The sequence below is a fragment of the Setaria italica genome, chromosome IX (assembly GCF_000263155.2).
Source record: "Setaria italica strain Yugu1 chromosome IX, Setaria_italica_v2.0, whole genome shotgun sequence".
NCBI classification, from domain to species: Eukaryota; Viridiplantae; Streptophyta; class Magnoliopsida; order Poales; family Poaceae; genus Setaria; species Setaria italica.
The window spans coordinates 11979148-12035668 of NC_028458.1; the positions used below are offsets into that span (position 1 = coordinate 11979148).

General features: G+C 45.7%; 8 protein-coding genes and 1 long non-coding RNA gene across 12 annotated transcripts; 5 read left to right on the forward strand and 4 right to left on the reverse strand.

Annotated features, from left to right (window-relative positions):
- Positions 1-254: 254 nt before the first annotated feature.
- Positions 255-1666, forward strand: LOC101773777 (BTB/POZ and MATH domain-containing protein 1). Its single transcript, XM_014805760.2, has one exon. It carries the CDS (start codon positions 335-337, stop codon positions 1439-1441), a length of 1107 nt encoding a protein of 368 aa, XP_014661246.1. The 5' UTR covers positions 255-334; the 3' UTR covers positions 1442-1666.
- A 1531-nt stretch (positions 1667-3197) lies between these two features.
- Positions 3198-9611, forward strand: LOC101774178 (nucleolar protein 14). 2 transcript variants are annotated; one of them, XM_012843052.3, is made up of 14 exons: positions 3198-3504; positions 3587-3721; positions 3933-4065; positions 4605-4687; positions 4777-4839; positions 5628-5801; positions 6136-6264; positions 6504-7148; positions 7256-7448; positions 7534-7727; positions 8006-8110; positions 8187-8329; positions 8405-8683; positions 8819-9611. In XM_012843052.3, the coding sequence occupies exons 1-14, from the start codon at positions 3253-3255 to the stop codon at positions 9087-9089; spliced, it is 2799 nt and encodes a 932-aa protein (XP_012698506.1). In that variant the 5' UTR covers positions 3198-3252; the 3' UTR covers positions 9090-9611. The 2 variants fall into 2 exon arrangements, with proteins under 2 accessions (XP_012698506.1, XP_004982473.1); XM_004982416.3 differs by having other exon boundaries at positions 3199-3504; positions 4780-4839.
- Positions 9612-10667: 1056 nt separating this feature from the next.
- LOC101774584 (ACT domain-containing protein ACR4) lies at positions 10668-13653 on the reverse strand. Of its 2 annotated transcripts, none has more exons than XM_012843010.3 (8): positions 13252-13653; positions 12890-12962; positions 12696-12741; positions 12482-12596; positions 12290-12354; positions 11603-12202; positions 11412-11516; positions 10668-11293 (listed from the first exon to the last, which is right to left on the reverse strand). In XM_012843010.3, exons 1-8 carry the CDS (start codon positions 13262-13264, stop codon positions 10961-10963), a joined length of 1350 nt encoding a protein of 449 aa, XP_012698464.1. In that variant the 5' UTR covers positions 13265-13653; the 3' UTR covers positions 10668-10960. The 2 variants fall into 2 exon arrangements, with proteins under 2 accessions (XP_012698464.1, XP_004982474.1); XM_004982417.4 differs by having other exon boundaries at positions 12290-12369; positions 13252-13651.
- A 4726-nt stretch (positions 13654-18379) lies between these two features.
- LOC105913630 lies at positions 18380-19762 on the forward strand. The gene is made up of 3 exons (XR_001163076.2): positions 18380-19030; positions 19147-19217; positions 19328-19762. It is a non-coding gene; the product is annotated as an uncharacterized LOC105913630 (long non-coding RNA).
- Positions 19763-20010: 248 nt separating this feature from the next.
- LOC101765419 (scarecrow-like protein 9) lies at positions 20011-20958 on the reverse strand. The gene has a single exon (XM_012848941.1). It carries the CDS (start codon positions 20956-20958, stop codon positions 20011-20013), a length of 948 nt encoding a protein of 315 aa, XP_012704395.1.
- A 5300-nt stretch (positions 20959-26258) lies between these two features.
- LOC111258431 (scarecrow-like protein 9) lies at positions 26259-28534 on the reverse strand. The gene has a single exon (XM_022829670.1). It carries the CDS (start codon positions 28532-28534, stop codon positions 26351-26353), a length of 2184 nt encoding a protein of 727 aa, XP_022685405.1. The 3' UTR covers positions 26259-26350.
- Positions 28535-35682: 7148 nt separating this feature from the next.
- Positions 35683-38450, forward strand: LOC101775515 (isoaspartyl peptidase/L-asparaginase 1). The gene is made up of 4 exons (XM_004982420.4): positions 35683-36016; positions 36146-36379; positions 37224-37310; positions 37638-38450. Exons 1-4 carry the CDS (start codon positions 35855-35857, stop codon positions 38151-38153), a joined length of 999 nt encoding a protein of 332 aa, XP_004982477.1. The 5' UTR covers positions 35683-35854; the 3' UTR covers positions 38154-38450.
- An 896-nt stretch (positions 38451-39346) lies between these two features.
- Positions 39347-46187, forward strand: LOC101776190 (protein DEK). The gene is made up of 12 exons (XM_004982422.4): positions 39347-39522; positions 39927-40799; positions 40875-40908; positions 42363-42439; positions 43134-43193; positions 43272-43382; positions 43468-43545; positions 43674-43754; positions 43984-44359; positions 44726-44835; positions 45530-45560; positions 45636-46187. The coding sequence occupies exons 2-12, from the start codon at positions 39978-39980 to the stop codon at positions 45797-45799; spliced, it is 1944 nt and encodes a 647-aa protein (XP_004982479.1). The 5' UTR covers positions 39347-39522; positions 39927-39977; the 3' UTR covers positions 45800-46187.
- Positions 46188-48947: 2760 nt separating this feature from the next.
- On the reverse strand, positions 48948-56265 carry LOC101776595 (lysine-specific demethylase JMJ25). 2 transcript variants are annotated; one of them, XM_012848943.3, is made up of 15 exons: positions 56139-56265; positions 53883-54062; positions 53664-53794; positions 53284-53383; positions 53019-53151; positions 52877-52940; positions 52012-52795; positions 51257-51589; positions 50760-50967; positions 50460-50671; positions 50308-50380; positions 50139-50224; positions 49917-50036; positions 49757-49821; positions 48948-49622 (listed from the first exon to the last, which is right to left on the reverse strand). In XM_012848943.3, exons 1-15 carry the CDS (start codon positions 56226-56228, stop codon positions 49337-49339), a joined length of 2865 nt encoding a protein of 954 aa, XP_012704397.3. In that variant the 5' UTR covers positions 56229-56265; the 3' UTR covers positions 48948-49336. The 2 variants fall into 2 exon arrangements, with proteins under 2 accessions (XP_012704397.3, XP_022679080.1); XM_022823345.1 differs by lacking the exon at positions 56139-56265 and adding an exon at positions 54896-56096.
- Between the last annotated feature and the right edge of the window lie 256 nt (positions 56266-56521).

The window sequence follows — 56521 nt, forward strand, 5'->3', positions numbered from 1 at the left end:
TCCATCTCCCACCCCATGAATTTAAGATAGGCTTATATCTAAACTTTGGAAAGTTATAGAATGCCACATTCCAACATAAATTAGCCTACTCCATTAAATAGATTCCAATTCCTTCAAAATGAAGGAACCCAAACGGGACCTTAATGTAATTACCATCGCATCAAATTACAGTAATCTCTCATAGTCTTATCCTCTCTCGCTCATATATATACTACATATAAACCAGCTTGATGTGCATGATGAAATCCCTTGGTGCCAAAACTTGATCGGGCAGAGTGATCTGATCTCCCACGGACCAGGGGAGCCAAGAGCTCTCATTGGTCCTTCTCCTTTCATGTCGACGGCCGCGTCCACCACCAGCGGCGGCACGCCGCTGCGGTCGGCGTCAGCCATCGTCGCCGTGACCGAGAGCGGCCAGCACCTGCTGAGGATCGACGGCTACTCCCACACCACGGGTATCCCCACCGGCAGCGACATCAAGTCCTCACCTTTCCGCGTCGGAGGCCACAGCTGGCGCATCAGCTACTACCCTGGCGCCCAAACCTCGTCGTGGCCCTACTACAACTGCATCTCCCTCTCCCTCCGGCTCGACGACGACGCTGCCAAGCCCCAGGGCGTCGTCAGAGCCCGGCACTCGTTCAGCTTGCTCGATCGCGAGGGAAAGCCGGGGCCCTACTTCACCAACAACGGGAACAAAACCCTCGCCAATTGGGGCACCCCGGCCTTCATCCACAGGAGCGAGCTCGAGACATCCGAGCACCTCCATGGCGACAGCTTCACGATAAGGTGCGACGTCACGGTCGTGAAGGATATCCAGACGAAGAGCGTCGGCGCAGCACCGGCGGTGCCGCCGCCGCCGGACCTGAACCGTGACCTGGGCGGCCTCCTCGCCACCGGGGAGGCCGCGGACGTGGCGTTCGAGGTGGACGGCAAGGCTTTCATGGCGCACCGCTGCGTGCTCATGGCCCGATCCCCGGTGTTCCGCGCCGAGCTATCCGGCCTGCAGGCGGCGGCCGAGGGGAGCACGGCCGGCGGCGGCTCTGTCATCACCGTGCGGATCGAGGACATGGAAGCACAGGATTTCGAGGCTTTGCTCCGCTACGTGTACACCGACTCGTTGCCGGAGGAGATGGAAGAACAAGGGGAAGCGGCGGCGATGCTCCCGGACCTGGTTGCGGCGGCGAACAGGTACGAGATGGAGAGGCTAAGGCTGCTCTGTGAAGACAAGCTGCGCGAGCTCGTGGACGTGAGGACCGTGGCGCTCATGCTCGTGTTCGCCGGGGAGCACCATTGCCATGGGCTTAAGGAGGCGTGCTTGCGATTCCTCGATGATCCGGCAAATCTAAGAGAGGTCGTGAAGGTGAACGGTCTCGAGCATCTGAGCAAGAGCTGCCCCTCCGTTGTGGAGGACCTGATCGCCAAGCTTGCTGCAGCACCGTAGACGTGTTCCAACTGGTTCCTGGCAGGGTACATTCTTGATTCTTCAGTGGCTGGAACTATGGATGAAGACGCTATATGTATATGGTGAAGCAAATGTTAAAAAGAAATGATCGAATGGGTGGTACGTAAGATAATAAAGCACTAAAGGATATACCAACTTGTAATAAAGTCAAAGAGTTAAATACGCCATGAGTACATAAAATTGGTGAGTGAGTGCGTTTGGATACATTATCAAATTGCTTATTTGAAAACAACAACTTAGCAGGTGGGTGCGTATAAGTCACCGGAATAACACATGGGCAAAAGATCACCATGTAGGAAGCTTGCATGTTAGTTGATGTTTTTTTAAAGAAATTCTTGCTTATATCATAATTTATTTAAGTTGAGGAGGGTTAGTTTTCAGGTTTTGTTTATAGGACATTTTAGCCCAACAATGTTGAAAAATATTTTAAATTATATATTCGATAAAATTATTCATTTTTAGAGTGAAATGAAATAATATAAAAACAAGGAATATGTTTGGCGTTCACATAATTGATTTGATTTTAGAATAATATAAAACAAGTTGAAGACAAGAGAGGCGGGAATCCTAGACGGTATAATCGACTTGATTTTTAACATGTTGTGTGTTAGACTGCAATTAGAGTGTAGGTGTGAGTTGAGATTCAATGGGCAGTGAGTGTAAAGGTGCGGATATACGGAGGAGTGCTTAATATTTCCCATTACGCATTACCTAAGGCCAAAACCCTCTAAGCCTTTCCGTAAAATTATTTTTTTCCTCCGTCAATATATAAGCTGCCTAAGTAGGCAAATTTACACGCGAGTCTAATTGTAAAACGAGCAAATAAACTAATGACCAGTTTGCAATAGTGCTGCGTGATGGGTTATACACACATCAGCGTCAAATGTAGCCTAGGCGGCATTTTTTTTACATGTGTCATCCGTGACCTATTTGCACCCACCCGCCAAATTTTTCTCTCAAATAAGCAATTTGAGAGATGATGTACCTAAGCGCACCCCTCATCAAGTTTATGTACTAATGATGCATTTAACTCTAAGTCAAAACTACTAAACAGATGTCATCCCCGGCATAATCCCTCCAAAAAAATGTCAATTAATCCAAAAAATTATTTTACATGACCCTGAATAAAAGTAGTTGAATTATTTTTAAGACCCCGTTTTCTTCCACTGACTTATTTTTAGCACCCGTCACATCGAATGTTTAGATACTAATTAGGAGTATTAAACGTAGACTATTTACAAAACCCATTACATAAGACGAATCTAAACGGCGAGACGAATCTATTAAGCCTAATTAGTTCATGATTTGACAATGTGTTGCTACAGTAAACATTTGCTAATGATGGATTAATTAGGCGTAATTAGGCTTCATAGATTCGTCTCGCCGTTTAGATTCGTCTTATGTAATGGGTTTTATAAATAGTTTACATTAAATACTCCTAATTAGTATCTAAACATTTGATGTGACACGTGCTAAAATAAGTCAGTGGAAGAAAACGCCCCCTAAGTGAGCGGCCGCCGGGCAGGTCGGGGCTCAGGTGGTGAAAACGCCGGCCGGCGTCCTCCTGCCGTCCGTCCCTGACGCGCGCACAAGCTCAAGGTGGCCCACGGTGCTAGCCCAAATTATATTATTGGGCCTTGGCCCTCGGTGCATCCTGGCCCATGAATAAGAACCAGCCCAGGATTCCATCTCAGAAAGAACAGAGTTCAGCGGAGAACGAAATACAGAGAAACCTTTAAACCCTAGCGGCGGCCGTCACCAGTCCTCTCCCCTCCCCTGTCCCGGCGGCCATGGCGAAGACGAAGCCCATGGCGGCGGCGGCGGCGGCGGCGGGCGAGAAGAAGAAGAGCAAAGGGAAAAAGAAGGGAAAGAACGGCCCCGCCAAGGTGGCCATGAAGGCGCGCGGCGCGGCGGCGGCGGCGGAGGAGCGGAGCAACCCGTTCGAGGCTATCTGGTCGCGCCGCAAGTTCGACGTGCTCGGCAAGAAGCGCAAGGGCGAGGAGCAGCGCGTCTCGCGCTCCCGCTCCGAGGCCATCCGCAAGGTAAGCCGTCGGTATTTTGCTCAGCTTAGGCGGCGCTTCCGTCCATCGATTTGGTGGCTGATTCCGCTTGCCCTTGCCGCAGAGGGAGAACACGCTGCTCAAGGAGTTCGAGGAGAGCGCCAAGTCGTCCGTGTTCCACGACCGGCGTATCGGCGAGAGGGACGACACGCTGCCCGAGTTTGACAAGGCTGTCCTCCGCCAGCAGCGCGAGCGATTGGTATGTCGCGCCAAGAGATGGTTCATTTACACTCTTATTAAAGCTAGCACCATAATTTTAGCATTTCTCAAGGCATTGGCATGCTTTGACCTTGAAGACTAAGTGCAGACTAGATACGCATGTCATGCTACTAATGCTTAAAATGATGAATTCTAATGCCTAAAGACATGTTATGGTTTCTCAACCTTCCTGTTTTCTACTGACTTAATAGGCAAAGTTGAAACGAGAAAGTAAATACAATCTACCTGATGATGATGACGATGAAATCAATGTTCATAGCATGCTCTCGGAGAAGGATGATTTTGATGAAGAGGTGCCTTTTGATGATGAGAGTGATGAGGAAGGTGCGCTTGCAGTCCTCTCGTCTCTTGTATTGCAGCACAATCCAGAATCCACTTCAGTTTATCTGCCCTTTTATCCTGTACATTCCGCGATATTGTTTTTGTCTATGTATCTGCATATGCGATACGGGCATGCATTTTCTGTTTTGTATATCACGAATTTGTTTATAAAAACATTACTGTGAATTGGTTGCTAGACATAGGATCGTCTTGTTTCACCATGTTCTCCACACTCATATGTTGGTTTGCTTTTTGTTGATACAGAAACTGAAATAAAATTGCATTTTGATGTAGATGCATAAATTTGGCATGAGTACTTGTGATGTTTCAATAACTAAATCTCCTGTAGTTACCCATTTGCCTTGTGACAAACATCTGCTGAATTTTTTCTGACATTTTGAGTTTGTAACCTTAAGGATCACTTGGCAAAATGTTTCCTTTGTCGTATTATAGCATTATAAGGACTTTTTCTTCCCATCAATATCAGTTGATGTTATTGTTCCTATCTTGTTCATTGTGCCGTCAATCTTTGATAATTTCAGGTAAAATGGTTCTCTCAAAGAAGCGGCTATCTCTCCAAGGTGGTGACCGCCCTTCAGAGACTGATCTACCACAGGAAACACATGTAAGTTTCATAGCTCAGTTGGAAATTCTGATGTAAATTCAATTATCCGATCCATATGCTCTGGCCTCATTCTAGTTGCTTTGTGTTAGCAGGGGCATAAGAGCAAGAAGGAAGTTATGATGGAGATCATTTCAAAGAGTAAATTTTATAAGGTGGAGTATATGTACGACTTAATTATTCTGAATACATTATTTATTTTTGGATCAGTGTTTCCCTATGTGGTTGATGCCTTTTTGGTCTGGTTCTGTTACCTAGAACAACATCTATCCCTTTACCTATGGGTCCATTGTATGTTTGCCCTTCTGGCTTCTGCTGACATCTCAACTCTTGTCACTCTGAAGTGTCAAATTTGAAACAACTAGCTATTTGGTTTGAACTTATTATATTTTGATTGATGGTTTACTTGCATATGTTATAACTCTTGGTACCTTTTCTTCTCACAAACCTTTTCCTGAGGTATATGTCAACTTTTCTGACTTCTTCCCCTAGAGACATGCACTGGCCAAGGCTTCCACTTATGAAATGCTAATAACATACTCCCTCCATCCCACAAAATAAGTCATCCTAGAAATTTTAGGACAGATTAACAAGGAGGTAAGATGACCTCGATTGCCCCTATTTATTAGCCATATTTGGCGCTAATTGAGTGCTACATGCCCACATGCCAAGTTGAGTATAGTGACTTGTTTTTTGGGACAAATTTTGAATTGCAGAATGACTTGTTTTTTGGGATGGAGTACTTGTTTTAATGAATTATGCTACATATCTGCTGCTTTATGTTAAACCATATTTCATGCTGTCCATGGGTGCTCAGGTTCCCAATTTCACCTAGAAGACTTCCCGTTTTGCCATCAGCCTGTCATATTTTGTATTTCGTCAAAATTCTTAGTGGTGCCTGACATTTAGAGCATGGTTACACTATTTTCTTTATTTGATGCAGGCCCAAAAAGCGAAGGAGAGGGAAGAGGATGAGCATCTTGTAGATAAGTTAGACAGCAACTTTGCATCGTTGGCCCAGACACAGGCGTTATTGTCCTTGACAGAGTCAGCTAAGGTTAAGGTGAACAAAAGCGATTCAAGTGCTGGCTTGACAGGGAAGGAGATTTTTACCAAGGTAGTCATTCTTTGCACGATTGCATGAATCAAAATGTTCTGGTAGGCTGCTAGTACGGGTAGAACTGTAGATTGATGAGGATAGATGGGCTCAGTGGCTCATATGGGGCACTAGTCATTTTTCTCTAAGTGATTGGCTTGTGATGCAAGTGAGATCTGGGTATGTGTAACATCAGTGGTTTTGCATGATATCTTATGTTCACTTTGCTATTCCTCCCTGTTCACAGATTCTGGCTGTTTTCATGGACAACCTGCATGTTTACACTGTGGAATTGGTACTTTTTCAGTTCGCTATACTAAAGTAGCATATATTTTGTTATCTTATTACATGTCAGGCAAAGTCGGACACATATGAAAAACTGGTGAAAGAAATGGTGATGGATCAACGTGCCCGTCCATCAGACAGGACTAAAACCCCAGAGGAAATAGCAAAAGAAGAGAAAGAGCGTCTTGAGAAGTTGGAGGTTTGCTCGTTATTACTTTTGCAATGAATTCAACCATTGTTGCTCTTATTTAAAGCTTGCCTCCTCATAAGTTTGAGTTTAAGTTTCTTATCTGAATAGTATGAGTATGTTTTGCTGATCCAACATTCTATATGGTTATGTTTATTCTTGTAATGCTACTAAATGTGTGGTCTCTTTGTTTGTGGAGCAACGAAGTACTCCTGATATTGAATTGCTCTTGATGCTGGTCTCCGTTGTAGGAGGAGCGCCAAAAAAGAATGCTTGGAACTGCTGATTCATCTGATGAGGATGATGACAACGAGGATGATGACCACATGAAGCTGGATAACTCAAAACCTATATCTGGTGATGATCTTGGCGATTCCTTCACCGATGATTCAATAAGGAAGAAAAAGGGTTGGGTTGATGAAATTTATGAAAAGGAGGGTAGAAAGCTTGGTGATGATGCAGCAGCATCCGATGATGAAGAAAACGATGATGAACATGCTGATGATGATGAATCTGATGATGAGGAAGATGATGATGATGGTGAACAGGATTCAAGTGACAATGACTTCGGTAATATGTCTGCTAGAGATTGGGAGCAAAGTGACAATGATGAAGTTGATGTAGGGGACAATGAAATGGAGGATTTCCATGAGAAGGAACAAGAGATCAGTGGTAAAGTGGTGAAAAAAGATGCACAAAATTTGAAAAAAGAATCTAATGTGAAAACGCAAGTCAAGGATAGTGGCGTTCCTTTTGTTATCGACGCACCAAATAACCTCAAAGATCTATCCTCCTTGCTAGATGGTCGTTCTGAAACTGAAATAATTGAGATTATCAGTCGAATACGCACATGCAATTCAATAAGGCTTGCAGCTGAAAACCGAAGGAAAATGCAAGTACGTGATAGCCGTGTGCTTGATAGTTGAAGTGCTTGTGATATCTACTTCAGATTAGACCTTGTGGTTTCAATGCTTGTTCTCTAATGTTCAGATCCCTTTTCCAGGTTTTCTATGGTGTTCTCCTGCAGTACTTCGCAGTTTTAGCTACTCAAACTCCAGTAAAGTTCAAGATAATCAACACACTTGTTAAGCCGTTGATTGAGATGAGTGGAGAGACTCCATATTTTGCTGCCATTTGTGCAAGAGAGCGACTTATTCATACACGCACTCGTCTATGTGAAGATATTAAGGTTCCAGGTTCGTGGGATAAGACTTGCATGATTTATTGGAAATTGATTTTGTTCTCAATAATGCAGTATCTTACCATATTGCTTCCTTACAGGAAAAAACAGCTGGCCAAATTTGAAGACATTACTTCTCCTGAGAGTATGGTCTCTTACTTTCCCCTGCTCCGACTTCCGCCACGTTGTAGCAACTCCAATGCTTCTACTTATGTGCGAATATCTGATGCGATGCCCTATCCAATCTGGTCGAGATGTTGCTGTTGGTTCTTTCTTGTGTTCCATGGTGCTTGTGGTATGCTCTTAAACTTGTTTTAATTTCTTTTCTGGAATGCTAAAGATTGTCTGTTAAGAATCCTTCAAGATATTTTACCCAATTGAATGAATATTAATTGAACTTAGAAGCTGTAGCTGAATCTCCCTTTCATGCTCCAAGGAGGACAGAAACTAGTCCGGAAGTGGTCAATCACATAAATAATTAACATATGTATTAACATATGTATGGCCAAGTTTTCCATACCTTTTCTTTGACAATAGCATAAATAATTTTCTCTGCAAATTTTACATCTGCAGGCTACTAAAGAATCAAAGAAGTTCTGTCCTGAAGCTATTGCTTTTCTGCAATCTCTTTTGGTAACATCTCTTAAAGGAAAAGTAGGAACTCATCTGCACAATCAGGTAAATTCTAATTTAGGTGTGGAGCATAGTTTCTGCTAGTTCATTGATATTAAGCAAAATATCCTCTTGCTTGTAGATCAATGATCAATTTATGGAACTCAAGACACTTAAACCATGGCTCAGTATCCGTGAGCAAGTGCATGAGGTGAATCCAGTGAATATCCTTGAAATCATGGGCATGGATCCTGACGCCCCTTATTTCTCATCTGATGATTTTAAGTAAGCATGGGTCTCTTCATTACTGGATAGTGAATATTGTTTGTTCTTGTTATCTTACAGTTCATTTTCTGGCAGGGCTGGTGTACTCCTTTCTGTGGCCGAGTGTTTAAGAGGCTTTGTTATTATACATGAAGAACTAAGCTCTTTCCCAGAAATCTTCCTTCCAATATCCTCTCTGCTGCAAGAAATTTTGGATAAATCTGAAGTGTCTGGCCTGTTACGAGACATTTTCCATGAAGTCATTGACTTGATTAAAAAGAGAAGTGATGAACACCATGCTTCAAGAGAGCCACTCCAAATGCGGAAGAAGCTGCCTGAACCAATCAAGCAGTTGAATCCAAAATTCGAAGAGAAGTATGTATTTGTTGGTTTTGTGTTGTCAGTATATGACATATGCTCTCTTTTCTGTTTTGATCTGATGGGTCTAAGTTGGTTTATATAACATATAAATACATTATCTTTTTTTACCAATACTTCTTTTTTCTGCAGTTACATAAAGGGTCTTGATTATGATCCTGATCGAGATAGGGCACAAAGGAAGAAGATGAACAAACGCCTCAAGAGTGAGAAGAAGGGGGCAGCGCGTGAGCTGCGCAAAGATAATCATTTCCTCTATGCTGTGAAGGAGAAAGAGAGGATTAAGCAAGAGCAAGAGAAAGCTGAGCAGTTGGGAAAAAACCTAGCGTTCCTCCAAGAACAGGAAAGTGCTTTTAAATCTGGACAACTGGGGAAAGGAAAGGGCAGAAAAAGGAGGCGGTGACACTTTCACCGTATTCAGCAGTTCAGCCGATGTAAATATACGAGTTATGTTGCCCTTGCCACTCAGTTTGTGCATCCTCCTCCCGTGGTACTAGAAGTAGTGTGATCTGCTTTGTCTAACTTTGAGCTGGTGGACGCACCGAACTATAAAAGGAGATGGTCAAGATATCCCTGTTAGCCGTATAGAGCATACCCCCTTTCATAGCTTTGCCTGGAACAGCAACCATAGCTATCTGCAATGCTTCCAGCACTTTACAAGGGGTCTCGTTGATTCAACTGATTACCACACTTGGCAAAGGCTTTAGTTCTCTTGTTGCTCTGCTCTGTGCTATACTAGTGTGGCTGCAATTTTCATTAGCACAGTGAAGAGGTTTTTTCCCCCAGTTTTCTTGTACTCTGATATGTCAGCTGTATGGGTATGGCAATCTTGAAACACTGAACACAGTTTTGTACTAGTCATTTCCCCCATATTTGAAGCAAATCCTTGATCTGAAATTGAACTTCTGTAGCTGTTATGGCACCAGCATCACAGCCTCAAGTTACGCATGCTTTTGCACTCGGTTTGTCTTCTGCGTCGAAGGATTCCATAAAATTTTGTTTTGCCTTGAATATGCTCAAGTGCATCGATTCCTACATGTGGAGAGGAGCAAGGTCACAGTCATGCTCGTACTGTCTTGCTCTTGGCACTTGCATCTGCCTAACTGCTTACCAGACATGCCATTTCGCCATCTGAGACCATTCCACTGGAGTTCTCTGGTGAGGATGGCGTGCTTCTAATCCGCATTTGCGCCGATTTTCTCGGTGCAAAGCATGCAGGAGAAAGCTGCTTTGCTGTTCAGCAATGTCATGCTGGTGAAAGGCTCCACTCCTGACCTCGATGTGCATTATTAGTGCAGCTGCCTTTTGTGGATCAGATGTCACCGATCAAAAGCAGAAGTATGTGCTATCAGCCAATCATCGCAGGGGGGCCAAAAGCACCACTATTGAGATGGGCAAAGGGTGTAGCTTAGTCATTACAGACTAGAGAGGTCCCGGATTGTGACCAACATTCTCAGCTTACTCTTGAGCTGCCTATTTCTAGATCCTCATTTCAGCTACTCTTTTTGGCCCCTCACTCAGCTTTCAGCCACAGGCACAGGTCAGGCCACCATATCTCTAGGCAAAATGTGAGCAGGATGCAACGTCAGCTCCTCGTCATCGTCGATCAATTCCAATACCGGAGGTTATGTGATGGGTGGCATGATCACAGATGAGCCACAGAAGCTTGATACAGTTTTCTCTGCACCAGGGTAGGCCATCAGCACCAACTTGATGCAATCCATCCCCATCACCAAAGCTTCAGGCAAGGGGATAACCGCACGCTTTTTGACTACTGACCTGCATCTAGCCTCCAACCACAGAATGTGAAGCAGCCATTGCTGTCATGCAGATTCCAGTGGCCAGGACAACTGCAATAATCAACTTCAATAATTCGAGCAAAGCGAGCCAATTCGGCCTCTCATTTCGTGGAAGATATGTAAAGAGATTGCCACATGCCTTTTTCGCGTGAAAATATTTGGAAAAAAAGGCACCAGCTTTCTGAGGTGGCAACGATCTGGGATTCAATTATATCCTGTAATCTGTACAGCTTATATTTACATCCTTTATCTACATTATAAATGTATGTACAACGTGAGGTTGGCGAAACTGACTATATTTACAGATAACGATGATATATAAACATTCACATATGCTATCTAGACCCGAATACATCCTGCACCACTAGAACTGATTGGAGAACGCTTGCTCTTCCTGATCCCCCAGTTTCCCTGAATCTGGCTTCATGGCTAATGAATTTACATGGTGATTTTCAGGACATGGCAGGTGATGTGATCAGCACATGAACAAACCGAAGCTGTAGAGAGACCTCGGCCGGAACAAGTTGGCGAAGAGGAACCATGTGGGGGACTCTTTCTTCTGCGCCACCGGTGGCTCAGGCTGGCCTTTCACCTGGAGGTTCTGGCCGATGGCTTGCCTGATGGAGTCTATTGTCTTCTGATCGACCGCCTCACCTGCAGAGCCACGGACATAGAACGTGTTGACAGCCATCCTGCCTCTCGTGGTTACCTCTGCTCTGGTGACAGTCAGGCTGTTCTCGCGGAAGATGCGGGTGACCTCGGATAGTAGGCCGACCTTGTCATTAGTGCACAGCTCAAGTTTGACACCCTGGGACAGCAAAATGAGGAAGAAGAAAAAAAAAGGTGAATTTCAATTGCAAGCTGCATGACTAGTGGTTTTGCATATTTGGTAATGTGGTTTCAGATAAGAAGAATGGCATTGTTACCTCAGATACCCTCCGTTCAATGGCTGCTTCAAGACACTGGATGACTCGCAATCTCTCAGTTTCAGTGTTCATCGGTGATCCATTCACATGCCTTACATAGAATTCCTTCACAAGGGAAGCATCAATATAAATGTCAGTGTTTTCTTGAATAATGTTGATGAAGTGAGAGATGTCTGGGTCAGTGTGTTCACCTGGTAAGCTTGATTATCCTTGGCATCAATGTTTGCATGGAAAACAACATATTGCAGGTCTGTCAGAGTGCAAACCGTGTCAAACAGAAGCTTCGACCTGTCCTTGCACCGGATGGTCACCACCGAGTAGTCCTTGTCATTCCAGTTCCTCACGGTGACATTAGGCCTCTGAGACTGCTCTGGGGCCTGCCGCTGGAGCTGCTCATAGTCGCCGTCGTCAAGCATCATCTGGTGCAGCCTCCTCTCAGTGTGCATGGTGGCAGTCTCCGATGACACCGCCATGGCGGCTCCCCGGGACAGGTCACCTCCCCGAAGCAGGTATGACAACCTCTCCCTGATCCTCTCCAGCCTGTCGGGGTCTGTGACCGCCAGCCCAGTGTCCTCGTCGGTCACCCGCATCACAGCTGCTGCTCTTGTGTTGTGGGTCCAGATCTCGGCACTAACCACGTTGCACTTGAGGCTGGCAAGTACCGCGCTGACTTCAGAGAGCAGGCCTGGCCGGTCTGTCCCCATCAACTCGATGACATTGTGGTCAGCTGCAGCAGCAACGCCTACTGATCTCCGGCGTGAAGGTATGTATCTTGAATCTGCACCCAAGGACTAGAAATGTTCCAAGAATATGTGTTAGTAGTTGTAGGAGTAGACTACAAAGAAGGCATGATTGTTGACATGGTTGTATGATCATACTTTTCTGATGTAGTCTTCAATCTGCGCAAGGGTTACATCGTCTTTGATCTTCTTTCCTTCCTTATCTGTCACATTGAAGACTGAAAATAAAGCACAAGCAGGAAACTAAATTACCAAGTCTGTGTCTGGTTAGGTACAAAAGATGGACAACAAAAAACAGGAGCAATCAGGCCGTGCATAGTGGGAGCTCACCATCCATGAACCATCCACCATCTGAGGTAATATACGCCTTGCCTATGACAAGGTTGAGATCAATCATGACCTGGATCACCTCTAGCAGTATCCCATATTCATTTGCGCTGTCTACCTACAATCACAATAACATGGGGGAACATACCAGAATGGTAAGTTTCGATACCACGGAAATGAACTTAAGCGCGATTTAGCGAACAGCAGAATGTTATACCCTGACAATCGTGGCCTCTGCTGAGGACTCGTTGTCGATAACGATCCTGCAATCACCAAAATTGACCAGGGGTTAGGCATGACACGTGTGATTTTTCAACGCTAGCAATACTGCAGTGTGGAGGATTGATTCTTGTGGCGGGAGAGGAGAGGAGAGGAGGGAGGCGGCGGCATGTGAGCAATTAGGGAGCGCACCTTGGCGGGTTCATCTTGCGTATGAAGTTGTCGTACTCGTCGTCGCTGTCCCAAGTAGGGCCGTAGCCCTCATCTGCGCCCACAGCCAGGACAACCACATGGAAACCATTAACTCCCGCACAATTTTCTCGATGTACGGCGCAATAAGGCGGCAAGAAACGGGGATAAACATCATGTGGAATTCAAACGGGAAATGAATCTTAGCACCACCGGCCGTCGCCGGCGAGGGAAGCGGAAAGGAGGGAAGAGAGGCCACGGAGGACCGGCGCCGCGGCCCAATCCGTCAGAGGAAGGGAAGAAGCAAACAGTACACAGAGGCATACAGACAAAGGACAGAGAAGGAGAAAGAAAGGGATACCCACCCATGGAGGACATGGCCGGCCGGCCGGGGGAGAGGCCGAGACGCCGCCGGCAGCAGGGAGGGAAGAAGCAGGCAGCCAGGCACTGCAGCGCTCCTGCTCCCGAAACGAATGCTCCTCTTCTTGCCCCCGCTCCCTGTTCCCGAGTTCCTCTCTCACAGTGGTATGTATTTGTGTGCAGTGGGGAAGTGCGCGCGGGGACGGGCGTGTGGTTGGCTGGCGGCGATCCTACCTAGAGAGAGGAGAGAGGAGAGAGGAGAGATGAGAGAGTAGGTGGCGGAGAAGAGAGGGGTGGGATGGGATGTCCTGGGACTGTGGCCTCCTCTGCTCTGCTCCTCTCCTCTCGCCGGGAGGGGGCCGAGGGGGGGGTCGTTGCGCCGTGCGCTTTCTTTGCGCCTCCCTCCCCCCTGAAATCTTGGCTGGGATTGGGCCACGGCTTCTTCCACATGCCCGGTCCCCTTTTACGCGCACACCCCCGAGCTTCTCCCGTTTCGCTTCGTGCTCCGCCCGCCCCTCGAGCAACCCAACCGCCACCTGGAGAGCAGCAGCCACACTTGGCCGCTCCCCGCTGGGCCCCACGCCATGCACGGGGCGGATTCACTTCACACTCGACTAGTGCATATTCTTTTTTTCCCCCCCTTTTTGAGCGAAAAAAAAAGAGTCAAGTAGTATTGTACTAGTGCGGCCAAAAGCCTGGAGAAATTGTGGCACACGGGTGTATGAACAGGCATGCCGTTTATGCCCTTGTGCTGCGTGCTCGTCGGCGCCCAGGACGGTCTGGTTTTCTCGTTCTTTCGTTCGCGCACACGTGCCACTTGAAAGGACACTTTGTTTGGAGTGCCAGGATAAAAACATGGCCTGGTGTGCCGCTCCTACCAGAACCAGAGGAGCCTAAACTGTTTGGATAAAGACGTATCCTCCCGGCACCTAGGATAAAATGAAAAAAAAAACGATCGAAATTCGTTTCCCTTCTGATCGGGCATCTCCAACAGGGTAGCGTTGAGCTAGTTAAATTGATATTTTATTCACCGAACAGTCCAAAAAGTGCAACGCAACTTGAGGTGGAGCGACGGTCTCGCACATCTCCCGGCACTGCTTCCACTCACACAGCAAGTTGTTGCAGTTGGTTATCATGCATATGAAAATAATTCGCAAAAAAAAAATGTATATGAAAATAAAGGGTCGAAATTTTTCGGCAGGCCCAAAATTGCATCCATTATATAGGGAGAAAAGTATCTCCGGAGTCTAATTCAAATCAAGCTCTAGGGGTAATCCTATCTCAACTCTCAAGGGTGTCACAAAAGGAGAGGAAAAAAAAAAAGGAATCAACTAGGAACCCCAAAAAAATGTGTGTCACGACAGGGTCAAATGGAAGCACAAAATTTAATCGCCTCTTCAGCAGCCCCCTGAGCTGAGTCACGACAGGGTCAGCTCCTCATCACCCAATTAACCCGAAGAAGATTCTGGTAATAACCTGAGTTGGTTGCTGAACAAGACGAGCATCAAAAGGAGAAGAAAATGATTCAGATACTTCCACTAGTCCTACCACGATGACAAGCTTGATAATGACGCATTACCATGCAAGAAAAGCATGCAAAGAATAAAAACATATCATGATGTGACTAGGCTGCCTAGCTAGAGGCAGGCCAAGGAGTGATTAGTCGCGCTGTGAATTAGTTAGGGGAAAAAAGAAGGGAACACCTAACTTTGGTACTTGCATGGATATTCAGGTAGACTTTTTCTATGACAAGTTGCATATATACTAGAATCAACAGTGGAAAGGGCCATGTTGATCTTTGGCACCAAGCGGCCGGACTCGGCAAATTAAAGTAGCATCAAGATCCTCCTGTTTGGATTTAGTCTTGCACTTTTAGCTCAAAATTTAGCTCTTGGGATCCAAACAGGAGGGCTAAAAGTGACAGATAGCTAAACTTTGGGGGCTAAATTTTAGCCCCCAAAGAGGCCCTAAAAGGGGCTAAAAGTGCTCCCAGGACCACAAATTCCACCCCTGCCCCCTTTCCTCCCTCCTCCGCGTGGTGCCTTTCCCGCACTTCCTCTCTCCTCCGCCTCCCACGCCCGCCGCCTCCGCCCGAGCCCGCCTCCTCCGGCCGGCCCCGCCGCCTCCGGCCCCCCGCCTCCTCCGGTCGACCCCCCGCCTTCGGCCGGCCCCGCCGCCTCCTCTTCTGCCTCCGCCTCGCCTCACGCGGAGACCCGTCAGCGCAGGGCGATGGCGCGCTGGCCCTCGGATCTTGCTGCGCGACCCCAGCGTCGCATGTGGTAGGCGACCGTTGGCAGCGGCGGTGGCTTCTGGTCGCCATGCGCGCTGCGGATTTGGAGGAGGAAGAAGGGCGGTGAGTGCAAAGGTTGGGGAAGAAGGTGTATGCGCCAGAGGCAGGCAAAGAGGGTAATAGTGTGTTTTTCAACAATATTATGGATTTTAGCCCATTTTAGTCCATGGATCCGAACGGCCCAGCAGGGCTAAATTTTAGGGGCTAAAGTTAAAGTTTAGTCCATGAACTACTGATCAAACACCACGAACATCATGAGTCATACGTGTTTACTACTAGTAAGTGCCACAAGCTTTTATAAAGTAGAATCTTAGTGGGATTAGGAAGAAGCCGTCAGGGCCTCAGGGGTCACATTACCACATTAATCCCTCCCTCCTAAGGTAGAGTCTTAGTGGGATTAAATAGGAAGAATGCCACATGGTTTTTTACATTTGATTTATTGGTTCTTTGTCGCGGCACTGGAAACAGAGCTTTGGATGAATTAGAGAAATAACGATTGCGTCTCACTAATAATGGTTTGGGTCCCAGTCTTTCTGATCAGGCACAAATGGTTTATACTACCTATAAAAGTTCATGAAAACATTATGCTATTAATATTTGATTTTTCTAGACCTAGAAATGCTAAAAGGGACGTGCAATTTTTAGAACGGAGGAAGTAACAGGTACATACAAAAGATTAACACTTATGCATGTTGACAAGGGCCCTTTATTATATGAAGAGATAGTACAACTTCTGTTGGGAGATTGCATTCGTGCGGAAATGGCCATAAACTATATCATCACTTTTTGGAGCAACGAACGAACCCCTGGCACAATATTGGGTCAGCTCTTCACCTAATCTATAGAAGATTCTGGAGTTAGCTGAGAGGGAATCAAGGAGAACACACAGTGAGTGTAGACAACTTTAACTAGGCCTACCATGATACGGTTGGTGACAGTGACGTGTTACCATGGAAGGAAGCCTTTAAAGGCGGAAGAGATATCAGCTTATGACTAGACGATGGAGTAGTAATGATCGATCGCGTCGCATCATTACCGGTAAAAACACCTTTCCTCCTATGCATTGTACTGCTTTCGAAGGATATTCATATCATCATCACTTCGTAACTAACAAGTTGAACTGGTAGTAGTGAAAAGGAGAATTTCTGCTCCATGCATGGCACCGGAAAATTGCTACTCGTATCAACTTGGAACAAATTTCATAAATTCACTTAATTACATTCCAAAGTAGTATGTATCTTAAGGACATAATTTTCATGCTTGGGGCCTGTTTGGACAATGCAACCACATGATGGTGATGAGCGCAGAGCGCTCACAAGATCAGTAGATGGTGTTTAGCCTGCAATGGAAGCGTGCCATCTCGAGCACTAATTCGGTTACGCCATGGGTCAAAAAGAAGTAGTAGGCAAGTTGTACATTTATTAGCAATGCGGCAAGTTGGTGTTTGTGAGTCATCACCAGACCCACCGATCGATCATCAAGTGCTTCTGCCGTGAGAGAATGTTCTAAAATGTTTTGCTGGTTGCATGATGCTCCTGTTTCAAACGAAAGCAGCATCAGATGGCGATCATTACATTGGACGACAAAGACACGTATCAAGGCATGAAAACAAAGTTAATTAGGTACGTATTTTCCCCTGTCTTTGAAGGATGAATTATATTGATTGGCAGTGATCGATGTACAGCCTACAGGGGGTTATTATGTTTGTAAGCGGCCAATGCAGGCTTGACCAAAATGCAAATTGGGCCATGGCGATGTATACTCGGTTACCATGCATCTTCTTTCCACGATTCCATGCGAGAATAAGCTAGCAAGAAATTCCAAACTCGAATCAGAGAAAATGACTTTGGCATCAACTAGCTAGCTAGGCCATGTCCTGTCGTGATCGCCGCCAATAAGGCGTCTAGTATACAATTCAGTATGTTGTTGAGTGGATGCAGTTGATCAGAAGACGAACACCAAGCTGTTGCCAATTTGAGTTGGTCTGTCCCGGCATATTTCTATCCTCTCTCCAGCTGTGGCCGGTACATCATGTTGAATTTGAGATCCAGACTCTACGCGGACTTTTCAAAATGGCACGCGATCGAAATTTACCCGGTCATGGTTTTGCAAAAGCGGTAGAACATGCATGTTCAGAAGATGAGATCTTTGACGGTACACAATACTACCTTATACTACTGTTCGAAAAGAACCCGTATATAAGGATCTGACGGTTGAGAATAATCATATACTAGTAAAACCTTAAGCTGTAGTCTAGGTAACATGCATATGTAATATGCATCAGTAGTATGAATAATATAGGTGTATGATTGAAAATATGTTTAATGGCATTGTTGAATATATCTCATGTGCGTCATGGGCGCCAGTGCCAGAACACCAACGCCGAGCACTAATCATCGGAGCAGGGGTCGCATTGGGGACGTCCAGCTTATTCCTACTGCCTCGCCACACCTGTAGTGTGTCGTCATGGGAACCGCGCCACTGTCGCCTTCCCTCGTAGTCTCACTCTCACTCGCTCCACGGCTTAGGGGCGTTTGGTTCCTTTGCTTATTTTAAAGTATGTGTCACATCAATGTTTAGATACTAATTAGGAGTATTAAACGTAGACTATTCACAAAAATCCCATTACATAAGTGGAGGCTAAACGGCGAGACGAAATCTATTAAGCCTAATTAATCCATCATTAGCAAATGTTTACTGTAGCAACACATTGTCAAATCATGGACTAATTAGGCTTAATAGATTCGTCTCGCCGTTTAGCCTCCACTTATGTAATGGATTTTGTAAATAGTCTACGTTTAATACTCCTAATTAGTATCTAAACATTGATGTGACACTTGCTTAAAAATAAGCCAATGGAACCAAACCAGACCTTAGATCTGAGTCAGGGAAAGAGACAGAGAGGAGAGTGGAGAATAGGATGAGAGCCGGACGAAAGAGAGAAAGGGGTAAAGAGAGAGGGTACAGGGGACTCACTCACGTGGGTGGACAAATGCTAGTCTGCAAGCCCTCGGCGCCCGCCATTGACGAGCAGATCCAGCGTGCTGGCCGGCGCTTGCCGCTGTGCTTGAGCTCGAGGACGTGCTGGAGGTCGAGCTCGACCGGGAGCACATCGCAGCACCGCCCCCTCGCCACCAGCCGGGATTGGCTCACTGCGACGTGCCTCCGTGACCTTACCTGTCGTGCTAGTTACAATTTTACCCATACCAAAAAAACAGTCTATACTCTATACTACCATTTGATAGTATTATGCACGTTAAAAGAGCTCTCAAAAGATTGCATGTTTGTTTTAGCCGTTCCTGCATGTTTCAGTCAGTGTCAGAGAATGAATAACGCATGGTGCTTATTACAACAACCGATGTTGAGTGAGGTCTTTTCAAAATGGCATGAGAGTGATGCATACGAGCTCAACTTTCCCTCTTAATGAAAAACGTGCTCCGGCATTGAAGAATCGAGGAGAACTAACAAGACGCATCTGTTTAAGACTCCGCCAGGTACTATGAACTTGTCCATCCCACGTGGCCTTCGTTTCTTTCTTGCTTGGCAGGCACCTTCCTTTCTTTTTTCTTGAACGATCAGACATGAGATTGAGCCTATTTCATTAATGTAGAAGGAGAATTACAAACTGAGAAAAAAACGACTACTCGTGACATACTCACTCTGCTAGGCTTTTCGCCCCAGGTACTCTCCACACTCCCCCCTCTTCCTTTATCTTCGCTACAAGAGTTTGATTTGAGGATTCTGTCCTGTTGAAGACTCTGGTATAACTTTCTAGCCATATTTCCCAGCAGGCGAGGAGCACTAGGCACCTGATTGCCTTTCGTGAAACATGTGGCGTTGTGGTGATGGCAGTCCACCACTCGACGGTGTTTGTACTATGCCCCCGTTCCATTGGGCGTAGGCCTGGCTCAGCCGTCCATTCTGCCATGGAATTCCAGATTCGCTTCGTGTATCTACACTCTGCCATCAGGTGAAAGGCAGACTCCGTGGCCTGTTTGCAGAGAGGGCAGGGCCCGTTGTTTGGCCATCCTCGTCCGCGCCTTGCTTTCATATTACTAATAACTCGTGACCGTATATAGCTACGAGGATCAACAATTCAGTATTGACTTGTGCATTCCATTCTCAACTCGTTTCGTTTTCCATCCACTTTCGTAGAAGAGGACATGCTTGGATCTAAAGGTGTAATACAAATACCATGAATTACATCACAGAAAGGCAACCGAACAAATTGGCTCCGTAAGTAGGAAAGGAAACATTCGCATCACAAATTCAAATGTTTCAACAGGACAGCATCGCCGGTATCAATGTTTTGTACTTTGGAAGCCCATTCCTATCAGCTAGTTTGCCAATTCGCAATGCATTACCAGCGTACAGTTAAAACCATACGAGTTCATCACAGGTACAGTCGTACAGAACATTGGTACATGAAATTCTCAAACCTCTGCTTTCGTGGCGCAGTTGCAGGTCTTTGGTCTTAGTCGCCATTATATGACTCGCTAGTTTTCCATGTGGCTATTCCGTAGAGTATCCTCCCTTTCCATCCCATTAGGAGCCATTGATCATCTTCGTTGACAATGTAATCTTTATGATATTGTCTCACTATAGCTCTTGTTCCTTTGACGGTGTCCGGGTTCAGTGGTAACTGCTCAAAGCCTGCCTTCTGGTTTCGTAGCTTCCATTTCTTGTAACTCTCTGGCCTCTCAATCCTTTCTGAACCTTCACATGCAATGACATTGAGGACTACAGACAGATATATATCCCTCTCTAGGATCATTCTTGCCTCATAATCCCGTGGAACAGTTTTATCAAGAAGATCAAACAGTGCACTGTAGTGGTACATGACCTCTTTAAAGCGTGTTAGAAAGAAGGGGGTACTGTATGATCCATTCACAACTCCATGGATGAAAACTTTTGGCTTCATCATTCTTATGGTATTGAGGACCCTATTCCTGGCACTGTCTATGGATACTGTCTCATCACCAAGATTCTTCAATCGGTATATACAATTGACTATGAGCACATCATCTTTATCAATGTTGAAATCCTCTATCTTGATGGTTTCCCATTTTGATGATATTCCTTGATACTCAAAAGGTATATTGAACATGCTAGCATAATCAGCCAATCGATGCCCTGCATTCATACTCGATTCGTTTGGTCGAAAACCTGGTTGGGGTTGCTCAATACCTGTAATCCGAACCTTGGGAGGTCCACCTTCCCTCTTTGCGAGTTGCTCAAATAGTGATGGCCATTGAAAACCAAAGCAAATGCCAAAATCGATAATGTGCACCCGAGGTTTTCCCTTTGAGACATCAGTGATGGTCTTATTTGAGAAATAATATGGTGCCCTCAAGAAAGGACAGATTGCTATACATAAATGGAATACCTTTAAAGTGCCCAACGCACTCGTTCTTTTAGCCATCAAGTTGCGATACAGCTGACTCCCAGTTCCAGCTAATCGTACCTCAAGGCAGTCCGCTAGGCAAAATGCTAGCCTCTGAGAATCATCCCCACTTGTTGAAGCATGTTGCCTGATGATGCTCAGTATGTCATTTGCTAAGGTATGATTATTTACAGATACTGCTTCTGCACAATGAATAAGGAGGGTTCTGAGATCCACCACCTCTTTCCTCTGTTGCTTCTTACCTTTTTTCTTTCGCTGAGCTGATGTTCTTCCCTGATCAGTCTGTGAGTTGATGGTTGATTTACTTGCCATAGCTTCTTGTAAAATAATACCTTGATCTATGAGTTCATGGTCAGAGCAGAGTAGAACCTTATCGAAAATCTCGTTTCGAGTCGGCTCATTGAAAGAAGTGGCAAACTGCTTGTTACTCCTTCCTTCTAATAAATCAAAGTCTTCCTTGCACGAATTCATTTTCTGACACTGAACCTCAAATAATGCATGCTTTCTTGACTCTCTATCATTGATCTGAAGTGATTGGTTATCTCTGCTAGTCTTTTCGACAATGGAAAGGCCACCAACATTCAAACCAAGCTCCATTGTGTATGTATCCTGAGTGAACTGTCTTGTCTCTCCAACAATTGCAGACAAACTCCATGGAGCTTCAAAAGCTTGCAAGTCGTCATTGTAGCGGTTATTGCCTGAGCTAATAGCTACAGAGAAGCTACTGCATGGCTGCCCATTACTGATGCTGCCATCAAGAGTCTTCATGTGATCAGAGCTACAGAGTGGTAGTAGTTGAGTATTCGCTGGATAATTTTGTCCAATAAGTCTATACAATGGCTCCTCCATAGCTCTAAGTGCAGACTCACCATGATGTGGTTTAAATTTGTCATCGCTGTCCTCCTCCATCAACAGCTTGTTTATGTATCTGAGGGTTATATCTGAGTTGATCCAACTGTCCTCTGAATATTCTGCTACATTGGTTCCATGCCAATCTGGTGTCATATTGCTACTCACTCCATGGAATTGGGGAGCATATATTTTATTCGAAGAGGATGCGCTCAATGCAACGTGACCATCATTGTTAATCGTAGTTGCCACTGGTGGATAATGGTTAATGGAGCTTGCTGGGTGCGAAAGTAAATCCAAATCATTATACTCGGTAGTTGGATCGATGAATTTCTGAGAAGAGGCATAGCACCCAGGAGTATTTGCCATGCTGCTTGGGAAGTCCTCAAAGTTACAATTAAATCTGTCGTTGCACTCCATTGGTTGGGTGTTTGATCATTGCAGAATGTTGTACCGCCCCGTACACAAGATTGTCTAGAACTGCATTGTAAACAATGAACTTAGTATGTGAAAATGAAAATTGATGCAGGATACATAAATCATATATCCTTTTTACTCTATCTGTTTTTCTATCAGTCTTAAATATAATAGAAATTCATCTTCCATTAATTTTATTCTTGTAAGAGAACTTCTGAAAACATGCACTGTGTAGGAAAAAGTTATGAGTTATTCATGTAGAGCCATTAATCTGCGAGTAACCATAGCAAATATTCAAATTTCCGTAGAGTATGAAATGTCCAATTCAACCACAAAAAATAGGTGGAGAATGGACCTTGGTTATGTAATGAATCATCTCGCTGTTGTCATATTACACACACACACTTTGCAAAGATGTTTACCTACGGGGGCTCAAGTATAAATACCAAAAATAGCCTCAGAGGGCGCTAGTTCGGCAGATCTCTCTGCCGGAGACGGAGATTACCATGCATGGGAAGAATGCTTATGACATCAACAAACTAAGGTGTCACCTTTCATGTTATTACTATGTTAGATCATGTTTTGCAGCAAGCATCTCAATCATTGATTCTTCGTTTCTTCAGTTATGCAATTAGGCATGCACATACATTGGTCGATGGCATTTGACATGGAGCTGATTAAGGAATGAGCAGAGGGTAAGAGGGTCTTACCATTGTTTTTATTTCCTGCAGGGATGGTTTCACACACTATGGAACTAGCAGGCCTGGTGTTCCAGATGCGAAGGCTGAACTGGATGATGAGATGAATGGCGAACGGAGCCGTGAGCACAAGGAAAACCACCACGAGGCAACTCCTCTTATATGGCCTGGCTTGGGCACTGCTGGCCTGCGATCCGGCTGGCGATTACTCATATGCCCGAGGAAAGCGAGAGCAAGTCAATGTCATCTTGCAGCATGAGTTGCTCACGGGCGAGTCCGACGAGGTTCTAGCGTTGATAGCTGCTGTTGAATCTGTCATCGTTTTCCCTGAAGAAAGCTAAGGACAGAACAAGCTTTGGAGAAGGGGCGTCCTTTTCGATGTAGCTGCTTGCTGAGGTCTGTTCCAGAACATCTGATTTGCAGTCAGGTTGCCGGCGATACCTGGAACACACTGTCATTTCCTCTAATTATTTACTAGTAATAATAATCATCCGTTCCAAATTGTAGGTCGTTTTTAGTTTTTTTTAGTCTATAGGTATTATTACGTGGATATAGTGTATGCCTAATATCTGTGAATTCAAAAGATTTCACTCCTACACAGTTCACTGCCATGCAATGCACCGGATATAGCTGAGGTTGAGAGTCTGAGAGACCGGAGAAGAGAGAGCACCAAGCTGGCGGCGAGTTGGAGTTGGCCTGTCTCTGCAAATTTGTGTTAGTCTCTTCTTCAAATCTTACATGTTTGACGCTCGTCATCTTCCATCCTGCGCTTATGGTAAATACAAGATGTCATGTTCGTCCTTGTATGTTGGATTTGGTATATATGTAAGCCGGCATTTGATTACGTCGAAAAGAAGAGGATGATCGTCCTACGATTCAAGCAAACTATAGCAACACGACCCGCTGTTGCTTCTTTCATGTACTACACTCTCAACGAATGATGTGAACTTGTTAGATTGAATCATCATCTTTCGATGAGAGAAGAGGGATAATTCGATTTGGGGATGGAGATGACGTTTACGGCCCGACTACAACCATCCAAGGATGCTAAGAAAAAAAAGAAAAATTTCGACAAATTCTACCTTAGCAACCGATACACCACCTCCAATGGTTATCGCGATCTTATAGAGCACGATCAACCAAACCACTAGGGTAATTCCGCAACCAATCGAGGAACAAGCAAGAACAAAGCAACTCAATTGCAAATATAGAGATAAAAACCAATCTGAAATTATAAAGTTGGGGTTCTGAATCAAGTAGAACGGATGGTCTAGTTGACACACGCGTCTACAAGGAAGTAGCAATGGCTAAACTTACATCTAAACAAAACCGGAGCGTTCCTAGTGGTGGCTAAGGGGTATAAGTACATGGGAGGATAACCACAAGGGTGTTGGAGTCGTGCTCCAAGCTTAGGACGTGTCCTTGATAGATCCAACTTGATACACAGCCCATTGGGCTAAAATAAAGCAACGCAGCACCTTGAACAGAAAAAATCTCTCGGTAGTAATTTGGTCATTGCGGACGTCTCAGAATAGATATGGACATGAGTCCAAATCCATATGAAAATAGACTTCATAAGGATTCCACGAAGTACTTGAACGCTCCAATCCGAGTTCGTATGCGACCGTGGTAACCGTCACAACTTGGTGCTATTCTACAGTCCGAATCCAACTCTGAGACGTGTTGGATTTGATCTCTTTCTTTCCTTAGGCCAAAAGTGATGTGGTGGCCTAATGTAGGATGTTGGGAATATTTAGACTTGGTCCCCAATCAACTTTTTTGATTCTCCATGCCTTACATGTGTGTTTAACACTCTTTTTGATCCACGTATGTATTTCTGAAAATGACAATGAACACACGTCATGGTGCAGTATCAATTCATCAAATATATCAAATACAATCATGACAAAGAATCGTTTCACCTTTAAATCAAAAGTTGCTAATATGGTTGTATCCAAGCAGGTGATGTCCTCATCAACAAACTTCCTCCATCTCAAAATGCAAGACACTATTTGACCCAGTGGGGTCTCCGCATCATACTTTAATTATACCTCATTATGTTATAATGTGTGTAACCATAAAATTGATCTTGTACAGTCCTTCCCTTTTGCCAGCTCACTTGTTTGTATAATCTCGGCTTTTTTTTCATGAAATGCAACTTTGAGTAAATTTTGGAATATGGATTGGAAATGTCCTGGACCGATGGGCCTACAGCCAGCCACCCCACCCACTGTCCTTGCAAACAATCAGGCTTACGGAAGTGCAGCAAACCCCCCTTGTCGTGACCTTCGCCTACCCGACGACGTGCGGCACGCACGTGTTGCTGCGCGGCCGTGCGGTGTGCTGGTGGGCATGGCTGTGCGGGCCAAGCAAAGACGGCGGCGGCGCGGGAAGTAGGGTGAGCCTTATCCTCTCAGCCAGGGGCATAACAGTCAGCTCACATGGCAAAAGAAGGGAGAAATCAGAAAACCAATTACAAAAGCAAGAAAAGGCATTCTAGCGTGTGGGTATCGTTTTCGTTTCATAATGATAATATGGCGAAATCCATTTGCGGGATGGCATTTGAACGAAGCTCACTTTTTTGAGGATGGCGAAATTGCAGTTTTCTCTTCTCCCTGCGAGAAATTTAAACATGGAGTCACCTCTGCACTCCGGTCCTCTGGCCTGGCGAGTGGCGACCCTAAACTTCTTCGCGGTAGGTTCCGTCGAGATCAGAGCCGATGCTGCGCGATTCTTCTCGGGGGCTCGCTCTGCTGGGGAGGTAGGTCGAGGACGCGCTGTTCGATGCAATGCCTGACCCGTACGCCAAACTAAGGAGAAGAAGCGGTTGTTCCGGACTTCGCCAGGTACTTCCACGCCACCTTCGCTTCTTCCTTGCTTGGCTCGGCGGGCATGGCTGTGCCTTGCTGTTGTTATACTGCTAATAACTTTTTAACTGGTGAATATACTATCAGTAGGCGGTAAACCCTCCTGTTGCTCCGAAAGAATTACTTTCAAGTTTCAACCATGAGGATCAGTAATTCAGCATTAACTTGCCCATTCCATTCTCCACTCGTTCCTTTTTTTTCTTTTACTTCCATAGAAAGAGAACATGCTTGGACAATATATAGAACAAAGGTTTAACTATAATTTATGCTAGAAGATCAAAATGTGAAGTGTAATGCAAATTCCATAAAATATATCACAGGAAGGCCACCGGACTAGTTGGCTCTGTAAGTAAGAAATGATATGCTCGCACAGTAAATGCAAATGTTTAACAGGACAGCATTGCCTATGCCATGTTTTGTACTCTGGAAGCCCATTGAGGCGAGCTAGTCAACCAATTGCAATGCATTACCAGCACACAATAGAAAACATATATGAGTACATCACAAGTTCAGAACATTGACACATATAATTCTCAAACCTCTGCTTTTGTTGTGCAACACTAGCAAGCTTATTAGGCCTTAGTCGCCATCGTATGACTCGTTAGGTTTCCATGTGGATATTGCTTTCAGTATCCTTCCCTTCCATCCCAGAAGTAGCCATTGATCATCTTCGCCGACAACATAATCTTTGTGATATTGTCCCACTATGTCTCTTGTCTCTTTCACAATGTCTGGATTTAATGGGAGCTGCTCAAGGCCAGCCTTCAGGTTTCGTGACTTCCATTTCTTAAAACTCTCTGGTCTCTCAATCCTATCTGATCCTTCACACGCAATGACATTGAGAATCGTACACAGATAGATATCCCTCTCTATGATCATTCTTGACTCATTATCTCGTGGGACAATTTTATCAAGGATATCAAACAATGCAGAGTAGTGGTACATGAGTTCTTTAAAACGTGTTAAAAAGAAGGGGGTGCTGTATGATCCATTAACGACTCCATGAACAAAAACTTTTGGCTTCATCATTCTAATGGTATTGAGCACTCTATTCCTGGCACTGTTAATGGATACTGTCTCATCACCGAGATTCTTCATTCGGAATAGACAGTTGACTATCAGCACATCATCTTCCTCAATGTGGAAATCTTCTATGCGGATGGTTTCCCATTTTGATGTTATTCCGTGATATTCAAAAGGCACACTGAACATGCTAGCATACTCAGCTAATAGGTGTCCCGTGTTTGTATTCATTTGATCTGGTCGAAATCCTGGCTGGGGTAGCTCAATACCTGTGATCCGAACCTTAGGAGGTCCATTTTCCCTCTTTGCGAGTTGCTCAAACAATGATGGCCACTGAAAACCATAGCAAATGCCAAAATCGATGATGTGCACCTTTGGCTTTCCCTTTGAGACATCAAGGATTGTCTTATTTGAGAAATAATTTGGTGCCATCTGGAAAGGACATAACTGGAATACCTTTAAAATGCCCACAGCATTTCTGCATTTAGTGACCAACTTCTGATACAGCTGGCACCCAGTTCCAGCTAACCGTGCCTCAAGGCAGTCCGCTAGGCAAGATGCTAGCCTCTGGGTATCATCCCCACTTATAGAGCAGTTTTTCCTTATGATGTTCAGTATGGCACTTGCTAAGGTGTGATTATTCACAGATACTGCTTGTGCACAGTGGATAAGAAGGGTTCTCAGATCCACAACCTCTTTCTTTTCTTGCTTCTTACCTCTTGTCCTCCGCCGAGCTGATGTTCTTTCTTGATCATTCTGTGAATTTCTGGTTGATTTGCTTGTCATCATTTCTCGCAAAACAATACCTTCATCTGTTGGCTTATGCTCAGAGAAGAGTAGAACCCTGTCAAACATCTCATCTCGGGTTGGCCTGCTGAATGAAATGGCCAACTGCTTGCTACTCCTTCCTTCTAACAAATAAAAACCTTCTGTGCGTGGATAGTTTTGACATTGAACCTCAAATGATGCATTCATGCTTGTGTTTGCGACATTCACCTGAAGTGATTTATTATCTCGGCTACGCTTTTCAGCAATGGAAAGGCCATCAATGTTCAAACCATGCTCCATGTTGTTTGTACCTTGAGTGAGATGATTTGTCTCTTTGACAATGTCAGACAAACTCCATGGAGCTTCAAAGGCTTGCAGGTTGTGGTTAGAATGATTATTACTTGAGTCAATAGCAACAGAGCAGCTACTGCATGACTGCCAAGACTTGTCGATGCAGCCATCGAGGTTATTCGGATAATCACAGCTACGTAGCGGTAATAGAGGATAAGCTGAACTATTTTGTCCAAGAAGTTTATAGAAAGGCTCTTCCACATCTCTAAGGGCATTCTCTCCGTGATGTAATTTTACCCTGCCATCACTGTCCTCCTGCATCAACAGCTTGTTTATGTAGTTGAGGGTTATATCTGAGTTGATCCAACTGCTCTTAGAAGAACCTGCCACACTGGTTCCATACCAATCTAGTGCCGCATTGCTACTGACCTCACAGCATTGGGGACCATATATTTTACTTGGATAGGAGTTGTTCAGTGTAATATGACCATGATCGTTAAAGGTACTTGAAACAGGAGGATAATAATTCATGAAGCTTGGTGGGTGCAAAAATAACTCCAAATCATTAGACTCATCGGCTGGATCAACGGATTTCTGAGACAGGGCATAGCACCCAGAAGTACTCGAAATGCTGCTTGGGAAATCCTCAAAGTTAGAACTAGATTTGCCGTTGAACTCCATTGGTGGAGTGCTTGGTCACAGCAAAAAGTCATAGGGTTCCTTGCAACTCCCCTGTAAACAATGCTAATATGTAAAATTAAATAACAAACAGAGTCTTTTATGAATTATAAATATAATAGTGGATACTATGTTTCCTTAATATTCTCTTGAAAGAGAAATTCTGAAAACATGCACTAGATTGCATTGGTTATATATGATACATGTATATAATAGAGTACTATTCTCCAAGTAGTCAAAGCAGTTTGATTTCATGTTTTTTAAGAGTATGAAATGCCCAATTGAACAACAAAAACTAGGCTGAAGAGAATAGACTTGCTAAGGAGTGGATTGAACAAAGCTGTAGAGTGCATGAACTTGTAACATAATTTCTTGAAAGTTAAAGCAAATCTTCATGAAAAACGCATGACAGCTTTCCTTACCTTGCTGGCCATACTTTACAAGAAGAAAATATCATCCCAATAACATGAAAAGACCAAATGAACTACCTATCCGTGAAAACAGTTTTCTGATGTTTTGCACAAGCACTAAACTGTTAGGCTTAAGTTTAAATCCCAAAGATAAGCTTTATTGGAGGCAACCAATAGGTTGTATCGCTATACTGGATATTATCACGAGAGAACATTTAGGATGGTAACGAACTAAGATGTCACCCTTCATGTTATTACTCTATCAGATCATGAAGCATCTACTTGTCAAGGAAAAAAAAATATTTCCCAATAACCATCTCAATCACTGATTCTTACATCAGTTATTCCCTTACAGATGCACATAAATTAGTAAATTGATTGAAAATGCTATATGCAACTAAAATCAAAGGCACGAATTTGACATTGATTTGATCAAGGAATGGACTGAAGATAAGAGAGTCTTACCATTGTGTTCCTGCAGGTATAACACGCACGATGGAATTCGCAGGCCTGGAGGACACCCGGACGTGAAGACCGACCCAGATGGAATGGCAAACTGAGGCGTGAGCACAAAGAAAACAACGATGAACGATGCAACTGTCTTACGGGCTCTCGCGTTGTCTTTGGCCTGCAGTATCAGCTAGCATGACTCAGTCACTCAGCTGTGCCGAGGGAAGCGAGAGCGAGTCAATGTCAGCTTGCAGTACGAGAGTATGAGTTGCCCAGTGGTGAGCGAGCCTGACGAGGTTCAAACGTTGAGAGCTACGGTTGAATTCGTCATCGTGTTCCCTGCACGTGAGCTAGGGACAAGACGAGCTCTAGAGATGAGGCGTCGTTTCAGATGTTGCTAGACAGGCAGCTACGGCAGATATCATCGCTGCCGGGGAGCTCTTCCAGCTTTGAGCCTCGGAGTTGCAGTCAGGCTGCCAACGAAATATTCCCTATCTTCTCTGATGAAAGTAAATTTGACTTTGAACAAAATAGTAGAATGTCAGGTGGTGCATTTTGAATCAGGTATGTACGAGACAAGGAGTCGCTTTGGGCAAGCTATTCCCTCCATTTGTAAATATTGGACGTGGTATAAGTACAAAACTCACGGCATGCGGTCTTAAAAACTAAATTATGATCGTAAGTTCCTCGTGTAGTATATTAGTTATAGAGAAAAAATACTATTGAAACTAATGGAACCTAACTCACAGCACGCTAATTCTTGTCTAAAGGCTTCCGAGTTTAAATCTTAAAATACATATGTGCCTTATAAAATGATATGGTGTATCTTGCACTAATCTTGTGGTTTGTATAACCTTATTTTTTAAAGAAATAATACTATTACATATGTTACTTGCGAAAGTATTCCTCGAAATGAAACAATTATAAAAGTATAGCACCATCTACTAGATGGTTTTTGTCCAACTTGGGACCAAAATAGCATTCTTGGCTATTGGATAGTGGATGGACGTTAATTCCGTGGACGAGATTTCTCACTCAAATGGGGTAGATCTAGCTCAAAAATCCAATAAGAACCTAGTTAGAGGGTGCATGGATACATCCTCCTAAACTTTAGTACCTGTCACATCGGATGTTTGAATACTAATTAGAGTATTAAATATAGTCTAATTACAAAACTAATTGCACAGATGGAGTCTAATTCGTGAGACGAATCTATTAAGCCTAATTAGTGCATGATTTGATAATGTGGTGCTACAGTAACCATTTGCTGATGATGGATTAATTAGGCTTAATAGATTCGTCTCGCGAATTAGTATAGGGGATCTGCAGTTAGTTTTATAATTAGCTCATGTTTAGTCTTCCTAATTAGCGTCCGAACATCCGATGGATCCTCCTAAAATTTAGCACCTCGCATCCAAACATCCTCTTAGTCGTGTGGCTACAGTGAATGAGGCCTAAAATATATTAAAAAGGTAAATATGGGCCTCTTAGTCGTGTGGCTACAATGAATGAGGCCTAAAATATATTAAAAAGGTAAACATGAGTGGCCCCACTAGGCCTAACATGAATACGCTCCGAATGGACAGATTGGATTCACATGATAAAAACTCAACTTTTGTCTGCCGAAAGTTGAGTTTTGTTGGTTCAATGAATGAAAACTGTAATTCTTCTCCGTATATGATTTCGTGTGTGCCTAGTATACAAAAATACTCATTTTCGTACGCGGCTGAAGATGTTTCGTAAATAATATTTTCCTATTACTCTGATTCGTGAAATAATTTTGTAAATAATGTATATATATGATAGTGTTGAAATAAAAAGGATTCTGCCCACTGAAGCTCCGACCGTGCATGCAGTCTTGTTGTGTCTTCACGCACACATACGACACTTATCCACCCACGTGCACGGCCTCTTATCGCTTGCTTAAGAATATTATCACTTTAAGAGCACTCGGTCACGGTGCGTGCGTGCGTGCGTGTTGTGTCGGACGCTGATGCTGCTAGAAAAGGCAACTATGGAAAGTTGTTTCAGCTTCGAGCCTCGTATTACTCCCGTCCGGCTGCCAACAATTACTTCCTCCGTTCCAAATTATAAGATATAAATGCTTGTACCTATATAGTGTATGTTTAGATGCATTTTTTTAACGAATCAGGAGAGTTGCTGATTATATTAAAAAGAAGATGAAGCCCTGACTGGGCCAAAACAACAAATGAAAAAATAACACAAACACCAGCATGTTGGATTGGATTATCAACACATGCCGCACCACGCCATCACACTCAACTTAACAACACATAGGCCGGTTGGATTGGGGCATCAACACGCGTCGAACTCAACTCATCTCAAGTGGATTTTACTCCGCCCGACAATGGCAGCAGAACCGAAGCCTTACCATGGCACCCACCAATATTCAAGCTCATGTAGTCGTCGAAACCTTCAGGCGTAACCCTACATCTACAGGGAACCGATAGAAGTAGACCATACCGCACAGAGAAGGGCATCGCCATGCGGGACCCTTTGCCGTAGTGCCGCTGCAACACCACACTCCACCTGACAGAGTGATACCACCAAATCCGGACCTCTCGCAAGCTGTCTCGCAGTCACCACCACGATAACACAACGTGCGAGGGCCTCACCACATCCGCCGTTGGACTCCACCTCGCTCTCGTCGCCTTGAAGAAACACCATGCGGGGGGAGCCTCGCCACGCCTGCCACAGTACTCCACATCACGGATCCGTTTCTATTGCCATTAGGGTGGTGAGCATTGTTGCCCCGCTCCCCAAGATCTCCATCAATCAGCCAAGCCGCCACCGCAGATCAACTTCGCCTCGTTGCTTCACTCGCGCACATAGCCTCCACTGCCATGCCAGCAAGCCAAAGAAGTCACTTGCGCCGTCTTCCGACGATGTATCGCACCAGATAGTCCAGCCAAGTTGAGCAACCCGCCGCGGTCCGCTGCAAGCCTAGTCGTCCCACAATGCCGTTGCCACAAGCGTCATCCTCCGACGCAGTCCCACACCGCACTGACCGTTGCCAAGCAACGCCAGCCGCCGCGGTTCGCTGCAAGCAGCCAAATCCGACAACCATGCGATAACCCCTGGCCACCACCATAACTGCGATCGCCTCCACGTGGGCTCGAGAACACCCGTCCAACTTGCCACGCGGCGGAACGGCCACCACCGGGTGCGGCCGCCCATGACCAATGGACTAGCAATACAACAAATCGAGTTGGGTCTCTAGAGAGGACGCCTCCAAGGAGGGCACGACGCCAATGGCGCCACCGTCACTCGTTCAGGACCTGGACAGGGTTTTCACCCAGAGAACCCCGTGCAGCAGGGTTGTAGCTCCAACATGACGCACCCAACTGGGAAAACGACGTCCTAGGGCGCCGCCCTCATCTCCACCAGCAAGAACGCCGGCGAGGGCTTTCGCCCGGAGCATCCCAACCCCTCGTTGCACACTCACGGCTCGACACTCCCGGACCACGATCACGGCAGCCCATCCGTGGCGGCGCCACGCCGCCGTACCTCCACCTCTGCTGCGCTCGCCGCCCAGATGCACTACCACTCGACCTCTGCTCCTCGCATGCAGCCACCGTCGCACTGCCTCACCATCACGCGCGTCGTCGGGGCATCTCCTCGGGGCGTCGCATCACCGTGCCGCCACACCATCACATGCGTCGCCCGGACTTCACCTCGGGGCATCGCAGCTCACGCCGTGGACCCCCTAGCCAAAAGCGCCACCGCATCCATGCGGTCACTGCCTGCACCGCCTAAGCCACCGGGCTGCCTCCTCACCGTCCGTGGCCCACCGCGCGCGACGTCCTCAACTGCCGCAACACGCCGACGCATGCAGCCACCGGGCTGCCTCCTCGTCGGCCGTGGCCCCCGCGCGCGACGTCCTCAACCGCCACGCCACTCTGACGCCGGCCAACACACCGACACACGCGTGCACAGGACGCCCGCCGCCCCCGTCGAGCTGCCGGAGTGCCACCTTCCTTGCTAAAGTTGCCAAGCCCCCCACACCCCGTCGGCAGCCGCTCCATGTAGATCCGGCCCCGGGGACGCCAGTCCCCAGGATGCCGAATCTGTCGCCTTGGGCCGCCGCCGTCGCCTCCATAGCCGCCACCGCCGCATCGTTGACCTGGGGCGGAAGCGCCCTGGGCCGACGGTAGGAGCCCCGCCGCCGCCTTCCTAGCAAGCACGTGGGCTTCCTGTGCCCTGCTCCGGCGGCGGCGAGGTGGAAAGGGGGCCGTGAGGGGTGGCGGCTGCAGAGGGTGGGGCGCCACCCGAGGCGCCCCAGGATGACGACGCGGGGGCTGAAAAAATGCTCTACATGTATTTTGTCTCCTTACGTCTAGATGCATACAAACATCTATGAACTTAGAAAAGCCAAAACAACCTACAATTTAAAACGGAGGGAGTATTAATTAGTACGTGAGCAGTGAGTGGGTGCAGGATAAATCATGCATGTTCCAAGGGAAGTTAGCACTTTGGAAGCAGCCTACTACACCTTGCACAAATCGTGTCTTGCGGTTTACTACAAGCCTTTCCACTTTCACAATGCAGTTTTCTGACAGGTGAAACCGTACGTTTAATTTCCGATCCCCTGATGAGTATAGAGCATGTATCCTGGCCTCCCCCATTCACGTGGATTAGGATTTGTGGAAATAAAGAGTCAAAGTTCCAACTTCCAAGGTGGTGCATAGTGACGCATATATACTGTACTACCCCTTAAGGCCTTAACCCTGATCAGTTAATTTGTCCGATCCTTCCACCCCATCATCGTCAGCCTCCTCAAATGCAAAGGCATATATAAGTTGACCCCACGCATCATTTAGTAGGTCAACACATTAACAACAACCTTCTTCTGGTTAGTGCTCGAGGTTGGTTGTGGTGGCGCTGCCAACGAGGCGATTTGCGTGAGATAATTTGGTTTTCTTGCGTGCGCGCGTTACGCACGTGTACCACATCTCGGCCCCACCCGGCCGCACGAGGCCTTCGCCACTTCGGGGCCGTTGTATCGGATGTTCGGACACTAATTAGAAGGACTAAACATGAGCTAATTATAAAACTAACTGTAAAACCCCTTACTAATTCGCGAGATGAATCTATTAAGCCTAATTAATCCATCATTAGCAAATGTTTGCTGTAGCACCACTTTGTCAAATCATGAACTAATTAGGCTTAATAGATTCGTCTCGCGAATTAGACTCCATCTGTACAATTAGTTTTATAATTAGATTATATTTAATACTCTAATTAGTATCCAATATTCGATGTGACAGGTAAAGTTTAGGGGGGTGTATCCAAACACCCCCAAATTCTTCACGGAGCACAACATCGAGAGACTGAGGCAGGCGAAACAAGCCAACAGGGTGAAGGTACAGTCTTCCCTCTGTTCATCAGTTTTGCGCGGGAAAGAGAGATATGAAACCTTCACATCACTCTGAAGAAATCCAATTCCATTGCTTCCTTCTCAGATCGATTACACCCAGCCGACGACCGGCCAGGCCACCCAGCAAGCCCAACCCCCGACCGACGACAACAGCCAGACCGGCACGGTGGGGTGCGTCGGCGACGTCAACGGGCGGGCTGGTGAACAAGATGCCCGGCCGCATCGGCGACACGCCCCTGGTGGGCGCCGGGACCTACGCCAACGCGGTGTCCGCCACGGGGCAGGGCGAGGAGATCATCCGCCGCACCGTGGCGCGCGACGTTGCGGCGCTGGTGGAGCACGGCGGAGGCCTGCCGCTGCGCGACGCCGCGGCGCGGGTCGTGGCGGCGGCGCCGTGGGGCTGGTCGCGCCGTGACGCGCCGCGGGGAGGTGTGCATGCGGAATGTGAACGGTAGAAGAAACCCTCCCCTCTAAATATTCATGCTCAACCATAAAATTGAGATCTACTATCTAGTTTCCTTAGCTTGCCAATAATGAAATCTCAAGGTTTCCAATTAGGAGTTTGGGCATGTGTTTTTCCAATAGTAACTCCTTGGAAAAAATCGTGGGCTCCGAATAGGATGGGAGGCCTGCGCCAGGTACGGATGTGGGCCAAATTAGGAGTGGGCTGGTTCGACCTCGGGCGTCACGGTCTCACGGACTCAACGGTGTGGGTGACGACGATGCGATCTCGGCATCTCGCCATCGCTTTTCCCCGTACGTCACGAGGAGGTGCAGTGGGTGTGTTTAGATGGGAGACAAAGTGGGATGGGACGGCTGCCAACCAACGGCTGCCATCGCCGAGCCTGACGTGTGACGTGCGGACTGCGCTCCTTATTCGCTTGTCTGTTTCCCCCCATTCCGTTGCGCACCCGTGTGCCTCGCGGTGTTTGCTGTTGCCGTCCTGGCCAGGCCGGCTGCAGCTGCAGCTGCAGCTGCAGTGCACGCATACGATACGAGCAGGTGACCGTCGGGTGAGAGGGAGGAGATCGAGCAGGTGCGCGCCCGGGTAGCCCAGCCGGCGACATGGGGTGGGCGCTGGCGCTGCACGGCGGCGCCGGGGACGTCCCGCGCACGCTGCCGCCGGAGACCAGGGAGCCCCGCCTCGCCGCGCTCCGCCGCTGCCTCGACCTCGGCGCCGCCGCGCTCCGCGACGGCCGCGCGGCGCTCGACGTCGTCGAGCTCGTCGTACGTCCTTCGTTCCCTTTGCTCTTCCCCGGCCCCGGCCGTGCCGCCTGCTCATCATGCTCGAGCCGAGCCGATCCGACCCGAGACCCGACCGACCGAGCGCCTGATGATGGTGTGGCGTGCGTGCAGGTGCGGGAGCTGGAGGACTGCCCGCACTTCAACGCCGGCAGGGGCTCCGTGCTCACCGCCGACGGCACCGTCGAGATGGAGGCGTGCGTCATGGAGGGCGCCACCCTGCGCTGCGGCGCCGTCGCGGGCCTCTCCACCGTCGCCAACGCCGTCTCGCTCGCCAGGCTCGTCATGGAGAAGACGCCGCACATCTACCTCGCATTCGACGGCGCCGAGGCCTTCGCCAGGGAACAGGTACGTGTACGTCGTCGCCCTGCATGGCTCATCAATCGTGATGTCGTCCGTGCTCATCATCAATCATGTTCAATTCTTCCCGAACTTCTCCTTCATAGCGGGTACTCAGTAGATCACTAGATCCTATAGCCACATAGTACTCGGTGTCCTCTATAGTTTTTTGCTGCCTGACAAGTGACAGCCATCATCAAGTTCATTTTCCTCCGTGCACTGCATTCAGAATTCAGGGGCTTTGCTTCCGGATTGAACGACACCAATACAATGCGACCTGACCATTCTCTTGACTTATGCACGTCAATCAAAATTCTGAAGATACCTTTTGTGCTACACCAATACGAGCAGATTGAAGGGCACGATTATAATACGTACGAAAACGAAACAAAATAAAAAAGGTTGAACTTTGCTTTCAGATTGAACTTTGCTTTCAGATTGAACTTTGTCAATCGAGTCGTCAGTAGATATTTATCAAAAAAAAAGTACGGAGTGGTCAGTAGATCCTAGCTACATACTGCTCGGTATCTCCTGTAGTTTTTTACTACAGTGCCTGACAACTGGCAACCACCATCAAGTTCATTTTCTTTGGTGCACTGCATTCAGAATTCATGGAAGAAAACGAAACAAAATAAAAAAAAAAGGCTAAACTTTGCTTTCAGATTGAACGACACCAATACAATTCGAAACTGATCGATCGAAATTACCAATATACTTTTTTATGATACATGTCAGTCTAGCTGAATATCTTCAGGATCTGCTCTGCCTACCTTAGCTTTCAGATCAAGAGATACTAGTTTACATACTACACGCTTCTCATTCGATTGGTTGGTGGTCACCTATCACTCGTCAGGGGGTGGAGACCAAGGATCCAAGCCACTTTATCACGGAGCAGAACATCGAGCGACTGAGACAAGCCAAAGAGGCCAACAGGGTCCAGGTACCATCAAAACTTTCCTGTCCCCTTGTTCAGTTTAGGCGTGGCACACTCGGTACCTTATCACGATTCGGTATCCTCTTGGCCTGTTGAGATTGATTCACGTTTCATATTGTGTCCATGACTCTGACAAAATCTATGGCCCATTCAATAATTTGTACAATTTTCAAGTTTGAATGTTCAGCAGATATGTCAGAATCCTGTTTGCTTTGACATGTATAAGAGATTTTGATTTAGCCATTGTTTAAATCAGAAATATCGCATGCTCATATTCAAGAGTTGTTTTTTCAGCTGATCCTTCTCCTTTTCATTTTCTCTCCTGCGTCTCAGATTGATTACACCCAGCCAATGAAAGGGTCGCAGCAGGCACCCCAAGACACCCCGGCCCCAGCCGACGACAACAGCCAGACGGGCACGGTGGGGTGCGTGGCCGTCGACGCCGCGGGCAACCTCGCGACGGCGACGTCCACGGGCGGGCTGGTGAACAAGATGGCCGGCCGGATCGGGGACACCCCCGTGGTGGGCGCCGGCACGTACGCCAACGCCCTGTGCGCGGTCTCCGCCACGGGTAAAGGCGAGGAGATCATGCGGCACACGGTGGCGCGCGACGTCGCGGCGCTGATGGAGCACCGCGGCCTGCGGCTGCGCGACGCCGCGGCGCGCGTCGTGGCGGGGGCGCCCCGCGGCGCCGTGGGCCTGGTCGCCGTGTCCCGCACCGGGGAGGTGTGCATGGCGCACAACACCACCGCCATGTTCAGGGCGTGCGCCACCGAGGCCGGGCACGAAGAGGTCGGCATCTGGACGGACGCTGACGCGCCGATGGAGAGCGTCAGCGTCGCGCTGTGAGCCTGTGAGAGCTGCGTGGTTTCGGTTCTCTGTTACTGCATTCGCGTTTGGTTGTCACTTGGCTGGCTAAGAACTTGTTCCTCTCGGTTAGTTTCGTAGTTCAGTAGTGTTGTGGAAGAAAAACATTTTGGTTTCGGCTTTATAACGCAAGATTGGTAAGTGCAACAGAATTTGTTTGTTTTAAAAATGTGTTCTGTCATATACTGTTTTATGTAATATTTTAGAACCGAGATTTCAAGGCCTCCCAGAAAAGGCCCAAAGTGGGATTAAGTTGAGGAAAAAGTTTGTTTTTGGCCATTGAACTAGAGCCTCAGTTTGGTTTCGACCATCGAACTCGAAAATTAGGAAACTTTTAGCCACTCAACTGTGTAAACCGTGTTTAATTAGCCACCGCACCCCTTCAACCCCTATTTTGATTGGATTTAAGCGGTTTTGATGCCATGTTGGATGCACCCACCATGTCACCTTGCTGACTCGGATGAGCCCTACACGTCAGGCCTCATCTCTTCAATGCGATGGAAGTAACAAGCAACATTAAGCAGTTTAAGAAGCGTACGGGTAATTGGTAACAAGTTTCTGGAGCTCATCTTGAAATTCTACTGGGAAAAAGAGACCCACGTCTTGCTTAGATGCTAGGGAGAGCTCCCCCATCCCTGAGACCAGAACTGTATAACATGCACGCCGATCTCGTTGTTACCATTATGGGGGGAAAACAGAAAACCCATAACTTTTTTTTTTGAAAAGTAAGAAAACCCACAACTTACAGCTTTGCTTTGATTTCTTTCTGATTGATTTGAGGTCCTTGAACTTTGCTGCGCGCCCTCTGGTTTCAACGGCAGCCAAGTACCGGATTTCGAATCGGAAAGCGACGCTCGTGGGCCCGCGGCCACGGCCACGGCCCACGCACGGCACCACGGTCCACGGCAAGAAGAGCAGCACCAGCCCGCCGGGGAGGCACGCCCAGAGCGCCCACGAACGGCCAGAGGACGCGCGCGGGGCCCGCAGCCAGCGTCGCCGCGCGCCCGGCCCCACGTGGCGGCCTCCTCTCGCGCCAGCGGGGCCCCACGCCGTCCAGCGCGCGCGGGCGAATAAAGCGGATTGGACTCCGGGCTGGGGTCCGGTCCCGATCCCAGCGACGCAACCACTGCTCCTGATAAACGCCCCCAGCAATAAAATAAATTAAAAATCCCTGGGAGAGGAAAAAAAACACGCGAAAATTCTCCCTGTCCCTGTCTCGCTCTCGCTCTCTCTCTCGCGAGGGGAGGAGGAGGAGGAGAACGGGGAAGGCGAGGCGGCAGGCGGGCGACGCGACTCCACTTCCGCGAGCACACCAGCGGACCGTTGCTTCTCGCCCCCCCACCAGCTCCAGGTGAGAGCAGGAGCTAGAAAAAAATCACGTCTTGTTCTTCTCTCTCGCTTGAGATTGCTCGCTGCTCCGGGTCGGGGGGTGTTGTTGTCGGGGTGGGCGCGCGCCGTGAGAGCGGTCGCGGGAGCTGGGCTTGGGGTTTCTAGGGTTTTGGGACGGGAGGCGTCGCTTCGCCGCTCGGGTAGAGTGTAGCTGCGGAGCGCGGTTCTGTGAGCTCCGGAGCATCTCTGGTTTGCGGGCGAGGCTGGGGTTTGTTTGGTGGCGCCCGAATTCGGCAATTTTGGTCCGAATTGCTAGGGTTTGGACGCGGAAGGCAGTATGCAGTCAATTCCTTTTCTGTTGGTTTTGAATTCCCTTTCAGATCCTGTACCTCGTGTTTCCTTACTAGGGTTACCACTTCTCTGCAGGTAGAGCAATAAGGGTCGGCTTGGTTGCCTGAGGCCGACCCAGCACCTGCAATGGAGGAGAAGGCCGTCGCAAATGGCGCAGCAGCTGCTGATGTTACTGCTCCTGATAGCACGGATACAGCCAACAAGGTAGAAGCTGGCAAGAGCAAGGAGCCTGCAGTAGCGAATAAGGATGCTGAAGAACAGAACAAAGGCTCAGAAAATGGCACCGAGGGTGCGTCGGATGGAGATGTCAAGATGGCAGAGGCTGAGGATGCAAAGGAAGGTGATGGTGATGCAGCTGCAGCAAAGCAGGTGGATTCTGAGGATGTCACAATGGATGCAGATGCCAAGGAAGATACCAGTGCCAGGACAGAAGAAGGCGAGGATACAAAGATGACTGAGGCTGAGGCAGGAAATGCGGAGGTCAAAGATAAAGAAGAGAAGGAAGATAATGTTGACAACACAAATGTGGATAAGGTGGATGAATCGAAGGAGCAAGAGAAAGAGGGTTCTGCAGAGCAAGAGGAAAAAGAAGTAAAAGAAACAGAAGAGAATAAGCAACAGGAAGATGCAAAGGAAGAGAAAGATGGTGCTAATGGGAAGCAACAGGAAGAGGAAGGAGAAGAAAAGGACTCTGCTGATAAGAAAGATGAAGCTGATAAGGTGGAAGAGAATAAGGAGACTCCGAAGAACAAGAAAGCAAGGAGTGCCAGGGATAGAAACCAGGGAAAGGATAAGAAACAGGATGGGTCCAAATCCAGGGAAGCCAAAAGTTTGCTGGAGACCCCGAGCCCATATGGTATTGATCGCCCTCAACGTGAGAGGAAAACAGTGGAGAGGTTGGTTGAGGTGATTGAGAAGGAACCCAACAGAAATTTCGTTGTTGAGAAGGTTCGCTGCTTGCATCCATTTTGTCCCAATTTTTTTTTGTTTCCGCATGTAATTGTTGATTTTTTTTAATCGCAGGGACGTGGGACTCCTCTGAAGGATATACCAACTGGTATGTGCCCCTTGCCATTCTCAGCACTGTTTGCTTCTACTGTCTGTTAAGCTACATAGCAGTCCATCCCTGCCGTTCTTTACTATGGGAAAGAGATTCTTTCAAGTTACACATGATGTGTTTTGTTTTACTGATTTTTGAATTCTTGATAGAAAATGTTTTGAAACTTGGTTGTTTGTAGGTACGAGTGGAACTGTAATTGTTTTCCCTGTGTTTTGGCCATCTTCTATTTTGATTATGCACTATAAAGAAAAAAATAGAACCTTGTGGTCTAACTGGAGAACAGAACCTTGTGATCTGTCAGTTGAATCATAGAACTTTTGTTTGTTTCTCTTGTATGATGTGCCTATCTTTCTTAAATTTATTTGCTATTGTGATTATGTTATTGACATATTTAATAACCAACATAAAGCATACTTCCAATATTACCCCAGCACTTTCAAAAGTTTATATTCAATTCCACTAGCTTCTGTAATAGAAATTGTTTATAGCATCTCGTATGATTCTTTATTTTGGATAATTAATCAGATGACCTCTTGCCAGAAAGAAGTTATATGAATAAAGTAGGTTGGGGTGTTTATCTGGTAATCTGCTGTTGGCTTTAAATTGAGGTGTAAGGCAATAACCAAGTTAGATCGCAGCAGAACTGTAGAGTCCTGGGGTCCATGTTACTGTGCATCTTCAGTTTTAGGAGGTTGGGGACTTGGAACCGACCTCAACCACAAAAATGCTCTACCACTAAGCCATACGGTATCCCCATATTCACGTTAGCACAGAACCATCATTGAAGCTCCTATATAGGTGCTATGTTGCATATCTTTTGCGTACTCTGGTATCTGCTCTAAATATGTGTCCACCAGTAGTAAGACAAGGCCAAAAAATTTGTGAGCCTATTATCTTATAGGTATATCACATAGTAATTTCGCTTTTGTTTTTTCATTACCTTAGATGAGCACTAGATTTCATTTGTATTTTCTGATCCTTACTGCTGAAATTTATGTGGGAAGCAGCAATTTGGACTATACACAGTATTGAATGACTGTTATAGTTACATCTTGCTACCATGTATTCCATTATTTTGAGTACATGAAAAATGATATGTATTAAGCATTTTCTTTCCTTTCTTTTTCATTGACATTGGTGCATTCATTTTCCATTTTACGTACTTTCTTTTCCTCGTCCCCATCATTATTATGAATAGTTTATCTTCTAGCATTGCTGCATTATTATTGGCTTATCCAAGAGATAAATATGTTGATTTCAAGCTAATTGACTACTATGATTTCACTTTTATCTCTCTTTATGCATTGCTCTTATGTTCACAATGTCTTTGATTAGAACAAACATTTGTTCTCTTTTTAGGGTTTCACCAAATGCTTAAGTCTCTGAAATTTCTGTAGTTTTCTAATGTTCTCTTTCCCTGATTTGCCTTTTCTTTTGAAACTTATGAACAGTGGCACACAGAATAGGGAGGAAGAAACCTGGTGATCTTAAATTTCTTCATAATATTCTTTTTGGCAGGAAAGGCAAGGTAAAATCTTTGACGTAGTAGAATGCTCCTTTGGATCTACCTCTACCTGATGTAAAATTTATCTATTATGTATTACCCAAGCACTTGGTTGTATCAAACTATCAAGGCTTATCAAGGCCAGCTGTATGGAGACTGCCACACTGAATTTCCTAATAAGTGCTAGTCCCTCCAGTAGGTTTAAGCACAAGGAAGCACATTTAAGAGTTTACCCACGTCACCACTGGCTGTGTATTTGTGTTAAGTGTTAACCCTTTCAGTCATGTACATATACTGTTCTGGAAACAAAGAAGTAAACAAACTAAAAACTCCAATAATAATAATAATAATACAGCACCCTAACTGATTAGCATGCTGTTTCAATTTGCAGATGCTTGCTAAAGTGAATTTTACTAAAGTGTGTACGGGTCATAGCGTGCCTGTATGGCAGGATTATCTATAAGTAGCAAAACTAAGGTTTTACGTCGAGAGGCTAGTTTCACTGATTATTTGCCTTTCATTTTGTACAATGGATTGGTCCATTTCATGGACTTTCAGCCCTATTAATTTAAAATGAGTAGTTGTTGGCTTGGATCAAAGTGAAGTATGCTGCTGTATTCTTCCATTTGCTTACTTTAAACAACTCCAAAAGTGTGACACTATTCTTGAATAATATGAACGCTAAGTTCTAACTGTTCTGTTAACTCTTATGTTTCAGCTTCCTGATTTTAAAGTGCACATACTCCAGTTCTCTGGATTTGTTTGGCATGAGAGTGATGTAAGCTTCTTTTCTCAAAATTTTAAATAGCCATCAGCTGATTCAATTTGATTAATTTGGAGAGTTTCTTGTTTGTAGGAAAAGCAGAGGGCCAAGGCAAAGGAAAAGCTTGACAAATGTGTGAAAGACATGCTGTTGGACCTCTGTTGGATCCTTGCTATTCCTGTTCCAAAATCGAACATTAGAAAGGTTTCATTTTCATGCCTTGTTCTTGGAATTACATTTCGGGTAATTTGATGCATGATTCTAATATAGTTTGAGATAACTCATATAGGAAGATCTCGTGTCAAAGCTGTTGGACTTCATTGCTGAACCTCACTCTGCAGCTGATTCTGGGCTGTCTGATGACCAGGTGAGAACTGGAATTCCTACACTGTGCTTGGTACTGTTGCTGATGTTTAATGATTGAAATCAGAATTTATGGGAATCTACAACTTACAAAATCATTCTCTCTGTTCTTTATCCTTCCCCACTTGCCAGGGATCAAATTCTAGGAAACGCAAGAGAGGAGGTAAAAGTGCAAGTAAGACTCCTGAAGGCACACCTAGTAGTTCGAGGAAGGTATGGTGCCAAAATTATCTTACACATTGTGTCTACTACAAGTCTAATCAAAAGCTTTGAATATGATTTAAAATAATATGTAGCTGTCCTTAATGGTTATTTTAATCCTAATCTGAGTTTATGCATGTACAAACCAATGATTTGTTATGTTAACACAGCACATGGTCAAGTGGTCATCCTGCTTTCATCATTTTATTACTACCATTCTCATTGCTGGTTATTGCTGCAGAAATTTGGCGATGACTCCACTTCAGATAAAAGGAGGAAGAAAGCCCTTAAGTATGATACTGATGAAGATGAGGATGGTGATGAATCCATGAAGTCTGACAGTGAGGCAGACGAACAAGAAGATGACTATGACTCTGGGAAAGAAAAGGCAAGGAAGTTCTCAGAAGTAAAAGAATCTTCAGGCAAAAAGAAGACAGACAGAGCAAGTGGCCATAAAACAGGTCCTTCAAAGACAATCAGTAAAAGTCCAGTAAAAAAGCCATCATCCAAGATTTCTGAGGAAAAAGAAAGCCCCAATGACAGTGCAAAGGTCTTTTCTAGGAAGAAGAAAACTACAGTAAAGGATGAAAAGGATATCAAAGAAACAAAGTCATCAGGTAAGTTTGTGACTGTCATAAACATCCCAGAATGCTCCCTATCCATTGATATTTGGAAAGTTCCACTCTAGTTCATATTGCTCCACTGGATCATCATTTCTGGACATGTCAAGGCCAAATCGTCCTCCTGTCTTTATTTCCTTTCCTGGCGAATTAGTAAATACTAGTATGGTTTTATTATTTGCCATTTTTTTATTTTCACATGGACTGAGAGTGTATAGACTATCATGTGATAATTGCATTGCACTGCATATGATTATTGTTCTGCTTGTGACATGATCAAGAAATGTATTTCACTTTAATATAAATCAGGCATAGGTTATTTATTAACTTGTCCTAAAAATGTTGACATTGTAATTCATCTAGGTAAAAAGGTGACAAAGGGTAAAGGAGAATCAGCCGGAGTGGATCTTCCCAGCAAGGATGAATTGAGGAAGACCATTACTGCTATCCTCAAAAAAGTTGACTTCAACACGGTGAGTATCTTTTAATGTAGAGGACAGAAAAAGTGTTATACGATCGTCTAATCAAACCTAGTTGCCATGGCACTGATCAGGCCCTGATCAGAGGATTAATCGGGCGATAAGTCCGACTAATCAGGGTTTTACCTAGTTGCCTCAGTACTGACTAGGATGACTAATTGCGAGGACGACTAGAAAATGTTACGGCTATTGACCATTAGTTTTTCAACTTTATAGTTTATTAAAAAAATATCTACAATGTTGATAGAACTATGGCACCCTAGTTGCTGTCAAGAATATTTTCTTACATGAAAGTCCTTTGGTACATCTGTTCTGGAATCCAGTATGTTGATGTCCCTTTTCCGAAAAGTATACATTCACGTTCAAGATTTAAAGTTTGGCTATGAATACATCGGCAATTGGTGATAAAGTTCATACTTATATTCTATGATAAGAGACTGTTTTGTTATGACCGATGTAGCATTTTCTCCTAATTTACATTTGGTGTTCCAGAAAAGTTCGCAGAAGTACTTTCTCAATTATTCTCCCGCTTTACCCTTTTATTTCAGCTGCTGGAGTTGCCCTTATTTTCCCCCAACTTTTCCATTTCCGTTTAAAAGGCTTTGCTGTTGTTTTTATCAAACACATGTTGTGTTGTTATCAAAGTGTCTTGTTAAGACCTGACATGCTTTGGAACCTGATTTTGCAGGCAACTTTCAGTGACATTCTTAAGAAGCTTGGTACGTTTCTAAACTTTCTTTTTGCTGTAATTCGAGTCACTGATGCTAGAAGCTCTAACAAACTTCATCGTGTAGACAACCACTACAAAATGGATCTGACTCCAAAGAAAGAAGCCATCAAAGTTATGATCCAAGATGAGCTAACCAAGATGTCGGAGGAGGCAGGTGAGGATGAGGACGCGAGTGAAGATGCCGAGAAGAAACAGCAGCAGCCTCAAGTGAAGGAGGTCGAGGCATGAAGATTCCTGGAACCCCCAGTAGCTGTAGTACCTGCTGTTAATTATCCTGTACTTAACATGTATGCCTTGCCTTGTACAGGCATCCTATGTTAATTATAGCCGCCAACTTGAGAACCCAGCCTTTGATTGTGTATGTTAAAGACATGATGTGTAGGGAGCCCTGAGCACTCCCCACACCTTGTAGCTGACTGATAGGAGAGGTACTCCTAGGTAACTTTTGTGTCTCTAGATTTGCAAATGGTGTCTGAAACTCTGCATTTGCTGTGGCAGAGCATGTACTGAAATAGTTCGCGATAGGTTTAAATAACACATGGACGGGCGTGTTAGGTTGTAATTGCCATTGTTGCTGTGAGTTCTTTTTTTATCAAAGGTTTATTTGTGTTAAGCATTCTCTGTGCAGCCAGTGTTCTGTTGGTAGTGTTTGTGGTGTTGTGTTACGTCGCCTTGCTAACTTCTGATATGCCCCGTTGCTCTGCCTGAGCACAGCTCTATTGCACGGAGAGGGGGGCCAAGGCTGAGCATTTGAGGCCTGCTCCTTGGCCCGTGTCGAAGTCGAGCTGATTCATGTGAAGTTCTTGCAAAATTCAGTAAAGTTTATGCAAAAGCCTGTAAAATACCCGCGTGCCAAATGAGGCTCGATTGTTAAACGTGATTCTTGCTTACAAATTTGCCGAAACATGCATTTATGTACACTGCTAAAAACGGTTTTCAGGATTTTCAGGAGTGGTTGAAACACCATTTGCAGGACCGCTTTTATTAACTAATAGCTGTTTGCAGTAATAGCCGGGTAAGGTGTCCACCTCTGCAAAGATTTCCTTACCCGCCCCTGCCAACCTGCAAACCATTTCCAGGGACGATTTAAAAAAAAAAGCCTTGTGTTCGTTCCTGCGAACCATTTCCATTTCCGGAGCAGACAAGGGGTGGCTCGCCCCTGGAAATTGATTAAAAAATAAAAAAGAAAAATTTGCCAGCGGGCGTGCCGCTGCCCGCCGGTCCCGTGCACCGCCTCGCCGGCCGCCTCGCGGGCGCTCCAGCGCGCCCTCGCTGGCAGCTGGCCTCGCGTGGAACCTCGCCGCCGGCCGCCGCCAGGGAGCCGTATGCTGCCGGCCGCCGCACCCCGCCGGGGAGCCTGTGCCGCCGACTGCCGCGCCTCCACGAAGCCTGTGTCGTCCAAGAAGTAGACGCCCTTCTGGAAGCCGGCGAACTGCGACGCCTCGAACGCCCTGGAGGAGCATCGCGCGAGGAAGAGCACGCGCCCGTCCAAGCCGCCGTCGAGCTCCACCCAGGACGCCGCGTGGTCGCCGCTAGGCAGCGCCTGCACCGCCAGCTCCAGGACGTCGAACCCGCGTGCCGCGTCGTTGGTGAGGGCGCCTTCCTGCACGAACACCGTGACCGCCTCGTCGTTGGTGAGGGCGTGGAAGCAGGGCGCGCCGACGGACGGGAGGAGAGGGAGCCGCGCGCTCCTGCGTGCCGCCGGCCACCGCGCCCCAACAGGAGCGGGGGGTTGGCGCCGAGAAAAGGGGCCACGGCTTAAGTAGGGATGAATCACTGAGTTGGTAGAATGTGTTTCTTTCATGAGGTTATGAGGATTTTTTTTACTATTAAACAATCTGAAATAAAAAAGTTATCAACTACAAAGTTTTAGAACTCACTTTGATATAAAGTTTATCTTCATCCGAGATCATATGAAAAAATTATGATTTTTTTGTGTGAAACCATTTCCAGGAGCGGGTCATTCCATCACCTGCGTCTAGAAATGATTTATAAGGGTGGATGACGGCATAACCCATCTTAGATGTTATTTCTAGGTGCGGGTGACGCCATCACCCGCCCCTACAAATATTTCTCAACTTTTATTTTATTTTAAAATATCGAAATTCAAACTGAATTAAACTAAAGAGTTTAAAGAGTTTCGGTTTTTGAGCAATTAAATTACCTCAAATACAAAAGTTGTCAACTATAAAGTTTTATGTCTTGTCTAGCTCTACAATTTTGATATAAAGTTTGTATTCATCCAAGATGACATGAAAAAGTTTGTATTTAAAAAAGACATCCATTAGACTCATTCACATGTATTCATGCATTCATATATATTTATACATTAACATATACTTATTTATTTATATATACTTATATGCATTTAGACGTTGTTGAGCGTTACAACTTTCATATATTTTTTCCTTCGAAAAATTAAAAATTTGTAGATTTCAAAACTAGATAACTTATAATAATATTTTAGAGTATTAAACAATTTCAATGAAAAATATACCAACTTGTTAGGTCTCATTGAGTTGTACAAGTTTGATGTTGAGCTTCTATACAGCCGAAATTATTTGAAAATTCAAAAGTTTTAAATTTTAAAATTAGAGAACTTAAACGGATATTTTGATGTATTAAACAATCTCAAATGAAAAAAATTTCAACTACAAACTTTTATATCTCGTCGAGCTATATAATTTTGATTTAAATTTTGTCTTCATTTAAGATCATATGAAAAATTTATGAATTTTTTTCAGGAGCGGGTGATCCTATCACCCGTCCCTAGAAACGGTTCTCATTTCTAGAGGTGGGTGATGGGGTGACCCGCCCTGAAAATGATGATGTCTAGGGGCCGAGCACCCCATCGTCCATCCCTGAAAATAGGCGCCATTTACATATCGTCCCGTGACCCGCCTCTTCAAACAAGCAAAACAAGCAGGTCGGTTGTTAGAGTAACCCCGCTCCTTTTACAGGTACCGTTGGCAATTTCACCCACTCTTAGAGAAAATAGGGCGCCCCTGTTTTAAGTAGTGCTAGGAACCATTTTACCACCGAGCAGTCAACCGTCATCGATCAGTGGGCGCGATCGAGACCGTCTACGGCGTCCCTGCCGCCGTGCGCGTGCACGTGTTCTTGTACGAGCTGGCAGGCGGCGGCGACAATTCCCCAGCGGCGGTCGCGCGGCTCAAGGAGCCGCGGCCAACCTCCTCGCCGGGAGGCCGGCGCGCGTGGACGCATTCAAAACGCACATCATGGATGGAATCACAGACAAATTGACAGCTGAAAAGCACATCGGAGTCGGAGCTCTGCTACTCCACTACTCAGGCCGGCCAGGTGCAAGGGCAAACTTGGTTCTCAGAAAAAACATCACCGTAACCAGTTGCATCCATCAGCTAAAGAAGGTTCATTCCATGGACTGGATATATAACTATATATACCAGAATCTTTTGTTCTAATACAAGAGTCTTGAGTGACCAGTACTACTCAGGTCAAGTACTACCCAATTATCAGCAGCAGCATTACATGCGCTGAACAGCCTACCACCACACCCGCCACATCGAGAGTCTTGTACAGCGGGCATCTAGCTTCTAACGCAATTCTTCCAAAATAGTGTCAGCCGGCATCACCACATATGAACAAAAGCCACACGCCGAAATGGCGTCAGGGGGTGACCAATGCCTTGGCAGTCTAGACTACAACCTTCTTCTAAAATGACCACTTCCCGGTCGGCCTACAACAACAACGCCGACCAACTTCCCTGTCAAACTAACCCATCAGTCACCTGCTGTCGCCGGAGCCTTTCAAGTGACCGCTCCGCCTTTTAGGAGGCTTCTCAACAGCAGCGTTGCCGTTGGCCTTCACATCTTTGCTCTTCAGCTCACCTCTTCGGCGACCGCCCTGCCCTTTGGGCTTCTTATCAACAGCTTTGTCATGGGACCTGCCTTCGCTCTTCACCTTGCGCCTTTGGTGACCACCCCTCCTTTTAGGCTTCTTCTCATCTTCAGCTTCAGCTTCAGCTCCAGCTTCATCTTTATTCTTGGGCTGGCCAGCCCCACTCTTCAACCTGATCGATCAACCACATAACAAGCAGTGACCAGAATGCCTTAAAAAATTTCTCCTTTTTGGTTGCAACTTCAGACCTTCTATAGCAAAACTTTTGCCAAATTTTAAAACTGGGCTTCTGTATCTACAGCTTACCCGTCAGAGGAAACATCCAAGAAATTTACAACTTGGTTCAGAGCATGAAGAGCAATCTTCTTAATCTGAAGGAACCAGATTTCACTCCAGGTTAGTCATCATATCAAATAGCACAGCATCAGGAACAGAAACAAGATAACTGAGAACACAGCATGCCAACCTCCAGTTTATCTTCTTTAGCCCTGTGGCCAGATGGAAGCCGCCTAAACTCTTCAGTCAGTTTGATACACTCGTCGACGTTTTCAGGGGAAACAAAGTCCATCGCAACCTTGATGCAGGACTGCACAAATAGAAACAGCTATAGTTTAAGCAACAAGATATATTTGTTCCTAAATTCAAATAAACAGGAGCAAAAAATAAGGCTAGTTAAGTTCGGTCACACCTTCAAATTCCTGACTTGGTGAGCACATCCAGCAGGAATGAACACCGCCTCACCAAGCTTTTGCTCAAATGTCCAGGGTTCAACACCTACAGCAAGCATGCCATCACATTAGAGAAAGAGCATAACAGCATAAAGCACTGCATTTCTGCGGTCTGAATAGTTCATCAACCATATTCCTCCTTGAGCTTTCTCTTATGCTCCTCAGTTAAGTAGAAAGTCTGATCATGAATTGGGTGAATAACCTGCATCATTAGAATAACTATTGGTCAGCATAGGAAAACAGGGGAAATAAATTTGTAATGAGTGCAAGGAAAACAATACCTGCTTTACAGGATTGCAATGGATGTGCCGGAATTCTGAGGCGTGTTTCTTAAGATAACCTTGTAGCTTGTCAGAATCCTCTCTTCGGAAAATATCCCACAAGGCACCACCAGTTCTCTCATGCTTTCCACTCTCCTTAGATTCATGGGATGGAGGTTTATCCTCAACGTCACCTTCAGTATCAATAGGTGGTAGAGCATTGGTGTCCAAGCCTGCACAATGAAAACAAGAATGTTGCAGTAAGTTATGTCAAGGGTAACCATAGTGAACCTGTACAATTCACCATCAGAATACAGATACCATCATGACATGAGGTCTTGGTTGTTTCATCAACAGTTATATTCTGGGAATCAGTAGAAGTTGGTGGTAGGTTATGTTCAGTGCTGGATTCTAATCCACCGTAAAGTTCCTGAAGATCTTGTTCTTTCATTTTCTTTCTGATTTTCTCTATCTTCTTAGGTGGATAGGTCTCATCAGGCACTTCTGCTGTGTGTGTTAAAATATTTACCTGATAAAAAAGACACTTCTCACAATTAATTACTGCCATGGTAAACTAGTGAAACCCAAGCAACTGGCAAATAAGAAAGAAAGAAAGAATAATCAATTGTTAGTTGTTACCAGCTGGGTGTACAGCCAAAGCTTGGAAAAGGTAGGCCAGAGATAGCAACATAAAGAAAGTGAGACGCATGTTACCCAGGATATAGCATTGCATAAGTCAATTTTATTCTACATCGAAGGTACAACATAACCACAAATGTTATAAAATGAGAAAAAGGATCACCATTAACAAAGCATACCGCGTCAGACATGTCACAGTGAAGCTTGGTCACAGAATCACCCCTGCCTAACTCTTGGTTAAATCCATAAGCGATGTAAGTTTTTGGTCCAAGATCTGGCTTCAAGGCACCATCAGGAAGCTTGACTGCAAGATTTAGTGGGCCATATCGAGGATCAGTGTATTCAGGAAATGGCAATGCGCTGATAAACTCTGCACCATGGCGAGGCAATCTCTGATCAAATGAACTAGATGGCGGCCAGTCCTTTAGCTTAAGCATCTCAGGCCAGTGTGTCGTAGGGTGAGTTCTGCCTCGCGTATATCCCACAAAAAACATGTGTATATTAATTTCCACCTGCAACATAAAATTTTGCATGTCAAGCGCTTAATATTTATGATTAGCTGTTAATAACAAAGCAGTGAGCAGTCTATCTGTGTGCACACAGATAACACATTTGCTTAAAGATTGAAATGGAAGTCCAATTCACTGATATCTCAACATTGTAATTTTTTTTACTTGTAAAGCATGTCTTGTTTCTTGACATAGTAATAAAAATCTTCTACCAGAAATGTACCACCATGAAAATTAGCATGGGGACAAAGATATGCAACAGAGCACAAACATCAACAAGTCAGGGACATGACCCCCACCCTCCAAATGCACCTAGGAATACTAACAGATCTAAGGGAAACACTAAAGTAAAAACATATATAAATATATACAAAAAGAAAGTGGTCAACAAACGCACTCAAACATTCAGGGAAAGAGTTCCTAACCTCATTCCAATCAAGGCAATCTATTGCCCTGACAGCAAAGTTCTCATCTTCGATGTTGCCATTAGTCTTTTTCTCTCGCAATGCCCGCCACATAACTAATGGTTCCCAACTGAGACCAGAGGTCAACTGAAGAACATCAGAAACAATAACTGGCTCACCCTTTGTCCAATGCATCTGAAAGTGCACCAAGTCACCCTCCTTGATGCCAGTGGCAACTGGGCAGTAGAGGTGGTTATCACTTGAGCCTTTCCTATTTGCAGCCTCTCGCACATCCTGAGTTCTTATGTTACCTGAATGGTCATAACAAGGGCACTGATAACTCCTTTCTGCTACTGCTTTTGCAAATACTTCACTCCTCATAATTTTTTCAGCTCGTTCTTCTAGCTCAGAAAGCATCTTCTCTGGGAATGAGCATTTGAGGTCCAAAACTGAACCACCACAGCCTCCTAGCTCCTTCGGTGGGCAAGGTATGCTACCGTCACTTTCTGCTTTCCACAGTAGCAGAGTTTTATTTGGGCCTTCACTAGAACACATTCCATTGGAAGGCTCAGTGTTTGGGGATGAGCTATGCCCTCTCAAAGAGAACCTTGTATTCTCATCATAAGCAGTACCAAAAACATAAGCCTCGCCTCTATTTTCATAGTCATCATGCGTTACCATCTTTATGTCTTCTCCTCCAGGAATCTCACCTTTGCGGATCTCCCCACAGCATGCAAGGCACAAATCATAAAAGCAACACTTGCAGCTTCTATGAAAATCAACTATAGAAGTTTTACAATTATTGCTGCAATAGAAGAAGAATAACAGAAATCAGATGCTTGCTGCTATAAGATTGTGGCAGAAAGGAAACATGGAAAGGCCAAACCAGTAGGCACGCTCGTCTAGATTACATTCAACTTGTTCCAACTTCACCTCATTCACCAAAACACCTGCAAAAAAACAAAAACCAAATCAGCATGAACAACCTTAGTTACCAGATTGTGTCATGCAACACAGAAACACAATACCTTTTATTTTAGCCTCTAATTTCTTCTCCTCCATCTGCTCCTGTTGCAGTTTTCTCAACCAGGGAAGCAACAAGTGCACAACATGACAAGCATAACGGATTTGATTTCCTTCAGAAATTTCCTTCTTTGGAGGCTGCTTCATGAGAAATGGAAAGACATTGATGAAGAGTAGAAAGGAAAGATTTGAAGAAAAAGATAGACTTAATAAGCAGAAGAATGGAGAAAATGCAAAGGCAAAAGGACTTAATGAATGCTAGGCGTGAACCTCTTCAACTCCTCGCATTCGTAGGCATCCCTTGCAATTACAGTTCTTGCGACAATATGGGCACTTTGCAGCAAAATCATCTTCTGACAAATCAGGATACCTGTTTAATAGTTAAGACAGATTAGCATTGTACAATAAACTAGATCAAATAACATAGCCACATGAAATGAAAATATTAGAAGCAAAAACATCCTATTTTTTGTACCACAGTAGACAAAAGCGATTGCACAGAGCACAAAAAACTAGCAGATGCATATAGAATAAAATGATGACTTTAACCGTGTGTATGTAATTTGTATATGTAAAATGTCACATTTCAAGGAAACTGCATGATGGGCAATCATATTAGTAGACACCAGGATCGTGAAAACTTGACACACCATCGTTCAATGCATGGCACACAGAAGCGCTTATTCCTGCATGCATTACACCAGATCACCTTTCCTTTATCATTCCTCTGGCACTGGTGGCACATTAGGGCCTGCTCCCCAGTCAACATCTTCTTCCCTTTCTAGACAATTGAAACAACACTTAAAGTCATCAATTAGTTAGGGAAAACCATTCCATAAACAGCTTATGCCAGGGAATGAGTAGTTTACCCTATTTTTTTCGTCGCAATCTTTATCCTTGGAGGATGAAGCCTTCTTTTGTTCTGCATTCTCTCTCTTCAACATTTTTGTAACAGAAAACTTCCCTGCATCCCCTTTCTTCCGCTTCTTTCCAGTCTGTTTAACCTCACCATTCTTTGAGAACTTGTCCCTAACTGTCTCAGCACCATACTGCAAGAAAACGTACTTAGCCTGCAACGTTCTTTGGATACACCAAAACGCACCGAAACTGAGATGCTAGAGCAAGGTAGCGACAGAATTACTAGGAAATTTCCTTTACATCCTATGGCCAAAGTAGTGAGATGCTAGAATAGTTTCCAAAGAACAGTGAGATATCTCAAGCACCAAAACTGAAGTGCTACAGTAACGTAGCAACAAAATTCTTTTTTCTTGAGGAATCAACGGTGTAGAGAGGCAGAATTAGGGGGAACACCACACACCCTAATGAGGGGGGGTTAACCTTTCATATATAGCCAATATGGCTTGGTATACAAGGTAATACAATTAAGTATACATGGAAAGCGTAATCAACTATACAATCTCTAATACCCGCCCGCAGTCGCAGCAGGAGGATCACGAACACAAAGACTGGACCTAAAATCAATGAACATCTGTGCAGGTAAGCCTTTCATCATGATGTCCACGAACTGATGGGAGGACAGGACATGGAGGACACGAACTTGCAGTGAGGTTGGGAACCGTAGAGGGAGGAGGACGGCGCGAGGAAGGGGCGCCGGCGCCAAGTGGCCAGATTGAGACTCCAGGGGCCTGGATTCGACGCCTGACAACATCTGCAAGCAAGCACGACGCGTTGACACGCCAGCGGTTGCTGGCGACGGCCGCGAAGCCCCTCCCACCAAAGCGCGCAGCGACGAGAGACCCTGAGGGACTGGATCTAGCGGCTGGTCACATCTCCAAGCTAGCACATCGCCAATGGAGGAGATTGGCCACCAGGCAAGAAGAAGCACGAAAAAAACATGGAAGTAGAGGGGGGAAGGAGGTACGGGGTGCTAGGGGCCTGCTGCAGTGGCTTGGAGCCCGCCACCGCCGGAGCCAGGGGCGGGGGCAGCGGGGAGGAGGCTCGCTGGCGGGGGGCTTGTGGCGGCGCGGGTCGTTGCCCCCTGAGTCGCCCCTGGAGCAGCTCAAGAGGCCGAGCAACTCACTGTCGTGTCACTCGTACCCTCCCAGCAACAAAATTATCAGGAAAAATATCTTCTGTAAATCTTCTAATGGATGACAGAAATGGGATGCTAAATGCCAAGGGAACATTTACGCAAGAGAAAAGGTACAGTAATCAGCTAATCACAAACAACTCGCTGATCCTTGCTCAGTTGCTAGTTACAGTAAACACTTACAGTAAGCAAACAAGCTCCTTTAGCATAAAGCAAATAAAAAAAACCAACAAAGTATTAAACCGTTTGGAACAGGACCTTGAACTTGTGACAAGGTGTTTGGATGTTTCAAACAAAACAGAAATTAGTCAACTGCCTCAAAACATAAACACCCGACAAGAATAAAATCAATACAATGGCAAGTAGACGTATTTCAGAGAATAGGACACAAGATGCTACAACATCAACATACATACGAAGTAAAAACGCAACCATGTGGTAGAAGAATTAATGCTACTATGCCAATGGAGCATGGGGAGGAAGGAACAAGGAAGTATGCCAATGTTAAACGATTTTTCTTTCCTTTAGTATGCATCGGAAGTACAGCAAAGAATTTTCACAAAAATCCGTCAGGTGACTGAAGAATACTCAGCTGTTGCTCGATCAAAAAAATGTCATCTTTCATTATCTGAGTTTAACTGGCAAATCATACATCTAGTAGGAAACAGCGGATCATAAGAAAAGACAGAAATGGCAAAATGTGGCACACAGGTTCCCTTTTTTTTTCTTTCCCTGTGCATCTGACAGTACATCAAAGAGTCTTCAGAAAAATTGCTCAAGTGACTGAACAATACTCGATTCCCCAAAACAAAATGGTCATCTTTGTTACTGGCAGATCATTCATAAAAGGAAACATGGAAAAATCGTAAGAAATGATAGAATGGCTTCTTAAAGATTTTCACGCTCCCAACCAAAAAGTGATGTTCTTTTAGTTCATATCCCCGCGCACGACACGACTGAAAATCTAGGCGGCAAACAACAGTAACAACACTAGGAGAGACACGCGGGAACGACGTAAATCCCGAGAAAACAAATGGGGGAATGGGAGGGGGAAGGGTAGAATCCCCAGCACCACCTCATCGTCATCGGTGTCGCGCTCGCACAGGGCGTTGGGCGGATGCCTCCTCTCCCGGAGCACCCTGTCCCCGACCGCCACCCCGTCCATCGCCGGCGCCGGGACGGCCCTGTCGCCGCCACCCCGCCTCCTCCCCCTCCCCCTCCCCCTCCCTTTCCCCCTCGCCGCCCCCTTGCCTCTCCCTTTCATCCCCGTCTTCGCCTCCCCGCCGCCGTCCCCGGCCGCGGCCCCCACCGGCTCCCCCGACATTGGCCGGCGCCGAAGAACGAGCGCAGGGAGAAAGAGCGCGACGCGGCGCGCGCTCGTGCGCGCGGTGGGCTGCCTGGAGAAATGGGGAGGAGGGGAGTCGTCAGTGGAGGATTTTCTCCTCCCGCGCCCCTCTT

Coding starts and splice junctions, on each gene's coding strand:
- LOC101776190 (XM_004982422.4), top strand. CDS start 39,978: ATGGAGGAGAAGGCCGTCGCAAATGGCGCAGCAGCTGCTGATGTTACT. Junction 42,440..43,133: donor TTTTTGGCAGGAAAGGCAAG/GTAAAATCTTTG, acceptor CTTATGTTTCAG/CTTCCTGATTTTAAAGTGCA. Junction 44,836..45,529: donor AAAAAGTTGACTTCAACACG/GTGAGTATCTTT, acceptor CTGATTTTGCAG/GCAACTTTCAGTGACATTCT.
- LOC101776595 (XM_012848943.3), bottom strand. CDS start 56,228: ATGGACGGGGTGGCGGTCGGGGACAGGGTGCTCCGGGAGAGGAGGCAT. Junction 54,063..56,138: donor GCGACACCGATGACGATGAG/GTGGTGCTGGGG, acceptor GTTTTCTTGCAG/TATGGTGCTGAGACAGTTAG. Junction 53,384..53,663: donor GTGCCATGCATTGAACGATG/GTGTGTCAAGTT, acceptor ACTATTAAACAG/GTATCCTGATTTGTCAGAAG.
- LOC101773777 (XM_014805760.2), top strand. CDS start 335: ATGTCGACGGCCGCGTCCACCACCAGCGGCGGCACGCCGCTGCGGTCG.
- LOC101774584 (XM_004982417.4), bottom strand. Junction 12,203..12,289: donor TTGAAGACTACATCAGAAAA/GTATGATCATAC, acceptor GAACATTTCTAG/TCCTTGGGTGCAGATTCAAG. Junction 11,517..11,602: donor AGGATAATCAAGCTTACCAG/GTGAACACACTG, acceptor TCCCTTGTGAAG/GAATTCTATGTAAGGCATGT.
- LOC101775515 (XM_004982420.4), top strand. CDS start 35,855: ATGGGGTGGGCGCTGGCGCTGCACGGCGGCGCCGGGGACGTCCCGCGC. Junction 36,017..36,145: donor TCGACGTCGTCGAGCTCGTC/GTACGTCCTTCG, acceptor GCGTGCGTGCAG/GTGCGGGAGCTGGAGGACTG. Junction 37,311..37,637: donor AAGAGGCCAACAGGGTCCAG/GTACCATCAAAA, acceptor CCTGCGTCTCAG/ATTGATTACACCCAGCCAAT.
- LOC101765419 (XM_012848941.1), bottom strand. CDS start 20,958: ATGGCTAAAAGAACGAGTGCGTTGGGCACTTTAAAGGTATTCCATTTA.
- LOC111258431 (XM_022829670.1), bottom strand. CDS start 28,534: ATGGAGTTCAACGGCAAATCTAGTTCTAACTTTGAGGATTTCCCAAGC.
- LOC101774178 (XM_012843052.3), top strand. CDS start 3,253: ATGGCGAAGACGAAGCCCATGGCGGCGGCGGCGGCGGCGGCGGGCGAG. Junction 6,265..6,503: donor AGCGTCTTGAGAAGTTGGAG/GTTTGCTCGTTA, acceptor TCTCCGTTGTAG/GAGGAGCGCCAAAAAAGAAT. Junction 8,111..8,186: donor GAACTCATCTGCACAATCAG/GTAAATTCTAAT, acceptor TCTTGCTTGTAG/ATCAATGATCAATTTATGGA.